Raw genomic sequence first — 72,089 nt, 5'->3', positions numbered from 1 at the left:
TTTTATCCAAGGGATAAATGAATGTGCAAGGGTTAAATGGTTACCTTAGTCAAAGAAATAAATGCTTTGAAGAGACCCATGAGTCAAAAGGATGGTTAAGTTAGAAGAAAGTCTCTAACCAAAGGTAAAAGGTGAGTTAACCATAAATGGTTATGTAAGAGCCTTTAATGGTTTGGAAGACTATAGAGGTTAACCATTTGAAGACATAAAGCCTTTAATGGTTATTGAAGACTTCAGAGGTTTTTGAGAAGTGACTTCCTTTTATTTAGGAATGTGACAATGATTAGGATAGAACTAGACTAATTAGAAGGAGTTAGAAGAATCTAGAAGGGATTTAGGCATGCAAGTGGATTTTGTAGGAGAATGCAAGTGGATTTTGTAGGAGAATGCAAGTGGGAGGAATTTTGAGATTTTCAATTGAAATAAAATCATTTATTTCAATTTAATGGTGTAATTTGCATTTGGATAGATATTTAAATAAATACTAATTTATTTAAATGTGAATGTGAATCTTGGATTTTATTTAAATAAATCTTAATTTATTTACATGAGAAAAAGGAAGATAAAGCATTAAATGCTTGAAGACTTTTAGGGAAACCATTAAAGGCTTGAGAAGACTCTAGAAAGAAGCCATTAAGTTTGAAGACTTTAAGGGAAACAATTAAAGGCTTAAGAAGACTCTAGAAGGAAGCCATTAAGTTTGGAGACTTTAAGGGAAACCATTAAAGGTTTCAAGTGGGTGAGGATAAATAGGATTTTAAATAAATAATTTATTTAAAATAGTTGTGCAACTTGCATCTGTAGGAAAATGCAAGTGGATGGAGGATAAAGGTGATTTAAATAAATGTTAATTTATTTAAATGTGAGAGATGGGATTTTGGGGGATTTAAGAAAATATTAATTTATTTAAATGTGAGAGAAGATTTAACTAAACAAATATGATTTATTTATTTAATTAATGGTCTGAATTTGGTTAAGTGAATTAAATCAGATAAACTGAATAATTTATTTAAGTAATAGGAGAAGAGGGTTAAGATGAATTAATTAAATATTAATTTAATTAATTATTGATTGATGGTTAAATAATCAAATAAACACTAAATATTCATTTAATTAAGTGGACAGATTTATGTGACTACATTTGCCCCTCTTTGAGATGGTGCGATTTTATCGCGTCGTTTCAAAGAAAGAAAAATAGGCGTGAAGAAATTTGCCCCATAAATGTTAATTTAGTGGATGGTATGCCCCCTCGAGAGATGGGCTGAATTTTTTTTGAAGAATCGAATGATCTCTCGAAAAAGAATGAGAAGTGGAGGGGAGGTAGAAGAAAAGAAATTAGCAATAGTTGTGAAAGAATGGAAGAAAAACAGAGTGAATATGAAGAAATGGCAAGCCAGTGAGTACCCGTAGGTTATGGAGGAGATACAATGCAAATGTGGTGTTGTGCTTTTGATTGATACTGTACAATTGATCAAAATTGGCTGGACAATCTAGTGCAATCAGTTTAATTGCCCCGGTCGAGTCAAAGCATGACAGTTGATGTCAGTTGTTCACTTGGATAGGATAAAGTCTGAGTAAGTGAATCAAAGTGACCTGATGGTGACTTAGACAATTGATGTAATTGCCCGATGAAGTCAAATCATTTGAAGAAAAATACTTGTTGAGACTTAGACAATTGATGTAATTGTCCATTATGATTGTGTTTGATTGGTTGATCAATTGATAGTGTGGGTGTGTGATGGATGGTTGTGGTGAATCATAGCAGCCCCGTTGAGACTAGGTCATTATGATAAATGCCTTTTGTAGTCTAGGTTTTCCATAATTGATTACCTGTTGAGACCCGAAGATACTTGATCAGAGTATCTATTGATAGTCTAGGTGTGTGTGAGTCGATGTGCCTATGTAGACATAGTAATTGGCTTGATTGGGTTGATGGGAGACGATGTAGGGTATGTGATGTTGATTAATAAGATGGGGAGGGTGAGGGTGGGGTTTGATGTTAGATAGAGGAAATGGAGGACCTATGACGCATTCCTATGGAAGAAGAGGAAAATAGAGTATCCATTGTCATTACTATGTATGCATGATATGCATCTATTATGAATGTATGGATGGATGGAATGCAACATAATGCAATATATACAGATGAGATGGAATGACGATCCATAGTGCTTTATTTTTCATCATTGAGCTTTAAAATGTTGTAAGAAAATACAAGCAACTTGACATAATGATTCAAGATGACCTGAGTATTCCTTACATGGATTTTGATATAGCAAGTTAATACAAGCAACTTGATATAATGGATCAAGTTGACTTGAGTATTGCTTGCAGAACAGACAAGGATTATCTCCTTTCATGCATGACTTGGAACGTCCTCTTTGATCTTTTGCCGATCATATCCGAAGACAAGTTCATATCGTAGTAAGAGATAAATCATTATCGAGCATGGATGAGGTAGTAGGAACCAAAGATGGAGCATTGTACCTGTAAGAAAACATCATATAAAGAATAAAGAATATGGACCCTCGATAATGGTTCATGCTCATTTGGTTGAGGTATACGTTGTAGTCAGCAAGCCATAGTGATCCATGACTGTATTTTTCATAAGATCACGTAGCTTAGTGAACTTCCCACGTAGACACCATTAGTACATGCCCCAGAACGTCATCAGAATAATTCGCCGAAGACTTACAAACAATGCTTAGGAACCATCCCAGCCACTCTAATCACTTGTGGATATCCCAAATTAGCGTAGGAACCTGATATATATAAATGAATGAATAACCTATAAATCAACCAAGTATTTGATAGCTTAAATAGAATTTTCTTGTCAAAGAAAATGTCATCTTGTCTTTGTTTTGGTAAGGAATGATGCATCCTTGTTAAGACAGTTTGTGGGTCGATGGTTAATTTGTTGATTTTGATGTGATAAGAGGTCATCGTGTGAGTATTTCACAATGTTTGCCTGGTTATCTACTTGGATGCGTATGTACAATGTGTTGCTATGTTTTTGATTGATTTTGATGTTTTATGGTTTTTTTTGGATTTTGTGATTGTTTGAATGTTTTTAGTATTATGTGATTGTTTTGAATGTTTTTGTTATTTTGTGAGATAGTTTTCCAATGTTTTTGGATTTTGTAAGATAGTTTTGAATGAAGAACTCAATGAATCATAAAAATAATGTATAATCCACTTCCATCAAATAGATTAAGGGCGTTGCCCCCAGTTTAGACGTGACTCTGAAAAACCAGGATGCAAGACGCGTGAAGTACTATCCTTGATTGCAGATCAATAACAAGCCATGGTTTTGGACTGATGGATGAGTGAATGTAGTGAATATGATCGCAACAAGTTTGAAAGACAATGGAGCCATAGCCTCTACGAGTGGCGCCTGTTTGCCAGGTTTTCACCATCGCACTTACCCAAGGTGCCACTGGAGTGGTTGTTCACCAATTGGATGCATGATTTTTCTTTACTATTTTGATGTTTTTGTATTTTCTTCAGGACATTTATCTGAATGTTTTTGGTGTTTTTCTATACATCTTTTAGGTATAAAACCATTTGAGGTGCATACTGTTGATTGGATCTGCTAGTGGTTCTCCTTCTGAAGTAGCCAATCGATATGCCCCAAACCCAAATACAACAATAATAACATATGGACCCAACCAAATTGATTCAAACTTTCCCTGATGTTCTCAGTTGGGTTGGTTATGAGGATTTTATCGAAGAACAAGATCACCTACCTCGAATGTATGAGGTCTAACCCGATGATTATAGCTTTTGCTCATATGCTACTGATAGGCCTTGAGGTGATTGTATGCAGCTTGTCGTTTCTCATCAAGTAGCTCTAAGTCCTGAAGATGTGAGACCCTATAGGCCTCATCATCTATAAGATTATGCAAGGAAACCCATAGTGATGGTATCTTAACCTCAATAGGTAAAATAGCTTCTGCACCATAGACCAATGAGTAGGGAGTTGTGCCTGTAGGGGTTCAAATGCTAGTTCGATACGCCCATAGTACTAGATTCAATTGAACATGCCAATCATGGCCGGCATCATTTATTGTCTTCTTTAGGATTCTCAATATGTTCTTGTTTGATACTTTAGCCTGACCATTGCCTTGTGAGTACTAGGGAGTGGAAAAGCGGTGTTGGATGTGAAATTTCTCATAGACTTCACGGACATCCTGATTTTTGAAAGGAAGCCCATTATATTGTGATAATAGACATGGGTACACCATATTGGCAGATGATGTAATTAAGGATGAATGAGGTGATCTGCTTTTCGGTAACTTGAAGTAAGTGGAACAGCTTCGATCCACTTTGTGAAGTATTCGGTAGCGGTAATGATGAACTTATGGCCATTGGATGAAGATGGATAGATTTTACCTACAAGGTCAAGTCCCTATTGACAAAAAGGCCATGGTGTTGTGATTGGTTGCAATTCCTATGCCAGTGCATGTATCAGATCTCCATGAACTTGGCATTTTTTACATTTTCTGACAAAGTAATAGGAGTCTTTTTCCATAGACGACCAATAGTATCCAGCACGTATGATCTTCTTGGCTAGTGATGGGCCACTTGAGTGAGTCCCAAAAATTCCTTCATGTACCTCTTCCAAGGCCTTTGTAATCTCATCTTGTTCTAGACATCGAAGGAGAGTACCATCAAGACTGTGTCAGTATAGGGTTTCAACAATGATGGTATATCGAGCAGTTTGGTGAATGAAGGTTTTACGTTGGTTATTCGATTGGTTAGGAGGAAGGGTGTGATCATGGAGGTAGGTGTAAAACTCACCGTACCATGGGGATTCAGAACCAACAAGGTGACATATCATCTCGGATTTAGGGATATCATAAGCGGGAATCCAAAGTTGTTCTACCAAGAACTCGTAGTGTGTTGAATTCTGTGGAAGATCTAGGAGAGATGTGATGGTAGCCATAGTGTCAGTAGCTCAATTATGATCTCTGGGTATCTGCTCAAAGGTGATACTAGTGAATGATGTTTTTCTTTTGTCCACCATTTGTTTGTACGACATGAGTTTGTCATCCTTGGTCCGATATTCATCTATTGCTTATCAAATGATCAGTTGGGAGTCGCCATATACTTGTAGTTCTTGTAACTTCCATTGTATGGCTAGCCTGAGTCCTGTGATCAAGGCCTCATATTCTGCTATGTTGTTTGTACATGGAAATGTGAGCCTGTAAGACTTAGGGATGCTGTCACCCTGAGGTGTGATAAACAGAATGCTTGCCCCCGAGCCATGCCTAGTGTATGAACCATCAAAGTAGAGTTTCCATGGTTGTGTTGTTGTGACCATGAATATCTCTTCATCTAGAAAATTACAAATGAGAGGATGATCACCTATGAGTGGTGCATCGGCCAACTAATTTGCAATAACTTGTCCTTTGATATCTTTACGGTCCACATACTCGATGTCAAATTCACTTAGAATCATCACCCATTTGGCCAAGTGGCCTGTCAATGCTGCTTTACTGAGTAAGTACTTGAGTGGATCAATCTTTGCAATGAGCAGTACTTTATGTGTTAACATATAGTGCCTCAGTTTAGTGGTTGCCAAGATTACTACTAGGTAAGCTCACTCAATAGGTGTGTAATTGAGTTCATAGCCAACCAGTGTGCGAGAGATGTAGTAAACAACACACTCTTTCCCTTCTGCATTGTGTTGTGCCAATAGTACACCCAATGCTGTATTTGTTTCTGATATATAGAGTAGTAAAGGCCTACTTGGATCTAGTGGGACCAACAATGGTGTATTCATGAGATAGTCTTTAAGCATCTGGAATGCTTGTTGGCATCTAGTATCCCATTGAAAGTGGATGTTCTTGTGTAACAGGTGTGTAAATGGGTGACACTTATCTGCCAATTGTGCAATGAATCTTCAAATGGATTGTAGTCGCCCTTGTAATGTCCTTTGCTGACTGATGTTCGTTGGAGGTGGCATGTCCATGATTGCTTTGACTTTGGCAGGATCGACCTCAATGCCTTTTCTTGAGACAATGTATCCTAGAAGATTCCTTGAGGTTACTCCAAAGACACATTTCTTCGGGTTGAGTCGCACATGATATTGTTCCAGTCTATCAAAGATTTTCTTTAATATGTCTAGATGACTTTCTTTTGTGAGTGATTTTGCCAGTAAGTCATCAACATAATCTTCCATTATAGTATGCATCATATCATGGAAGATAGTGGTCATTGCTCGTTGATAGGTCGCTCCTGTATTCTTTAGACCGAAAGGCATTATATTCCAATAGTATGTGCCCCATGGACATGTGAAGGTTGTCTTATGTTGATCCTCTGGTGTGATCTTTATCTAATTATATCCTAAAAAACCATCCATGAGTGAAAGCATGGCATGTCCTGCTGTTAGGTCCACTATTATGTCAATGTTTGGTAGGGGGAAGTCATCTTTAGGACATGCTTTGTTTAGATCTCTGAAGTCAGTACAGATACGGATGCCCCCATTTGGTTTGCCGACAAGCACAATATTGGATATCAAATCTGCATAATCAATTGGTCTAATAAAACCAACATCTAGGAGTTTCTTAAGTTCTGCTTTGACTAGTACTGCAATCTGAGGATGCATATTGTGAAGCTTCTACTTGACAGGTTTGGCTCCTTCTGCAACGGTGAGGTGATGCATGACTAAATCCGGATCAAGACCAGGCATGTCTGCATATGACCCTGCAAAGTTGATCTGACGCTTATGGCAGAATTTGACAAACTTAGGTTGTTCCTCTGGAGTTAAAAGAGATGCCAGATGTATTTGGTGAGGTGTTTCAGGAGTCCCCACATTGTATTCTTTTGTCTCTTCAATGAGAATTGTTGATCATTCTTGTTGTGTACTAGAGGGGAGAATGTCAAATCTTTCATCCTCGGGCGCCTTAGAGAGGTTTTCATCATTGGATACGCTCTTTCTTTTTACTTTTGTGGGATCAAATAGTGCCACAGTGTGGTTTTCACTGGATGATCCATGTTTTATTGTTATATTTTTGCAGCTGAAAGGTTTGGCATCTGCCCCAAAGTATGTTGCTCTGTTAAGTTCTATGGCGAATCTAGCTTTGTGATCCCCGCTTGGTATGTTATCCCATAGTTCCAAAAAGTCAATGATTGCCTCATCATTTTGGAAATGGTCAAGACATGGGGGATTAGGTTGGTTCCATTCGATGAGTTCAGGATGGATAATGGGCATTACTTCATCGATTAGGTTAAGTTCGTTAGATGTGTCAGTGAGGGTTAAGACATTTTGGTGAAGGTCGTTGATGGTACTCTCCCTATCAGAATCAGGTGTAGGATGTGACGTAGGGTTTGTGGAAGATGTTTCTAGCTCAAGAACCCAAGAGGTCTTTATCTGTGCTTCTCCATAAACAGGGATGTCTTTGGGGGGTGGAGGTAGTGACGTGTCTTCCTCATCTGAAGTATTAAGTTGGATGGAATCAAATTCCCATTCATGTGAGTCAGTCTCTGAGTCACTTTCCAGTATCTGATTAATATACCATACTGGGATGTCCTTTGAGTTAAACACTGTAGGTGTGATCGGTTTTGTAGATGAAAAGATTGGTTCTGCAAGAAGGATTATGGGGATCAATGAATTCGACATGGGGAGTATTGGTAGTGTTGACTATGCTGCTTCTACTGGAACTGCTAGTGTCATAGATACTGTCGTGGGTTTTGATACAGTTGCTACTGCTAATGGTGCTATTGATGTTATTGCTGCTGCTAATGGGATCGGTGGTTTGATTGGTGGGATGAAGGGTGTTGTAGATGGTTTTGCTGGGATTTTTAGCCTTAATGGAGCAGTTGGTGTGGTGCATGGTGCTGCTGATATAACCAAAGGTGACCTCTTTGTAATAGGCTGATATAGTGGTTTGTTGGGTTTCCCTTTGAATCTGAGTTTAGGAAAGATCTCCTTTTGAAATCCTAGTCCTGTGTTATGTTTGGGCTTTAATCTTGGCTGCAGTAGTTCATGTTGTCCTTGCTTGCAAGGTCCCAAAGCATTCTGACCATCATAACCCATTCTTTACATAATGAGAAGGCCTTTGCCATACTGATCTATGGGAAGCTTAGCTTGCAGAATATCGGTGGTGATGGGATCTTTATAGATCTATCTTGCTAAGTCCTCATCTTTGGTCACTTCTTCTTGACTCTTTCCAAGGATGAATGGTGTCAAAGTACATGCTAGCTTGTCTAGTGGTGTTTGAAGTAACCATTGAGGTTTTCCACATGTTCTAGGAGAAGTGGGCATTTTTCCAACACAAAAGAGTTGGCTGAGATTGTATTCCCCAGAACCTTCCTCTTCTATTTTCATCTTGAGCTTCTCATGCTTGGGTATAGTAGTGTTTGAACTGGAAAGAGAGGTTGGACTTACGTATGATGTGGATGAGATGGCTTCTCTATTTTTGGGAATGGTAATCTGGTTGATGACTTATATTATGACAATATGCAAAGGGGTTTGCATCGCCCAGGATTGTAATTTCTACACCATTATACGAGAACTTGATACACTGATGGTAGGTGGATGGAACGTCTTACATGGAGTGTATCTAAGGTCTTCCTAATAATAAATTGTATGGCAAAGGAAGGTCCAAAACTTGACAGATGATGTGTTTCACCATAGGGCCCACTTGGATTGGTAGCACCACATCTCCTTTGGATGAACGCTCTGCATCATCATAGGCTTTGATTGTTATCTTCTTGTGGGGATCCACTGATTCAATTGCATATCCCAAAGCTATGACTAATTGCAGCGTACAGATATTCAGGCCTGCTCCATTATCGATCAAGACTCGCTTGATCCTATGTTGGTTGATAAACCCTTCAATGTGGAGTGAGGTGTTGTGAGGTTGCTGGAAGGATGAGTTGTCACTTTCAGAGAAAGTAAGACAAGGTGATGATCTTAGGTTTCCAACCATAGCTTGGAACTGATCTGTATTTAGGTTTGTAGGGACTGACGCCTCTTGGAGAGCTTGATCCAAGATTGTTTTATGGGATGGAGATAGGCACAATAGCTCTAAGATAGATATCACTGCGGGCATTTTGTCTAACTGTTCCACAAGGTTATACTTCTTTGGGATAGATGGGGTGCCTTATGGAGTTGCTTTTATGGTAATCTTGCCGTGACATGTAACAACATTGCAAGTGGAGCTGGGATTTTTTATGGTAATAGTTGCAATTTGTTCACTGGCATCATATAGATGATTCACAGTATAATTATATGCGGCTTGCGTATAATTGGTGGTATTTGTGTTTCTCCCTGAAGTGGAAGGACCCCTTTGATCTTCTGATGGAAGTGGATTTTTAAACATGAGATGATCATTGTTTGTTGTCTTTGGGTCATGTCCTTCGATTTTGATTTCACCTCAGTCAATAAGATCTTCCAATATGTGACAATTGCTTGTCTTATGTCCTTTCCCTTGATGGAAGTCGCAATTCTCAGTGTCCCTCCACCATGAAGGTTTGACTTGAGGTTCATAATTTGATGTTTTGGGTAAGGTCACCAGATTTTGAGAAACCAACTGACATAACATCGTTTCAATAGGTTCCCCTAAGGGAGTGTATGTTCATTTTGGTTTAAAATTTTGCTGACATTGTCTGGGTTCCTCTTGAGGTACATTATGTCCTTGATTTGAGGGAGCAACTGTGTTATTCTTGGGTGGGGGATTCTATCTTGCAAATTGAACCACAGGTTGTGCACTTTTCATAGTTCTTGCATCCACAAACCCGCCGTTGACGATGTTTTTGTTTTTGTTCCAGAAGTTAGGCTTTTCACTATTGAAGTGTGGGCGAGGGCCATCCTTTGGCTCATTATATATCTTGATAATCCCTTTTTTGATGAGATCCCACTCACATTTTAAGCCTTTGGTGATCATGTCATTGAAAGAGTTTGTGTCTTTTACATCTAGGTGAAATTCCATTTCGTCATTTAGGTTGGAAATAAATATTTCCACTAGTTCTTGTTCAGGTAACTGAAGAGAACATCTGCTAGACATTTGATGCCATCATTGCAGAAAGACTGAAAATATCTCACCCGGTTTTTGTTTAGTGTTACATAGATCAGCCATGGTGATATCACGTTCAATGTTGTGTGAGTAATGTTCCAAGAACTTCTGGACTAGCTCTTTGAAGGTCCTAATGCCACCTGATAATCGGGAAAACCATAATGTGGTTGTTCCTCCCAAGCTTTGGGGAAAAAGTCGCATTAGGTATGTATCCTCGTATGCCACTTCGAGGAAAGCTGAATGGAATTCTCTAACATGATCATGAGGATCTCCTTTTCCTCAGTACTTTTCAAACTTAGGTGTTTCAAACCCTCGTGGAAAAGGTGGCATATGAAGATTCCTATCAAAGGGATAGGGACAAATGTCATTGAGTGAAAATTGATTAGTTTTTACACCACTATGAAGTTGTTGGGCAAGATTTTTGACTTGTTGCCGCAACATGTCTATTTCATTTGGAGGAGGTGGTGGGGGATTACCTTGAGGAAGGTTATATCTGATGTGATCTCGGCCTCTTTCATCCTCATTACGACTTTGGCATTCTGATGCTTGTCTTAGTTGTGCAATATCAAAGTCAGAGGGTAGTTTAGCCCCCTCTTGAGCAAGTCTTAAAAAGTGAGCATCAACATTGCTCCTGAGTATTTCATCAAAAATTCTATTAAAGAGAGGGTTGTGTTGTTCCCTTTCTATTGCTGCAGGAGTAGGAGTACTTGGATTTTCATCATTCATGTTTCCTCCAAGGGCTTCTTGGAATTCATTGATATTTTCCTCCTCTTCCTCTTCAATTTCTTGTTGTCTAGACCTTGATCTGGTATGAGCCATTTTGTTTACAAGTTTTTGTTGAAGCTTGATGAAAATGATGACAAGTTGGTGATGAAATGAAAGATTGATGTTTGGTGAAGCATTTTGCATATGAATCTGTAGCACTGAAGGTATATGGTACCAAAGTTCCTTCTTGAATTGCTTGTTGTGTTTGATTGACAAAGTTTGATGTGATAAGGTTTAGAGAGATCTGAGATGTGTTACGGACTCAACTACCTAGTAATGAGAGGATTCACTCACATACTAGTTTTAACCTACGTAGAAATGCCTCTTAGGATGAGTTTATCCTAGATGTATAGACACTCTAAAAAGTGATGTGTTTGTGTTTGATTCAAGCAATATCGAAATAGAACTTAGGACAAAATCCTTTTGATGTTTTGAGAGTTGGAATGAATTTGATGAGATATGAATATGATAATGGATGAGATGTTCAACTTCAATAGAAACTTTGTGTTACAAAAGGAACAAATTCTTCCTCTTCTTGTTCAGGGGTTGGTGGTTCTACCCTAGCTGAGTTATATGTGATACAAATGTCTAGAAAGAAGGAAGGATTGGTCTCGCCTCCCTTGTTTTTGTGATAACTCAAAGCTCGATATTGAGTAAAAGCTCTATGATTTAATGACTCTTGATCAAACTCGTTTGATTTTCCTTGAAGATATAGACGCATGTGACGTAAGAAGGTTCTATGAGACAAATATTTGTCTATTAAGATAGAAGAATTTCCTCCTTTTGATAAGAGACTTTGAGCTCAATGGTCTTCTCTTCAAGTTGACATGTTGATGATGATTCTTCTTTCTTAAGATGTGAAGAATGGTCATATAGTTTGATACTTTTCGTTGTTTGTTTTTTGTTTTTGATCTTTTGTGTTTTTGAAAAAGTTGGTGTTGGATGAATACTTGGTCTGATTTGGATTTATGATGTTTCTTTGACAAGAAAACAAAGAAAGCACACAAACACAAGAATGTTGCCTAAAAAGGCACAAGTATGGGTCTAGATCAACCCAATCTTTTGAACTTTTTATGACCCTTTCCTTCAAATGTATTTTAGGTGTTTTTCCAAAGCCTGAAGTCAGCTCAATTCGCACTGGTCTTGACTCAAAAATGAAAACACTTCAAACACTTTTTATCCCTAAGGTCAAATGGCCAGTTGTGATAATTTCAGCCCACATCTTGATATTTCTTCGACTTTGGTACTACATACCTTATGAATCCTTCTGTGGCAGGTAAGGACGTGATATAGTAAGTCTTTCACGAGCATAACAAATAGATGATCCCTATGATGGGGGAGTCACCACTTTTATCAGGCTACAAGTAACCTTTCAAAAAGCTATGTTTCTACTCAAGGAAATATGTATGGTGAGTATCTTGGAAGCAAAACCATCTAGGCTCTCGCACTGAACTTCTCACAAATATCCTCAATCAATAGAACAAGTGGGCTACTATTTAAAGGTGTTTAGTAATTTTTGATGTTTTCGGACATAAGTTCATTCTGCAGTGACTCACTTAAGAGCCTTGTAACTTGTGGTGGGGCCCATTTGTCCTTTCGGCAAGTTACACTTTAGGAATAGCTATACCCAAGGCTACATCTTTCACTCACACCTGATTTCTATAGTGGCTTGAAGGATTTACTGTGCGAGGTCGTTCCCAAGAGTGATGTGTCTCTTGGCAGGCCTCTCTAAAAAATATAAAATTTGAGTGTTACTAACACTTTTCTCTTGCACCTAGGACCACGAAAGCCAAGGGAGAGGATAGTGTGTGTCAGAAGTAGGACCACTCTATAGATTTTGCACAAGCGTACCAAACACAAAAGACACTTGTTATTTTTAATTGATTTTCATTAAAATGTGATCTAACTATTTGGAGATGTTGCTCCAACAATCATGGTGTTCTTTTTAACTTTCAAAGGCAAAATGTGTTGTAAACTAGGAACTTGAAATCTTGGTCAACTGAATTGAAAAACATGTTTTTGCTTGAAGTAAAATTGCTTTTGAACTTTGAAGAAAAAAAATGGCTTGTTCTTTTTAGTTGGCCCCAAAATGAAATGTTGATTGTGAATTTCCTTAAGTTGATGCAAGAAATGAAAGTTTTGTTGTTGGTTTTAAGCACCAAAATAAAGACTATTCCTAACTTGCAAATAAACTTTGAAGTTTGTGGTTCTTTTTAATTTGTAAGTGGGATTGTTTTTACAAACCAAAACTAAAGATGTGATTCTTTTAATGATCCAAAATGAAAATGTGAGGTTCAATTTTTAAGCCAAAAGAGACAATGAATTTGTTTTAATCCAACTTTGAAAACAAAGTGAAAGAAAGAATTCAATGCTTTCTAATCTAACTCCTCCAATCCTGCATAAATAAACAAATAGTTAGTCCAAAAAATAAAATAAAATAAAATGAGGTATTGGTGGGCTTCTACAAGCCTAGGTTTTGATCTTCGGTTACAATAAAAAAAAATTACAACTCTCTGTTACAATAGCGCCACTCTGTGTAAATAAAGAAGCGCTATTTAACATGAAAGCGCTAAAGTGCAACCTATGTGGCAATTTAAACAAAAAAAAGTTAGTAGTTTTGTAGAGAAATATTGTGGTGGATTCATGTCAGGTTCACCAAATGATGCTCTGCAAAAAGGATTAGAAAATTTGTTCGATGACAACACACACAAGAGCACAAGAAACAAATGTTAGTGTTAGCAACAAAAGATTATCCTAAACAAGTATATCAAGAGAGATATTAAGCATGAAATAGAAAGCATACAAACATAGAATAGATAAACTATACTCCTCAAAATGCTAATCAAGATGCTCATAGATTCTCCTCCCTTGTTCCTCTCCTCTTCAAGTTCCACATGAGTGTGTCTCTAAGCTTTTAGCACTAGCCATGGATGCCATATGGAGATTCAAGATGGTTGAATATGATAAGAAAATGCTATGCAAGTGTAGATAGTGATGCTATGAAAAATCTCTATGCTAATACCAGTATAACAACAATACTTTAATGCTTCCTCCTTTGTTTGAGGAGAAGGGTTCTATTTATAGAAGAAATAGGGAAATGAAGGGTTAAGATTGAGCAATCTTAATAAGGGTTAGGATTGAAAGATATTCAATCCATGTGATACTTTCAACCCAATCCCATGTTGACAAGTGTCACCATGAGGAGGCTTGAGAGGAGAGATAAGGAGCATTAAATGCTTGAGGGGACATGATGGTTACCTTGGGGGGTTGGGTTAGGGTTAGGTTAATGGATATTCCTTTTATCCAAGGGATAAATGAATGTGCAAGGGTTAAATGGTTACCTTAGTCAAAGAAATAAATGCTTTGAAGAGACCCATGAGTCAAAAAGATGGTTAAGTTAGAGGAAAGTCTCTAACCAAAGGTAAAAGGCGAGTTAACCATAAATGGTTATGTAAGAGCCTTTAATGGTTTGGAAGGCATTAGAGGTTAACCATTTGAAGACATAAAGCCTTTAATGGTTATTGAAGACTTTGGACGTTTTTGAGAAGTGACTTCCTTTTATTTAGGAATGTGACAATGATTAGGATAGGATTAGACTAATTAGAAGGAGTTAGAAGAATCTAGAAGGGATTTAGGCATGCAAGTGGATTTTGTAGGAGAATGCAAGTGGGAGGAATTTTGGGATTTTCAACTGAAATAAAATCATTTATTTCAATTAAATGGTGTAATTTGCATTTGGATAGATATTTAAAAAAATATTAATTTATTTAAATGTGAATGTAAATTTTGGATTTTATTTAAATAAATCTTAATTTATTTACATGAGAAAAAGGAAGATAAAGCATTAAATGCTTGAAGACTTTTAGGGAAACCATTAAAGGCTTGAGAAGACTCTAGAAAGAAGCCATTAAGTTTGAAGACTTTAAGGGAAACCATTAAAGGCTTAAGAAGACTCTAGAAGGAAGCCATTAAGTTTGGAGACTTTAAGGGAAACCATTAAAGGTTTCAAGTGGGTGAGGATAAATAGGATTTTAAATAAATAATTTATTTAAAATAGTTGTGCAACTTGCATTTGTAGGAAAATGCAAGTGGGTGGAGGATAAAGGTGATTTAAATAAATGTTAATTAATTTAAATGGAGAGATGGGATTTTGGGGGATTTAAATAAATATTAGTGAGAGAAGATTTAATTAAACAAATATGATTTATTTATTTAATTAATGGTTTGAATTTGGTTAAGTGAATAAAATAAAATAAATTGAATAATTTATTTAATTAATAGGAGAAGAGGGTTAAGATGAATTAATTAAATATTAATTTAATTAATTATTGATTGATGGTTAAATAATCAAATAAATACTAAATATTCATTTAATTAAGTGGACAGATTTATGTGACTACAAATATCATTATTGTGCACGACGGGTCTCACAACTACTCGAACTAAATGCTCATTTTCTAGTAATTGGGTTGCTGGATCAAAATGGGATCCTATGACTGCCATACGATCAACCACTTTGTTTTCTTTGCGGGTAATTTTCTGAATATTGAAAGCTTCGAAGCTCTCAATCAGGTCCCAGACCATGTGACAGTACGACCACATGCAGACATGTTTAGTAGCTGAAATTCCTCTGACTTGATGGACTACCAATTCTGAATACCCCAACACTAATAGCTGCTTGACTCTGAGGCGATTTGCAAGGCTTAAAAATGGACCAAGCCTTCATACTCTGCCTCGTTGTTAGAACAAGCAAACTAGAGGTGGAAAGACCTCAAGGTTTGTTCGTCGAAAGGTGAAGTAAGGGAAATACCTACTCTGGATCCCACTTTGCATCGAGCTCTGTCAAAATGGAGGGTCCATAGTTTAAAGACTTGGTCTTCTTTTTCTCGTTTTATATCCTACAGGTTCTTCGACACCCTAGGAATCTGTTGGTCTTCATAAAAAATTACGTAGGTCCCAAGTCTGGTAGCATGATAATTACCATAAAGGTACTCATCTATAAATTCATTTAGAAAGACTTCCTGATTCGCAGATGGGTCTCCGGTTACTTCGTCATCTTCTAGTAGCTCCATGCACTTCATTTCTTGTCTTGAGATGGACATGTGGGTGGCTTCAAAGTTTATCATAGCTTCATCAATGATATGTTCTAAATGGAGGGGCTCTAACAATATTTTTAATGTGGCTCCATGCCTGGTTCTGATTTTAAGGTGAGACCAGTCTAGGGATAGATACCCGCCGACCTTGGTAGTGAAATCACGAGACAAGAAGAGACCAAAATCAGGGGGAATATCGATGACTTCTACCTCTTGAGTCATTGTAATTCTAGGGAATATCGATGACTTCTACCTCTGTTTACAGGTTCATTATTTTAAATTTAAAACTTTTGCTATCTTTTTAGGCATTACAGTGGTGCTAGCACCAAAATCTATCATAGAATTATGGAGCAACTTATTCCCAACAATGAGAGTCTGAAAGAAAGGGTTGGGTTTCAGGTTACCTTCTCTCGTGCCAACACTTCTGAGCCCTTCATTGGTAAGCACAGTAGAGAATCACGGTTGCCCTCCTAAAACAGGATCACTGCTCTTCACAGGTGCTCTGACTGTCACTTGCTCTGCGGGTATCCTTTTATCTCCATCAAGCGCCTCTCGTAGATGATCTTTCCATTCGGGGATCATGAGGATGTCCCAAATAGATACATTCTAGAAGCTCTCTTCAACTGCTCCACTATATCAAGAACTGTAGGAATGGAAGCCTTTGGATCTTTAGCCTTGTAAGGTATGAAATCTTTCATGTTTTGAGAGCTAGTGACCATGATAGGTTGTTCTGTCAACCTCTCTGCATTTGATTTTGTCTTTTGGACCATGGGTTCCCTTGTAAATCGACGCTTGGCATGAAGGTTGTAATCGGATTGTACTTGTGACATCTGGGTAAATGATGTGGAAGCATTGTTTGTGAGAACTACATCTTCATCCTCCATCCATGAAAATAGGGCATGGTCTGGGACAATCTTGACTTCTTGTTCTACTGACATACCTTGTATTTGAGCAGTCAGTGAGGCGCTATCCATTCCTAGAGAGGCATAGACTCCAGCATTGGGATTCATTCCCTGGCTTCTTTTCTCTATGACCTTTTGTTGTAAATTTCCTCTTGGGCAATTTTGTGGTATGTGGGCGTCATTGCAAGGAAAGCACCAGGAGTTTGTATCATCCACTAGATTATTTTGGCCAGCAATCAACTCTCTATTTTGATTAGGGGGAATGGCTTGCAAAGGGGTCAACACGGGGATGAGTTGGTTATTAGGTTCACCTTGGTTAGCCCTTGTACCACCCTAATACTGATTTGGCTAGTAAGGAGGTCTCCCCACTTGGTAATTTTGGAAAGGGGGTCTAGCAAGAGCCTGTTGCCTCTTGAGGTTGATGATCTTGTTGGAGAAGGTCCTGAGAAATTTTTTCATATCATTGACCTCCTCAGCTAGAGCAAAGGTAGCCAAAGTACTCACCTGCTAAGCATTAGGGTAAATATACATGGATTAAGGGGTGGGGGTACTTGGGGATGTCAGCTCGGATGGTTGGCTTGTCAACTCTAGGAAAAATAGCACAGGTGGTCTCAAAGGAAGATTCCCCGCATCGATCAAGTTGTTTTTCGCCCGGACTGCCAGCTCGTAGGCATCAGGAAGAGTATCACCTCCTAAAGATTGAATCATCACATATGTATCTAAATTGAAGGCTTTTAAGTAGAAGACAAAAGCCATGTCTGTAAGAGGTCGAGCAGCCAAGGGAATCCTCTACCACGTCTTCTAGAATCTAGTGCTAAAGTCGGTAATAGCCTCTTATTGAGCTCTCCTTATCATTATCAACTGCTGCATCAAGGAGGACCGATATCCCTTCTCGATGAACCACTCAAAGAAATGGTCTCCCAGCTGATCCCAGGTTCCTATTGATTTTGGCGTGAGGGGTCTATACCAGTCTTGTGCTTTTCCCTTGAAACAAGCTGTGAGAAATCATAGGGCTATATTTTGTTCCATGACATTGTGTACAGTACATACGTCGGCCATATCTTGCAAATGCTCCTCAGGGGGCTTGGAATCATCCCCTTTTGATTTTTGGCAATTCTTTTAAGGCACAAGTGGGGATAACACCCCATTGAGCAGGAGGAGTTGGAACAATAAGAGGACTTACACTATCCCAAGTGACAAAGTTTCTTGGAGGTTGGATTTCCATTGGCACGTGAGTTGCCTGAAGAGGGATATGCGCTCTAACACCTGATACTGCTTGGACTGCAAGTAGGGGTGGTAATATAAAGCTCGGGTTGGCTGCAGATTGACTCCTAGTGGATGACCTATGGCTCATGCAACCTTTAGAATTAAGACAAAAGGGTCCCACCAAGCATGCTAGAGAAAGGAACTATTGATTGATAAAATTGCTTTTAATTAAACAACCTTATGGGAAGCTCATTGATGGGGGATCTGTGTGTATTCACTAAGTGACCTCCGGGATTTTAGAAGTTGACTCTTCATATGTGGGGAAAATAAATAAAAGAAAAACTACACTATAGCGATGCGCTGAGATAATTTTAGAACTAAGGCACAAAGATAACTTCATAAACATGCAGCTCTAAGGCCCATTCAACAATCTACATGCCCAATTTTTAAAAAATGAAACATAGACAATAACTCATTTGACATAAAGAAATACATAACATTCATCCACTAGATAACAAGTTCATAAAACATAGTTCAATCTGCGGAGTCTTATGGCATGTATTTCTAAAGTCATACAAAGTTACAAAACTGCACAGAAACAGGTCTTTGTACAAAAGGACAATTATCATAAAAGGCCAAAGACACAATTTGATTAGAGTCTCTGATGCACAACTACAAAATAAAGGCATAATTCTATGAGTCAATTGTCTATCTTCTTCCTTCTAATTTTTTGAACCCCTACAAAAGAAAAAAGCATTTTCCTAAATAAGCTTGAGCTAACCCCTTGGCAGAGAAAACAGAGAGAGCACTTATAACCGCAAGCATTGCTGGCAATGCTATTAGCAACTATGAAATGGCCTCCCACAAGCTAAAATAGAAAAGATTATGTCTATCGTGCAATCACTATCAGATCTTCTAACGATAGATCAAAATAAAATAATCCGCAACCACCATCGAAACAACAAGCTACTGGCAACCAAAACCATCTCCTCTAGGCAGTAAACAATAATGCTTGGCAGTTGCATCAATTTCAATGTGGTAGTAGGAGGGAACATCCTTAGGACACAACAAAAAATTATAGAGTACCTCGCAGGGAACTACCACGTGGTACGGGTGAAAACTTGTGAACACACGGGCTCAATGAAGTGGGCCAACCAAGATAGTGAAGAAGCAAACTCACCACATGTCAACATCGCTCGACTTCTTGGCAAAGGGAAAATATGAGCTTGAATACTACGAGTCGTGCTGCCACATGGATGCGGGGAGGCAAAAACTCTTTGGGCAAAAAAGGACTAAGGCCTAGGAAAAACAAAAGAAGCTAACTCCTCGAAAGGGTAGGGGATACTTAAAGTCTACAACCATACATACACTATTACAAAGAGAATGAAAGAAATGAAATAGAAAAATAAAATCCACGTGAAAGCATTGCCAAATTGCGATGCATTGCTTTCTAGCCTCACAAAGCCACCATCCAAAATTAGTTATTTTGGAGTTTCCTCAATAGGATTATCATCAATTGGATTTTACCATCTCCAATAATGGACTTTGTGATGACAATAAAGATTTTACAAATTTAAGAATCGAGAAAAAAAAACTTGTAAATTTATTCACTCTTAATAAATTTAGAATCAATTAAATTGTGTTAAATATCATCCATCCAAGAACATATGCAGACCAACAACATTTTCCTATTCTATTGTCCAAACAGAACCAACTAATCATCTTTATCTTAAATGAAAAGAGACCCAATTTAATTTGAAAATCTATTCTATGCTAGGCATCTGTGTGTAATTGTATGTTTGAAGAATCCTCTCAGTTGTTGAATGGGAGACAAACTCCAGAAAGCCATAGCCTTGAGGATAAATAGTAAACTTGTTTCAAATAACCTTTATAGACACAACCTTCAATGACTAAAGACCCACATCAATATAACATTTTTACATAACCAATACACTATCACAAAAGCACCAACGCAAGCCAAGAAGTAGTTTTGAAAATAAAATAATTGAAAAATCTTAACTATCTTCGAAAGAAAGTTTTAGTTTGAAAATAAAGAAACTCCATGAATATTTTATAGATATAAATATATTTAAAAATTCGCATCAAATACATACAACTTGATGTATACTAAAAAATTTAAATGTAATTTTACAATTGCTTGAACTAGGAAGTTTTGTCATCTGTCTTCTGGAAATTCTTATAAAAAGCATTATGGATTGATTTGATATTTTTAAATCCACAAGTTTTTAAAAACCATCTGCTTTAAGATGTAGATAACTGATTTTTAAATCTTCTCAAATCTTAAATGTTGGAGATATTCTTACTTCCATGGTTGTTGGGTTTTTTTATAGCACGCAAAACTTATTGAATCTTCCTTTTCTTCTAGAATCCTACATGCAATAAATATTCTTACTTCCATGACTATTAGAATTTCTTTATATCAAGAAAAACTGATTCAATCTCTATCTAGATGATGGTAAATTGAATCACCTACTCAATGTCTCAACAGTGGGCCTTCTTGGAGACTCATACTCTTCCAAATGTAGGATTAAAAATGAACTTCTAATTGTGTGTGTAAAGCATTCAAAAACCAAAGCTCCCAACTCAAAATGAAAATATTGCATTAACTAACATGTTGGGCCTATACATGTAACACAAATATGTTATCATATTCTAGCTTCTCTTTTGAGGTCTTAACATGCATATATAAGAGAGCCATGTCACTTATTGAGACTGTAAGCATGCCAAATTGGTTTTGTAAGATGGTGTGGCTTCATTAGAACACTTAGCAATGTAGAGTGCTTCACTTCTAAAATTGGAAAGATAACATTGGCAGATCTTAAATTTATTGTGATAGTTTCTTTGCAAAAGGCCAATGTCTTGTGATTCACTTGTAAAAACATATACAAATGACAACTATATTTTATAATATTATTTCCTCTTTTCTCTTAAAACAGATCATATATGAGCTTCTTTTACTTCAATTTCTACTAGATAAACCATGTCAACATTACCCTCATTTTACCAAGTATTTTTAAATATATGAACTTCTATTTTTGGAATAATCTTTTGAACTCTTTCAATTTTTACCAAATATATCAATATCAACACTACCCTCATTTATCAAGTAAGGATTATCATCAAAACATTTTAGACCTCTAAAACAATATATAAACTACTATTAGATGATAGATCAGACATCGATCTCTTAAAATTTCTAATTATTTGTCTATACATTGGATAAAAACCAAGCATTCAAAGAATTGCACTTCTAACTATTTTTTGCTCTTTTTTGAAAAAAAAATTAAACTGTGCTATTGTCTCATTGTTTAAAATTCATATTTGCAATATCATGCAATGTTATCTTTATCTGGATGACAATAAGACCAGCAAAGACATATCAACCTCCAAAAATAAATGTATTTAATATACTCAACTTGAAAAACACAATAATTCACATCTTATATTGTACAAATATGATATTATATTTAAAACTGCAAAACTTTCAACATATATTACTATTGACGATAGTATTGCAAACATCCATTTGATGCGACCTCCAGTAGATATAAATAACTAGGATCCATGCCACGCACCTCATAGTGAATTCGATGTTTGATTATAAAGGGAGGTATATTCGCAAGTGCTTATTATTAAGGTTAAAATAACGGCATAATTATGCGACATTATTCACGATAGTTATGCACCATTCTCGGGAGCGATTCCAAGTCTAGACCCTGGGATGTCGTGCACCATTCGAAAATTCTAATGTTGATAGTTCCCAAATATGGAAAATACAGCATCTGCCCCGCCCGGAGGAAGAGCGAAAGCAAGGCATAACACAGTGCCCTCCTCATTCTCAGGGATTAAAGTGTTTTCCACAGGCAGAGTCAAGTCCAGACCATCGTCGAAATGCAACGTGATGATTGGAAACTTCACCTCGCCGGTCGGTTTGTTGTAGCACGTATCAAAAAGATTTGTGGGACTAGCCAAAGTCAGATCAGAGAGATGACGGCGGAAAGAATCTCGCTGGACATTATAAGCGGGCTCCACCAGCCGAGTGATAACTGTTCCCGACTCTATGATACTCCCTCTTCTCGTTGACTGATCCAAGGTGAAGGTTCCTTCTGGGATGAAAACAAGCTCCTCTCCCACAGAGATTCCGTTTAACCCCACATAATAGTACTGAGGCTTCATTCGATTGGAGTAGAGAGGCGTGAACTGCAACCCTGGCGCACAAAGAGCCTCTTTCCCCAGGAGGAGAGACCCCATGAAAGCAGAGGAGCTCCAGGAGGGAAGGCAATAAGAGAACGTACTGTCATATAACGTGGTCATCTGAGAAACAAATGATAGATTGTGACGCCCGGTGGATCCTCTGCATCCTTCCATTTGAATGATGCAATAGAAAAGACGCCAGGACTGAACACAGAAGCTTTGTCATTGTCGTCTTTGAGAAGCAGAGGCACTAATTTGGAAACATTGACAAGACGGCCATATTTATAAATGTGTATGCCACAAACTATTACTTGAATTGTTCTCTAATTGATTTCGTCTTCCCTTCTACTTGGAGTCCACACCATTTTATCAGCACGTAAGCTATTACTTGAATTGTTCTCTAATGGATTTCGTCTTCCCTTCTACTTGAGTCGTCATCATTTTATTTGCACGCAATTTATTTGGTTCATTTATTTCACTTCTTATGCCCACCTTTGGGCAGTCAATTTTTTTCTTTCGTCCTCGCCTACACATTCCTCTCACGTTTTTTATGCGATATTTTCTCATCGTTGGCTAATTTTTCACTCTCTTCTTAAGTAAGATAAACCTTATCTTGTTTGATTTGATTAGAGACAATTAATCAATTCATTCATTCACAATCATTCATTATCAAAAACAGTTTTTAAGCTTATGTCCGAAAATTTTCCTTAATGGTTACTATTATATTATATTTTTTTTTGAAAATTGTTATATATAAATAAATTAGATTATCTAAATAGATGTAAAGAATTAAGCATAAAATAATTTAGATTAAATTAATTGAATTGAGTAAATGTATAAAATGTATTTAAAAATTAAATATGGAAATTAGATGCATTTGGCTTTTAAAATAATAATAAAGAAATACCAATGATGTAATATTAGAATCATTTCTCATAATTTGTATAGAGATTTGTATGCATTTGCCTCTCTTATGTCTAAATTGGTCATAGTGGTGTTTACAAACACCTATGAGAAAATTGCAAGATTTAGAGGTTCATATTCACATAAGTCAACCCATTGGGTGAACTAGGATTGTTTGTCTCTCTTAGTGAATATCTAATGTTGAAATGCACAAATATGCAAGTGGTTTATATAAAATGATGTAGCTTATGATTCTTTATCCCTTAGAAAATGAAATGTCCTTTTGTGATTATTCCTTATTCAATCATGTATTCTACCTATTTTTTCTATGTCAATTGATGACACATTAAGTGCCATTAAATAACAAAAATAGCAATGATTCACAAAATAACGTGTACCAATGTCTTTGATAAACATAAGCACTAAAATGTAAAAATTCACAAGATGGCTATATTTATAAAAGTAGATGTCACAAACTATTACATGAATTGTTGTCTCTAAGTGGATTTCATATCATGTCACACTACTACATAAAAGAGGTATTAAAGACAGTAATTTAAGACAAAATAATACTCTTGTCTTAAATATACTTTTTTTGTTTAACTTTTTTTTAAGTTATTTAATTGTCTAAAATTAAGACAATAAGGAAAACGCTTTTCTAAAACTCTTTTTTCCCTCTCTTTTATTTTCTTCTATCTTCACTAAGCTCAATATGTCTCTGCTCCCCCGATGGCAGCGGCTTCATGCGAGGTGTTCACGACGTTCATTATCAATGGCGGGATTGCGGGAAGGAATGGAGGGGTTTTATTTAACCTGCAAAATCCGCCCATATTTTCCCATCCAGCTAGCAGAGGCAGGAGCTACGGGGAAGTGCGAGCACCGGAGTAGAGGCAGGGAAGGCAATAGAGCAAGCGTGGTTCAGGTGTGTTGCTTATGATTCCACATTTGCATGTGCGTCTGCCATAGCATTTCCAACTTTAATATGTACCAAAAACCCATTTTCTGCAACCCTTGCTCTCATCGTATTCCATGAGACTGTATCTCTATGAGGCTTTTTTATCAAACAATTTAAGTGCATTGTCTGTGATGGTGTCTTTGTGCTGCTATTATTGTTCTACTATGCCTGTCTTTAAACCTTTGTCATAGCTGCATTAGTATGGTCATGAACCAGATCTTAATGGGAGAATTATTTTTCATCTTTTCCTAGCCATATAGATTATTGCTGGAGATTCAAGAATCTCAAGCCGTTCTTTATTTCTCCCTTTACTTCTGAAGGGTTGTTTTATTTTGAACAATTCGCATGCGGTTGGTTCCTGGTGTTGCTGCCTTGTTTGAAGGTTGGGTGGGACCGTGGAGAAAGAATGGCTGGTGGTGGGACAGGGAGAAGGTGTCGGGTTTGAGGGTAAAGGGGTTAAGGGTGGAGGCTTTAGAGTGAGGTTTCTTGTGGGCTGGAGCCCTACCCATCCCGATTCTCTCGGGGCATAGTTCGGTGATTCAATTCAATAGTCAGATTTACCGGTGATTCAATAGGGTTATCGGTGATTCAATAGGGCCGGTAGAGCATCTGGCAATCTTCGATCCGTTCCCCACTTGCTACAGACTACTAATCTAGTAGAATAAAATAGAAACTAGGTACTCAACTGTTCCTACCTATCTATAAGGAGGACGAGGGGGAGCCCTGAACTATTACTATTATCTGGGGTGGGGGTGGCCAGGCATACAGTTGACACTCAAGCGTGGCATTGATCATCCTTCTCTAAAGTAGCCGTTGGCATAAACCATTCCTTATTGATTTGTTGGTCCTGATGTGATCGATTACCGGGACACTTTAAAACAACAAGTAATATGGAGGGAGATCTCATAACACAAGCATGATGATCCCGTTGCATAGGCAGAAGAATCAGAGCACTCTGAACAGAGCTCTGAACGAAACCTATTTCCTTGATGTGCTCCAAAAGATTACCCCAGGAAAACTGGTAGTTGCCCTCTTCATATCTTCCCCCCACCTCAATCAACATCTAGTTGGGAAAGAGGAGAGGGTCGGCCCATTGCTAGCGAGTCTCATCTGGCTTAACTAGCGGGCCCATTTTGTTTTCTCCAAAACCCAGTAAGTAATTGCTCTAGAGGTGGAGATACAGGTGGAAGTTCAGGCATCGTTAGTTGTTTTGGGATCTTCAAAGTAAAATTCTAAAAAGTAGCTAAGAGGAATGATTTCAAGTGCATATTCTAATAATAACAAGGTTGTTGAATATGAGGTGATATCTGTTTATAGTTCAGTACTCTCTTTTTTAAAAATATTTTGGAGTCCAATTTTGAATTTAATGCCTTTATATGTTGTTCTTCGAATCCATATCTATCAGTAGATTGCAGTCCTCTTTGAAAATTAAGCAAAAATGAATATTAGTTATTAAATATATATGATTCTTAGTTCGTCTTCCCTTTTAGTGACGGATATTGTTCATTACTGCTTCTTTTTTCTTGGCTCTGGGATTACTGATAATGTAAATATTTTTACAGAGGAAGTTCAATTATGTTATACTATATTTAATAAAATAATAAGCATTCTAAAACTAAAACTCTGTTTTGCATGCCTCATTTATGTCTAGCAAAGGTCTTAAAATTGATTTTGAAGTGGTGAAGCTCTGGGCTCAAATGTGTGTGCTTCTTTCTCAAATACTCGTCTGGGTTACTACCTTAATCTCTAAGTGAGCTTTTTTGGCTATCAAACTGAGCATAGCTAAAGGCATTCATTTGAGTTTTTAGGATATAGGATGTTGGTAATAACACAACCAACTGATGTCAGTATACTACAGTAAATGAGGTCATAGTTGTTGTGGTTAGGACTTTAGCAATTTGATTGGAAATTATTAACATACGTGTGGGAATTGATTTACATGAATGTGGAATATGAATTTGAACTTTCTTGGTTTTATACTCTATGTTATGTTGTTGATACAGTTGCAGGTTTTAGAAATAGGTGTTTTTTCTCACAACTTCAAGGTATACTCCATAATTGCACATAATTTAAAATCAGTCGTTTGGCACATGCATGCTTTTTACTTCCCTTCATTTATCTTCTGGCATTACCTCCATTTCAAAGTCGGTGTTAAGGTGTTAGCATGATAAATGAGATGATTTTTTGGGAGATGCATAATGTAAAAATCTCCTTTCCATCGAAACATAAACCTCCCTTAGACAACTATTTCTAATTAATTATGCTATCACATATTAATTTTACCCCTAGTGCATGCAGCATCAGGCATGTTGGATTGCATAATTTTACCCAGGGGTTTGAATTTGGGTCTATACTTTTAAACCCATATGTTTCACCACATGAGCTCATTCCATTTGATGGGAACTACTTACCCACTATAGTCGGACTTCTAGATTCTTGTCTAAATTATAGTTGCAAAGTGGGATGTTTGAGTTTATCTCTGGGGATACTCCTTCTTGAAGACTTGTAACTCTTTGCCAAGGTTTTCCACATATGCAGGGGTCATTCTTGAGTACTATATATATGCGTACGAGTAAATGAATGATGTAATTCAGTTGAGCATATCAGCTTTTCAGTTTGTCAAATATCACTACTTTCTTTAGCTGACTGCTTAATCGTGACAAACTAAAATTCTTTTAGCATGGAAACTAATATTGAAAACTTCATCAAAATTTGTTGCCAGTTGTTACTGTTATAGCACAATTTCCTACTATTATAGAATAATTTTGTGACCAAAAAACAAAAAATAATGCCTCTTTATCTGAATTGATGTTCTTGGTGAGTCGCTACACTTCAGTTCTTTCACAACATGAAGAAATGTTTGGAGCCTTTGTCACCATAAAGTTACAGGCGTTCAGACAGAGATTTTGGTAGTCTGGCCTAGTCCTTGGCAAGTCCCAACACTTTAGTTCTTTCTATATATTGTTCTCAGAATATGAAGAAATGTTTGGAGCCTTTGTAACCATAAAGTTCCAGGTGTACCTCATACAAAGATTTTGTTAGTCTAGCTAAGTCCTTGGGAAGTCCCAACACTTTACTTCTTTCTATATATTGTTTTCAAAATATGAAGAAAATGTTTGGAGCCTTTATCACCATAAGGTTCCAGTTTTCGTAGCTTGAACACTCTAGTCATGAGTACTGTAAAGTTTTTATCTTTTTATGCCAGTCTTTAATAAATTGAAAACTTAGATAAATTAAAGTCAAACATTACATTTTTTTGTTTGAAGTTTAATTTTATTATACTGAAGAAACAGTACTAAGTTCTTTCTTTCCTTTTTCTTTATTCTTATTTTGTTCCAAACTCTACAAAAACTGTAAACAACAATTTAGTTTTGGACAAGACTGCAATTCCTTCCTTTTAGTTTTTACTTGGATTCTAGGAAATGTGAAGCAGTCACCAAAATGAGAAATTGTGGAACTGTATCCAGTGGGAGTTCCATAATCACCTCAAATCTCAATTGGGAGTGACCTAAATCCTTGTTTTATGTGATATTCTCAATAATCAATTACTGTCTTTTCTAGATTTTTGTTTTCTACTTTGTTTATGATCAAATGAATAACTGAAACAAACTGAAATAATATATATTTGTTGTTATGACTTGTCTATTCATTATGGAAACTGAGTTGACTGAAACAATACATAACTACCATCTTGGAACTGTTGGTGAAGAAGACTAAAAAATAAATGTTTTACAATGTATCCAATATAATCTCATACCTGACAAGTTCAATACGTTGTTCAATACATCCTGATACCTTTTTCAGACAATATTAGTTATAGCCTATTGTGCCAATGGCACCATCTTCTAATAGTAGATATTGATTGACTAAAATATCGTTTGCACTTGGCACATATTTGATGCATGATTAAGCACCCTTCTTGACTGCCTAGAATACTTGTCACTTGCATACAGTCACTTAGTCCCTCCTTTGTCACCCAACAAGGGTATGATTATTGTGGCTAAGCGTTGACAAATCTGAAGTGTTATCAGGTGGATGTAGAGCGGCTTAACTGTAGATCTCTCTCCTAGCTGGTGGCACAATGTAATTAGTTTTGCACAGATGCCAAATTTGCCCTCTAGTGGTGTCACCTTCCTATGGTGCACAATTCTTCTATATTCCTATGACCTGTAGTGATGGTTTATCTCCAATAATTCCTTATATGACTTGGAAATAACTTGCTGATCCTGCTCACAAATTTGAGTCCTTCAACCTGAAATATTTTTAAATAAACTCTTGCATTGTGCTGCAAATACCTGAGTGGAAATTGTGAAGAAGAGGGTAGGGTTTCTTCCTTAACCTCTAAAAATGCCATCAAGGGGCTTCGTTGTTGTAGGTGTGAGAGCTAGAATCTCAAACAATAAATAAGAATATGGAAAATCAGATGATCCAACTGAGCAAATGAAACTTGTAAAAATACGTACATGAAACTTGCAAAAATACGTACATGAAACTTGCAAATGATAACAAAGAATATACATACCCTTCAAATCCACCTTCCATATTGGTTTGTTGGATATACATACCCTGTTTCAAAGCTCCCATTTAATCAATAGTAGGGAGAACGCTGGTAAAGGTTGTGGAATCTGGTTTTACACCTGCTAATTGCATTTGCTTGGAAGTCTCTTAAACTTTTTCAACAAGTCCATTTTGTGCATATCTTACAATCATTTCAGTCCTTGAGACCACATTTCTTTCAGGGATACCGTTGTGCCTTGTCTTCTTCCACATTTTGCAAGCATGCCTATAAGAACAGTTGCAACTGCAACATATGAAAAAAATCTTCTATCCTTTATGCTTTGATGGATGTTCATACCTTGTTTCAGAGTTCCCATTTTGGCATGAATAGGGATGATGCTAGCAAAGGTTGTGAAATTTGGCTTTACACCTACCAAGTGCACTTTCTTCAAAGTTTCTAAAGCCTTTTCAACAAATCATAAGCTTCTAAAATCTTCCTCAAAATAACGAAAGTCTGATACTGCTTTAGGACAATTATCCATCTGCACGATGTCTTTACTTTTATCTCAGGGTCTTCATGAAACTCTGCATACCTCTGTCATTAGCTAGGATGCAATTATTTTATGGTCTTCACTATATTGTTAATGATGAAAATGACAATAAAGTTGCTATTATCCTTCCTTAAGATGGCTTTAGTGTAACAAGTTAAAGCCACCACAAAGTGGGATAGGTTGTAACCACCACTAATTGAAGAGCAGAGCTCCATGCCAAATTATAGCCCAGATGATCATCTTAGTTGTGGTTGAATTATGGTCATCTTAGCTATTAGTGGATGATACCACCTTTTTAGTAGGGTGAGATCAGCCACGGCTGATTTTTCTTGATTACTTGCACTTGGGCCCAATAGAGTTATTGTAGCCATTTTAGTCTACGTATGTGAGTCTAAATTATAGTCTGAAAGTTGAGACCGATATGTTGATTTTCAAAGAAGGGAAACATTGCTAAGTGTCAAATTTTTCTAGAAGTGGATGATACAGAATTATCAGAAATGGGTAGAAACTTGCTAGTTCAATCTACTTGGGTAATATTAATAGTAGTCATGTGCCTCACAAATACCCTTAGTTTCTAGTTGTGAAATTTTAGTAGTAGTCACGGGCTTCACCAATACCCCCTATGAAATTAGACACTCATTTTTGGGGTAGTGAAGTGGAACAATAAACCAGATTCTTTGGTTTGGCCTTCAAGCAAGTTATACGAGATATTTTTGATGATATTTAAACCTATCTATTATGAATTAAAAGTAGTTCTGGTTGTGGTAATGTTGATTGAATGGTATGCTAAATTTGTGTTTATGTTTGTCAATATGTGTGACTGCTTGAATGAACTTTAAATTCTCTATTTTTCCTAAAATGACCATAGATAAAAGGGATGAAATTGCATAGAATCCTTTGGCTTCATCATGATTGTAATCCATTCATGCCAAAGTAATTTATTCAAGGTATTTATGACTTCAACCTTAGAAAGTAAATTAACAAATATTTCTGTCAGTAGGAATTTAGAAACTAAATTAACAAATAATTTTGTCTATCATCATAAGAAATATTTTAACAGAGTTCTATTTTTTCCTTGATCGAATCATCACAAGAAATTGGACAAGTGCGAGCGTGAGTCTAAAGAAACTATCCTTTGCCACCATCTACGATTTTCAATTCGGGTATGTATTTTTACCAATGCTGACTACTAGTATAAAGTAGTACATTCAAAAAATCATATATATGTAATCTTTTGTGGCAACGTTATTTCTCCTGAATCTAATATAGTCTTGTTATCATCTTGATATGCAAATTTAAGAGTTGTTAATAGAATGTAGACTCAACCTTGACGTAATTAAATTATTAATCTCAAAGGATACAAATCTGTGCAGGCCTTTGACTATTCAAACTAAAATTTTATTGTTGTTTTGGATATCTTCCAATGTGAAGGCCCTTGATTTGTTTTCTTGTGGTTCCATATGAGTTTTTGACTTCTTTTGTCTTCATACCAACTCCATTATGGAATGGATCATGTGATTGTTCAAGGGTCTTAACTTGCTTTTACAATTTGGGTGTAGCTGAGCTTTTGATAATGGTATGTTTGATGTGAAGACTCTTTACCCTCTGATTGTGACTCTGACAATTCAAAGCCTTTGACTGCCAGGATCATAGGGATATCATATATCTCTTGCACAAGTATATGAATATCTTTCCATATAGCTATATGTATCATCATTGGACTGCATTTTCTTCTTTTGTGACTCATTTGGCACCATGAATCTTATGAATCCTTTTCTGTGGATGCATCTTTTCTAGACTATATCTTGAGTATATTGAGTATCTTTTTTATGTGGTTTACTTCTACTTCATTCTTCCTCTTTGTCCTGCATATTCAAGGAGTTCATTGTCCCTTTTTTTCTTTTTTGTCTTTTCCCATTAATTTTAAAAAGTTTTAGTATCTAACGAAGCTAATACCTGGAGGTAAGTGAGGAGTAGATAAATATTATTTCAATATATAAAGAGCCATTGCAAATTTTCAGTGACGATTGAGGTTGCAAATATGTACTTTGTAGCTGAATGAGATAACATCCTGCAGGTATGATTATAATTAATTATATGTCTATGACTGTAATTGTTTACTGGAAGTAGATTGAATCAGGATCACTCTGCTGTTTGTTGGGGTATGCTTGAATCCATTTCCTGTACTCCTCATTCACTTTCAATCTATCTTCTGTAGTTAAATGTTGAGATCACTCTGGTTGGAAGTCTGGAATCGTGGTAAAATAGGACGCATACTGTTGCATCTTCTTTGTGTGTGGAATCCTCATCTCCTTGAACCTGGGAAGATATATGTAAGTTCAACCATTATGAAGCTTATAAACATTTTTTTAATTCATACATAACTAAAACCCGATAAAATTTGTCTGGTTCACATTTTACTAAACTTTTCAACAATTAGAGGATTTTCCCTATTTGAATTTTGTTTTTGCTGCAATATGTGGCGATTGACAATATTTTAGGTAGTGATTTTGAAACTGCAATAAATTTAATAAATCAATGGGTTTGTTTGCTTTTCCTTGTGCTTTGAAGTGGAGGTTATATTCTAGTATTGGAGGGAAAATCTGAAATCTTTTATAGTGACCACTGTAGCCAAGTATGCGGAAGCTTTTATTTCCAAACTCCTAAAAAAATTATCCTATTTGAGTAGTAAAGTCATTGCAAAAAAATTTAGTTTGAAGATTTCAATGCAGATGTTAGATTTGGGTAATATTAATGACCTTTTTACAGCCTCTTGAATGCTTCCCTCTGAAAATGATGACTCACTTGCCACTTCAAGGAGAGAAAGTTGATGTACATTTCAAATGCAGACATTGCTCCTTGCCCAGGCCCAATATATTGTGCGTGTGCAGCTACATTCATGGACTAATAATGACCAGTCCCTTGTATCTTATACATAGTCATAAACATACAGCCTATACATAATTGAGTACACCAAGATATGAAAAAAGAAAGAATTTTACTTAGCATTCCACAAAAATCCCAGAATTCTAAGGAAATGGATATACCATCAGCAATCAATAGGACATGTCCATCCGCATAAAAGAATTTTACTTAGCATTCCACAAAAATCCCAGAATTCTAAGGAAATGGATATACCATCAGCAATCAATAGGACATGTCCATCCGCATCACTCCATTTATTGAGGGGCAATCTATCCATTGACTTCCTTTCTATTATGATCTCTTCGCTAATTGACTCAATAACATTTCTTAGATCATCCCATAACTCAATCCCATCCAGTTGCTGTAAAGCACGGTGTTTACAGCTAGGGCTTCCACGAGTGGTTCGTTCTGCTAAGACCGACTTTGCCATATCCTCTGATTGGTCCATCTTCCGGATTGACCAGAGGGTATAGTCTCCTGCATAATATAAATAATCCAGTAAGCTTCCTGTTGCATTTACTTGAAGTTAACACCCATTTTATATTAGAGATAGCCCCAACTAGCCTGGGGGTCCACACAGTTGACACTATAATAGCTATGAAACAACATATGTAGAACACATGAAAATTGATTCTGTATTCCCAATTTCGGTTTCCCATGAGCGACTTTCCTTATTTCCGAAATAAATTTTGTTTATTTGTAATGTTAGGGTTTTAAAACAATATTGTTTAGAGACAGACACCTTTGTTACTATTGTAGTATAGCACGAGAGAAAATACTGTAACATCTTAAGCAGACACGAGATTTCATTCAAATGAAAACTTGTGGACTGTTCATTCCTTGGTTATTAATTTTGTTATATATTTGCAAATTCAATAACTGAAATCCCATTTCTCAAAAAATGATCACGTGGAATGGAAAAATGCCAGCAATATGTCTTATGGTATCCATCACTTACAGAGTTAGAGTTAGCATATCTAGAAAGAAGTCTCAGAAACACCATATAATTGTCATCAGTGCCATCAGGGACTACATGGTTAGCCTTTCTTTACACCAAAGCAATCTAATGTTTTCATGGATTAGCAATTTAGTAGGGCACCCACATGTACCTGCACTAGATATGACCATGGCAGTATTGGTCCTTTTTTCTCTATGTACAATGAAATCTCCTTTTTTGAGCGCATCAAATAGTTTACACAGTAGAGATCACATCATAATAAGCCAAAATATCTTCAGAACCATATCAAAAGCTGATTATATGGAAGCATTATTTTCACTGACTTGAGATGTGGATCATGGACTAATGCACCCCATGTTCACATTTTCAGGTATCTGGGAGCATCCACAACCATCTGTTTGCGAACAGCAGACCATATCCCATCTGCCCCAATCAAAAGTTTGCAGGGAACCACCTTGATTCTATGATCTTCTGTACCCTCTTTGGGGCACTTAACAGAGTTCTATTTTTTCCTTGATCGAATCATCACAAGAAATTGGACAAGTGCAAGCGTGAGTCTAAAGAAACTATCCTTTGCCACCATCTACAATTTTCAATTCGGGTATGTATTTTTACCAATGCTGACTACTAGTATAAAGTAGTACATTCAAAAAATCATATATATATAATCTTTTGTGGCAACGTTATTTCTCTTGAATCTAATATAGTGTTGTTATCATCTTGATATGCAAATTTAAGAGTTGGTAATAGAATGTAGACTCAACCTGACGTAATTAATCTCAAAGGATACAAATCTGTACAGGCCTTTGACTGTTCAAACTAAAATTTTATTGTTGTTTTGGATATCTTTCAATGTGAAGGCCCTTGATTTTTTTTCTTGTGGTTCCATTTGAATTTTTGAATAAGCATATTCAGCTGGAGATGGTAACTGCTAATTTTAATTTTATTTTGAGTAAAATATTAGTTAGCAGTATGTTGAAATTATTTACGAGGAGTCAGAGTTAAAGGTGGTTGTATTTACAGGGAGATGAAGGTAACAGAGAAGCTATAGCACAAATATTGCAAAGTGTGGAGAAGGCACGCCGGATGGTTGGAGGATTAGCTCTTGTAGCCTTCTTGCTAGACCAGATTGAAGAGATCTCTGAAAACCGGAGTGAATACATTGAACTCTTAAGACAAATGTTTAAGCTTGCTGGGTATATCAGAAGGATGATGTATGCTATGCCACAAGAAGAAAATATATTGAATGAAGCAATTATATTGATTGTTGAAGGATCCATGATATGCGCTTTGCAAATAAAGTCTAGAACACTTTTCTGTTAAAATGTCTACAATGATTAAATATCTGAATTTAGTATGAATTTTATTAGTTTTATCATCATTTATGTTATTGTAACTGAAATGATCCGTATTGCAGGTTTTTGAAGGGTTTTGTGAACCACGAAGGCTTGGGCACTGTAAAATTGAAAATAAAGCAGCTTCATCAGGATCTTACATTGTGAGCGCTAATAGAAATACAACAGATCAACAGCCTGTTGCTTTCTCTCCATGGAAGCCTACTTATACAGATCATGCAGGTAAATATATACAAACCTTGTTTTTTTCAAATTTTTCAACTATATTTACATGTGTTGTTATTAGCTTAATATTCTCTTGTGGGCTCATCAGCAGTTGGCATCCAAAAGTAGAAGAAACAATTAATGAATTTGCTAGACATGGAAACAACAAACAAGTCTCCATTGGCTGTAGTTATTTATGGATTTGGCAGCATAGGAAAGACCACCCTCGCCACTGCTGTTATTGCTGACTTGGATCTCACAAATTATAACTCTTCAGGAGTTCAAATGCAAGACCAGCCCATTTAAACTGACATCCATTTCGCTCTGGCCAATGTTAACAATTCTCTTAAGGACTCATCAAAGTCGTGAAGTTCATAAACATGTAGTGTAAGAGTTATCAAGAGTCTTCAGCATGATGACCATCAATTGTCAAGGAATAAAGGTTTATCATAGGGTAATTATGTGGTGTGTCAGCAGCAAGGACATACAAATTTAGTGACCGTACAGCCCCCACCCATAACTAGAATACTGTACATAGTGGACATGGGGAAGGACCAGCTATGAGATGGACTTGGCATGGGGAAGGAAGATCAACAACTATCTTCGCTATGGAAAACAGTACTGCCAATTCAACAGGATTTTTTTTGAAGTTATGGACATCTTTTCAGCTATTTTTCCTTTGTTAAGTGGGTTGTAATAATGTTTCCCATGTTAAGTGGATTGTGTTAATTTCTCATGGATTCTATTACTTTTAGCATCTTGGTTTAATATTGGGTTCAATATTTTAATTTGGCTTCTTTGTTCTGCTTCCACCCTTTGAAGGCATACATGTCCCATTCTTGTGCTCGTGATCTGAATTGGGAATATTATTAAATTATTCTTTTATAAATAATAAAAATCATCTTTACTTTTATGGTTTATCAATGAAAAATGATGTATGTAATGTCTTTTCCCAGCCTTGACATAATAGGAATATAATGGTCATGATTTGGTGTTATTGTGGTTTAGGTAATCATAGTCTCAAGGTAACCATCTTGTTCTAAATAATTTGTTTTTTCTTAGTAGAGTGTTGGGTTGTTTTTTGTCAGGTACGACAACAATTCAGAGAAATCTTTCTAGAAATGGGGTAAGCATTTATTTTGTTACAAACTCAATTTATTCGTTTGTTCCTTAATTAGTTCTTTCATATCTGATATCATGATGTTAGCCTGCACTTTTGTGCTCGTGGCTTTGGAATATTTTTCTTGTCTATGTATTGAAATTTGTTTTACTTTGTATGCAGATTTGAAGAGATGCCGACAAATAACTTTGTTGAGAGTAGGTAAGAAAGTTGGAAATATCTAATTATTTTCTCTAATGCCTATTGCTTTTGATATTAATTTTTGCCAGGGGAATAATGTGTAAAAAATATGCCTTTATAATGCTAAATCATTTTTTTTAAGAAAGCACATTATATATCATTGACTGGTATTTAACGTTGTCAAGAAGTAAATTATAAGGTAAGGCTTAATTTGTGGGATATTCTCACCTGACTTGTAATTTGGATGTAAAATTGACTGCCCTAGATTTTCTTAGGTTATTGCATCAGGAAATAAGCAGCTTACTTGCAAACAATAAATTAGCTTAATATTTTCAACTATATTTACATGTGTTGTTATTAGCTTAATATTCTCTTGTGGGCTCATCAGCAGTTGGCATCCAAAAGTAGAAGAAACAATTAATGAATTTGCTAGACATGGAAACAAAGAACAAGTCTCCATTGGCTGTAGTTATTTATGGATTTGGCGGCATAGGAAAGACCACCCTCGCCACCGCTGTTATTGCTGACTTAGATCTCACAATTACAACTATTCAGGAGTTCAAATGCAAGAAGACAGCTCCAGGAACGTCATAAAATGCATGCAGCAGCAAATATTGAAAGATGCCTTCCCAGCATATAATGACAGAAATTTAACATTGAGAAATAGTGCTCACAAAATGCATGCAGCAGCAAATATTGTTGGAGCTGAGGAGGTCACACATCTGGAAGAAGCGGCTTTGTTCAAGACATTCGACAAAGGCAACGTTATTGTTCTTGATACCTTCCAAGCAAAAGGGTTGAGTATGTCTGAATCGAATAGAATAACTAATATGCAATCCTGGCTTGATGTTTTATGCGACAATAAGGTATGCCTTTCCATTTGTATATACCAGTACATGGTAGAAATGCAAAGTGTAGTACTAATATTAATGAAACATGTGATGTTTTAGCAGAGGCTCGATCAAATTTAAAGGAAACTGGCTTACCAAGGAGGAGACTGAACCTGTGTACGAACTTGATGAGAAGCCTGGCCTTGGGGAACAAGATAAATGTATCAGGGTCAAGCCAAAAGACACCCAAATTTAAAGAACTGAAATTTCTCAAACTAGGTGGCGACATGTCTGGTTTATGGCCAGTAAATTTGGAGTGCCTTGAGCGGTTGGCTGTGTACTATGGCCCTGTCTTTAAGGATGTTCATGTCTTATTGATCTATTAAAAAAATTCATTGCCTTGCCCAAGTGAAATGGGGCCATGTAAGGTGTATGTACTATATACTGAGCCAAAGCCTCCTCCAAGATTGTAAGCTGCTAAAAATGGCTCTATCTAGTCATGTGAAGTTCGATTCTATTGTGCTCATCTATACTTGTCAAAAATGTGGATGCCCGTGTCCATTGTTCATGGAGTTAGTAGTATTGAAGGATTTGGCTTGTGGCCATAAGGAAACTATGTGTTTCCGTGAAGACACCGCTACCTTCTCTTGTAAAGATTAACCTTGTGGTAACCTTTCATTGTGAAAGCTGCCATTTCCTATTTACTGTATTCAATATTCTCTGGAGAAACACCACATCATTATGTAATATACAAAACATTGAAAATTAATATAATTACTACTGTTTATTGTTAATAATTTTGTCATGGTATTTTGTTCAATGTTTTGTAAGAAATTAAATATTGAAAATAATTACATTGAATCTTCTCTTACTATTTGGAAACATTGAAGGTTGAAACCTACACAAAAAAATATTTAAGAGAAATTGTTTATTTTTTTAATACATTTTGATTGAAAATTACACAATTTATTTTAAAAATAAATTGTTTATTTTTTTAATACATTTTTTTATAGTCTTTCGAGAGACAATAGTTGAGGTCTAAAGACATATTGTCTCTTGAGAGACAATATGATTTTAATCCCAACTATTGTCTGTAGAGAGACAATATGTCTTTAAATCCCAACTTTTGTCTCTAAAGAGACAAAAGTGAAATTGTCTCTACAAAGACAAAAAAAACTTTTGTTTTAAATTGTCTTTATAGAGACAATTTTAAAGACGATAATTTAAGACACTCGGTTAAAGACATTTTTTAAGACAATACTAAACTTTTGTTTTGTCTCAAGTTGAGACAATTTGCTCAAAAAATGTCTTAAATATTGTCTTAAAACACCCCTCTATGTAGTAGTGTCATTAACACAAAATTTATCTGGTTCACTTTTTTCAAAGGTTATGCTCACCTTTGAGCAGTCATGATTTTTTTTCTTTCCTCCTAGCCAACTACATCCCTTTCACAAGATGGCCATATTTATAGAAGTGGATGCCACAAATTATTACTTGAATTGTTGTCCCTAAGTGGATTCTGTGTCATTTTATTAACATGAAATTTATATGGTTCACTTTTTTCAATGGTTATGTCAACCTTTGGGCAGTCAGAAACTTCTATCCTAGCCAACCACATTCCTTTCACATTTTCTATTCAAGATGTTTTTCTTCCTTGGATAACTTTCCACACTCTTTTTAAATGAGATAAATATTATCCTTTTTTATTTTATTGCAACCAATCAATTCATTCATTCACAACTATTCATTATCAAAAATAGGTTTTAATTTTCTACTAGAAATTTTTCCTTATTTTTATTTATTATAAAATTATTTTATATAAATAAATTAGATTATTAAATACATGTAAATAATTATGTATAAACTAATTTAGATTAAATTAGTTGGATTGAATAAATATAGAAGATATGTGTGTTTGGCCTTGAAAATATTAATAAAGAAATACTAATGATGTCATCTTAGAATCATTTTTCATAAATATAAAATAATTATGCTTTCAGTTTTAAAGATGTTTAAATATCACTCCCTTGATTTGAAACTATCTCAAAATAGTTACCTTTTGTACAATCTAAAATTTCTCTTTCATTTTGACCAACCACATTCCTTTCATATTGTTTATGCAAGATACTTTCCCTCCTTGACTATTTTTACACTCTCTACTTAAGCTCTATCTTGTTTAGTTACAACTAATCACATCATTAACTATCATCTATTGTTTAGATTATGGGTGAATTATATATATAAATATATTAGGCTACTTAAAAGTAAATATATATAATTAAGTACAAATTAGTATATATTAAATTCATTAGGTTGAGTAGACAGTGTAACTAGTTTTTAAAAATAATGAAAAAATATTTATGATATCATTTTAGAACCATTTGTCATAATAGTTGAACTAGATCGTGGTGGTTTTGATGTGGAAGAAGATGATATCGAAGTAGCCAACTAAATATGATTCTTTTGTAGAAGGTGTTGTAGCTCATCAATATGCTTTGAATAATATTAATTCTCATCATGTCCTATCATTTAGTAATATGCACACATCAATTGATCACTATTAGATAAGTCCCCTTTAGAAGAGGAAGAAGAGTCTGAGGTATACTATGAATGTGATTCCTTCTCTTTCTCATGTTTCTTGAAGTCCTTGTGCTTCTTGTTAAGCACACATATGCTCTAAGAGGGGGAGGGCAGTGGATGTGGAGGGGTGGGGGTGAATTAGCATATGCTAGTTTCAAATTGATTGAACATTAATTATCATAAAAAACTTCACCAAACATCACAACTTTCCTTAAACTCATATTATCATTAATAGAGTTTACTAACACTTCATTATTTATTAATCAACTTTTCAAATAATGAAAATAAACTTACAAATGAACACTAGATTTATGTGGAAGCCCAAAACGGAAAAACTAGCATATATATATTAAATTTAATCTATATAAAGTACACCAAGATATATCAAGACGTTTAATTTTTTCACCATTCAAATTTAATCTATAAATTATAAAATTAAAAAATTCAATGCCTCGATATCTCTACTTACTTTATATAGATTAAGTTTATGATATATATGATATTTATTCTCAACTATTATAAAGTTTTTACATCACATTTCATATTATATTAATCTTTTGTACCTGTTTCATTACATTCAAGAAATGTCATTTAATTTCATCATCATATAATTGGTGTTTTAGTTTTCCACATAACTATTGAAACAAAATAATATAATCCTTGATTGGATCATTTTTTCATTGGCCAAGGGTATTTAAGTCATTGATGGTTACTTTCGATCGCATGATGTGGAAATGCTTTCTAGGAAAAGTAGCGGCCAACTTATAAAAAGAATGTATAGAAATCAAATGAAATAATAAACATTGAATAGCATATAGCTTTAAGATTGGTAAAATGAATTAAACCAAGACCATATTCTCATAAGAGAAATCTAAATATTTCATAATAAAATCATGTTTTGATTAATTAAAGTGGGATAGACCTAAACCCCAAATATATCACTTAGATTTATTTTTATTTTTTTAAAAGAATGGGCACATTTATCCACAGAATCAAAAATTTTGACCTTTGAAAGATTTTATAGGAAATTAAAAAAATTGTTGGATGCATAAAAGAGTTGTAAAGTGGGTATATACTTTTTGACTAACTAAGGATGTGTCATAAGCCATCATTGACTTAGGATAATTTTAAGTTCCATTTTTTTGGTGATTTTATGTCATTATTTTCTAATTACCATTTGAAGGTTTCATGAATTGTATCTCCTATATATTATACTCTTGGAAGCGAGTTTGTGTGTGAGTTTCATATATTGCTAAGTTCTCAAAATTCATTCAAATCTCTAGTTGGTGAAGCTCTTCTAAAGGCTTTCTCTACAAGTGTATTATAACTAAGTTTATTGAATGATACGTCCAACTACTTTCAAGTGTGGTATTTATTTGGAAAATGTTTCTCCTTATTTACACCTATATTATACTATATTTCTTATTTTATATTTAAATGTGTTTCTACTTTCTATAATTGTTCAAATATTAAAATTTTAATAAATCATTAGAATATAGTGTAGATAGAATTTCTATGCACCTTGATTCCTATCAATGGTGTGATATGAACCATGATGGCGAGGTGATATTCACTATGCTAGTTATATTATTTCCTTTTTCATCGATTGTGTGGGTTTCTCATTCTACATAAATTGAGACTTAGATTCTTGATAAAGTTCAACCCACATTATGTTTTTAATTAAAGTGAAGAGGGAAGGGCCCCAACTTGTTACAAATAAAACAAGGAACATCAGAACAAAGGAAGAACAAAACCCTAGTAACTTGACAACAACACCAAAATGCTCAATTAGAACAACACATACCCATTATTGGAAAAAAAAGAATTGGGATGGAGAAATGGGCCTAGAGGAAAAAACTAAGAATACTAGGTTGGAAGAGAATGGACCTTTTTATTTCAATGTAAAATAGTCCAAGAGGAGAAATGTTGCTAAAACTCTCAAAAGTAGCAACAAAGTTTGAAAGTTGAGTCATTGAACCCAAAAGGGGAACCTAGGAGTTTGGAGAAATGTAATCTAAGAACAAAGAAGGAATGAGCCCTGCACTCAAATGAACCCCTAAAGGAGAAAAAGGAGTGTCATCTATATGCAAGGAGGGACTAGCAAGAGTTGAAGCAACCCAAACATGAGAAAAACCAACCGTAGAGATAAGGGACACCTAAGCAAGGGTCACAAGGGTTGAGAAACCATGAATCAAAAAATATGGGATAGTTGGCGGGGAGCGGGGATCCAAAGCCAAAGGAGAGTCTAATTCTGATATTATATATGATGGAACCTTTCAATATATTTCCACTAGGTAGGAGAGGAGTAGAGCTAAGACCACAAGATAAGAAGAGTTTGAGTGCCCATTTGCAAAGAAAGGTCTACATCTTAACAAAATCCATTCATATTCCAAGATCTATCTCCACAAAATCTAAATGAACTTAAGAGATATATCAGTACAGAGTGGTTTGGAGAGGTCCAAATCCACCAATATTTTAACAAAGGATGTATGGGAAAAGAGCTTGGTATTAGGTTTTACATTAATAAAGTGAATTAGTTTGTTTTCAATGGATTCATAGGTAGCATTGCACCAATAATGAAGAGAGATGTGGGGGAGTATAACCTAGGCAAGGGATACCTTAATAAGATCCACAAGGAGATTGTAGGAGGGGAAAACCTACATCATGTTATTTAGTACTTTACTATACATTTATATCTCTTTTTGTTTAAGATAATATTATCCACACACTCTTGAATCCCTATGTTTTTGATAAGGTAAAATAGGTTTTGAAGGGGCTTCAACACCCTTGATAATGACTAATAACTACTAATTAAAGATATCCAAACAAGAATAAAAAATAAATAAAAAAAGAAAAAAGGAAAATAGGGCACAAGCTTGAATCGACCTACTAAAGATCTCTCAAAATATTGGTAGCCTCCATATCCTTTCGTATTATCTAGTCATGCATGTCCATGACCTCTTTAATCATTTAGGCTAAACCAACAATAGCCTTAGACCAGCTAAGGTCCTAGAGGAGGGCCCCTACGCCTTGGACAAAACCTAGTTCTCAAAACCACCAACAAGACCTATATCCTCCACCTCTACACCATCAACATCAAATTTTTTTTCTTTTTTTCTTTTTCTTTCCCATCCCTAGGGTTTGGGCAATTCCATTTAGGACGCTGAGACCACTAGCATTTGTTTGATATTACTGATCATTACTTCTGCTAGAATATTTTATTGTCATTGATGTCAACATATTTCTACGATTTACTCCAGTGATTGCAAATTGGGAAGATTTTTTTATCCTGTTTGTAGTGTTGGTTTGTTGATCACTATTTTACAGTTTGGTATATCCTCTGGTATATTCCAGTGTGATCAGATCTAGTACTGAGCTCTTGGGATATTGCTTGGGATGGGCTTGTGTATCTTCTTTTCATTTGGATCCTGATTTGGTGCTTGACAAGTTATCTTTCTTCATGACAGTTGTTGATTGGTTGTGTTCTTGAGCTTTCAAACATTGACTGATGAAGATTTGAAAAGTGGTGTTGGTGCAATTGTCTCAGATGATTCTAACATGCTTGTTGGTGTTTCTTAGTCATGTCCTATTTTCTTTGCTGATCTATATTGATCGTTGTGTATTTTTTGGTTGTTTCAATCAATCGGTGATGATTTGCATGTTATGCGGTATTTCTAGTGGTCAGTGTGTTGTAATTGATCTTGGCATGATTTATGGTGGATTCATGCATTTGGGAATTTGATTTAGGACCATGTTATGGTATTAAACCATTATATTATTCTGGTGGTCGATCTTTGTATTGTGTGATGTAATTTTGTAATTGAGGGTTGAGGGTTTAGCCAACCTTGTTATCAAGGTTGATGAATTGTATATATAGGTGATATAGTCTTGTAGTTTGGTTGTCGATGTTGTGTCTACAATATCAGAGAGAGTTCTGTGTGTGAACAAGTGATTTATCCTTCGGTGTTGAGTTTGTGGTGAGATTGGTGTTTCAAGATAGACATCTATGCTTAATCGGAAGTGTAATCAGGCATTTGGAAATGCTATTCTTTTAGTTCATTTCTTCCAGATTATAGTTAAAATCTTATTTAAGTGAGACTTCCCTAAGGGTTGTAGCCTTCTGGGCCATTATATTTGAGCAGTGAGCTCTAGGAAGTGTGCCTGAATGCATGTGCATTCCCCATTGTAACATTTTCACATACTACTGTAGAGTATCACCTTACTGTGGGTAGGTTCCCACCATGGTTTTTCCCTTAACTGGGTTTTCCACATCAAAAATTTGGTGTTGTGTGTTGTGTTGTTAATTTTCTTATCTGTCTTATTGTTGTAGTTTATCATATTTGTGTTTTGTGTTTAATTTTGTTATTCTGGTGAAGATTGATTCACCCCCCCCTCCCCCACTCTTAGTCTTCCCTCTTGCCTATTGCTAACAATTGGTATCGAAGCTAGATCCTCTGATAGAAGCTTAACCACTTGAGGAGATCTGGGGTGGCACCTCAAGGTGTAATCTTTAAGAAGGACAATCAGAGATTCAATGGAAGTAACTATGCCATAAGGAAGGACCGGATGGAAGTGCACTTGAAATATCTTGGTGAAGGTTATTGGAACATTACAAAGAATGTCTATGTTGTTCCTCAGAATGGACCATCTACTCTTGATGAGGTTAAGGAAGTAGATAATAATATTAGAGAGAAGGAAGTATTGTTTAGTACATTGACTAATTCTAAGATGACAAATGTAATGAGACTTCAGACTGCACATGAGATTTGGGTGAATCTTTAGGTGTTGTATGAAGGTCATAAACAAGTGAAGGTTGCTAAATTTTAGAGTTTAAAAGGGAAGTATGAGACATTGAAGATGGGAGATGATGAGAACATACACTCTTTTATGGCTAAGGTGAATGACCTTGTCCCAAGTATCAGTTGTGTCGGTGTAACCATTGAGGAAGATGAAATTATTGCTAAGGTGTTGAGATCTTTGCTACTGCCTATAAACATAAGGTTGTTGCTATTGATGAGATCCGGAGTGTGACTAGTATGAAAAGAGATATATTGATTGGAAATCTTGTTGCATTTGAGCTGAGTGAATTTGGAGAATCACATGGAAAGTCTGAGACAACATTTAGAGCATCTACATCTATATCTAGTAAGAAGAAATACGATCCTAATGAGTGCAGAATATCTAGCTATGAAAGAGAGAGAAGAGAGATAGAAGAGCAAGAGAGGGAGCTGGATGAACTTGAAGCATTGATTGCCCATAGATTGCATAAAGGTGTTGGTATGTATGATGAAAAGTTGTCTTTTAAATATTTCACTTGTAACAAGATAGGACTTTTTGCTTCTAGATGCCCAGAGATAATTGCTAAGTATGGCATATATAAGCATGATAGGAATGATAGATATGACAAGCATGAGAAGTATGACAAGACTTACAAGCCTAACTCGAAGTATAGGAATTAGAAGAACTATTATTCTGTTGTTGATGAAGTTATTATAGATGAATAATCTGAAGGAGATGAAGTTGTATTCCTTTACATTAAGGAAGATGGACTTGTACCTGTTGATGAACCACTAGCTATACTATTGAGGAGAAATATTTAGCTTCTAAAGTTGAAGAGAAAGATGAATGGGTGATTGGCAGTGGTTGTTCACATCATATGGCCAGTGATCAAATAAAATTTGTAAGCATGGAAAGATATGATGGTGGAATAGTCATATTTGGAGATGACAAAGCCTGTGTAATCCGTAGGAGAGGTTCTATCTCTTTTAATGGTAAGCATAATGTTGATGATGTCTTGTATGCTGAAGGTTTGAAGCATAATATTTTGAGTGTTGGAGAGATGGTTGAAAAGGGTTATGATCTACAATTCAAGGATGGTAAATGCAAGATATTAAATGCCTCTGGTATAGAGATTGCATATGGAACCAAGACCGAAGGTAACATTTTTCATTTGAATGCTGGTGAGAAAATTTGTTTGATTGCTCAAATTTATGAGAGTTGGTTATGGCATAGGAGAATGTGTCATGTAAATTTTGATTCAATGATTAAGATCTGTTCTACACATTTTGTTAGAGATCTGCCTAAGATTGTTAAGCCTACTAATTCGATATATAAGGAATTTCAGTTGGGTAAGAAAATAAAAATTTATTTCAAAATCAAACAATATACATATGATGGATTGCTAGATCTTGTGCATACTAACCTATGTGGACCTACAAATTTTAGAAGTGTGAAGGGTGATAGATATTTTATGGTGCTAATTGATGATTATTCTAAGATGATGTGGTTTGTCTTTTTGAAGGAGAAATCAACAGCATTTGATAAATTCAAAATATCCAAAGCTAAGGTTGAGACCGAGTCTGGATTGAAGGTGAAGTGTCTGATATTTTATAGAGGTGGATAATTTTATACCAGTAAGTTCAATTCTTTCTATGAGAATCATGGGATTAGAAGACAATTATCTACTCCTAGAACCCCTCAACAGAATGGAGTCGTTGAGAGAAAGAACAAAACTTTTTTGTATGTTGCAAGCACTATGCTGATTGAAAGGAATATTCTGAATATTTATTGGAGAGAAGTTGTTAGTATTGTTGTTTACACATTCAACAAAGTTCATATTAAAGGAGATACCGATAAGACCCCTTATGAGCTTTGGTTTGGTCATATTGCTACTGTGAGATATTTTAGAGTATTTGGTAGAAAATGTTATATCAAAAGAAATGAGGATATAGGAAAGTTTGATGCTAGAAGTGATGAAGGTATTTTATTGGGATATTCAATAAAGAGGAAGGCCTACTGATGCTACAATAAGAGATTGAGAAAGATAGTAGAAAGTGCAAATGTGAAGGTGGATGAGAACCTTGGGAAAGAGATCAGAGCATGTGATTATGATGATGGTCAACATATTGTTTTAGCCCCTATTTAGCCTGAAGAGCCTAAGAAGAATGATCCGATAGAGATTGTGAATCAAGATGTTGCTGGTGAAGGAGTGCAAGAACCTAAAAATGAGAACAATCAGAAAACTCTGAGGTATGTAAGATTGAATCACTTTGAAAATCAGATTATTGGTGATAAGAATAAAGGTGTGATGACTAGAAGAAGGTTAGTTGTTGAAGAAGTATGTTTGTTTTCCAAAGTTGAATCTAAAGATGTTGTTGAACCATGTCAAGATGAAAGTTAGATGAGAGCTATTGAAGAAGAACTAGATCGGATTGAAAAAAATAACACTTGGGAACTTGTCCCAAACCTAAGGATAAGAATATTATTGGTACGAAATGGGTATTCAGAAATAAAGCTAGACTGGTTTGCAAAGGGTATTCACAGCAAGAAGGGATTGATTATGAGGAGACTTTTTCTCCAATTTCCAAACTTGAAGCTATTAGGTTGTTGCTTGCTTATGCTGCTTATAAAGATTTCAAGGTATATCAAATGGATGTCAAATCTGCCTTTCAAGGTGTATCAAATGAATGGTGATCTTGATGAAGAAGTTTACATTAAACAACCTGATGGATTTTCACTGTTAGATGATGGAGACATGAAGTTGAAGAAATCTCTTTATGGACTAAAACAAGCTCCTAGAGCTTGGTATGCTAGACTAGATAAATACTTGTTTAAATTGGGATTTAGTAAAGGTGTTGTTGATAGCAGTCTGTACTTTAAGATAGAAAATAGTAACATCTTGATTGTTGAAGTCTTTGTTGATTATATAATATTTGGTGGTGATGATAACTTAAGCATGAAGTTTTCCGGTGAAATGCAGAAGGAATTTGAGGTGTATATGATTCGTGAAATGAAATTTTTCTTAGGTTTGTAGATTGCACAAACTAGAAAAGGTATATTCATATCCTAAACTAAGTATGTGAAGGAATTGTTGAAGAAGTTTGAATTAGATGACTCCAAATTGGTTGGAACTCCTATGGTGACTATTTGCAAATTGTCTAAGAATGATGAATATCCTAAAGCTAATCAGAGTTTGTGCATATCTAAGGTTTGTGGACTATTGCATCTTACTCAGACTAGGCCAGACATTATCCATGTTGTGTGCATGGCTACTAGATATCAAGTTGATCCAAAAGAGAGTCATGTCACTACTGTGAAGAGGATATTCAGATACCTGAAGGGAACTATAGACAATGGAGTATGGTATCCTAGGAACAATGATTTCATGTTGTGTGCCTACATTGATGCTCATTGGGTTGGTGATGTAGATGACTAGAAGAGCACTACCAGTGGAGCATTCTTTTTGGGTAATAAGTTGGTTTTGTAGGCTAGAAAGAAACAAGATTTACAGTCCTTAAATCTATTGCAAAAGATGAGTACATTTTTTATGCTAGTAATTGCACTTAGATAGTTTGGATGAAGCAAATGTTGAAGGATATCAAAATTATTTATGATGAGCCTATTGTTATATACTATGATAATTCCAATTCTATCAACATGTCAAAGAATGTGGTGCAACATTCAAATACTAAACATGTGTCAATCAAATATCAATACTTGAGAGAGAAAGTAAGTGAAGAGAAGGTGAAGCTGGAGTATGTATCTATAAAGGAACAAATAGCTGATATTTTCACTAAACCTTTGCCTACATATACATTTGTCTACTTGAGAGACAATTTAGGGGTATCCACCCCTCTTGATGAGAACTAGATGCATTAGTTGCATCAATATGGTGGATTTCAAAGCCTTATCTTCCTACCCGATTGGTAAGTTGGTTTTGCTCCTTTTTTGGAGTAGTTTGTTGATCTAGTTATATAGTTCAGAGAGAGAGAGTTTGTGATGTAGAGAGTCTTGGAGCTAATTCTATTCACCTGCTTGTCCTTCTTGTCTCACTCAACCCTCTAACTCCTCAAGCCCATCCAATGGTACTTGGTAGGGGTTTTTCTATCTAGACCTCCAAGGTCTATTCCACTTTGGCTTTCCTCTAAGGTATAGCCACTATTCTCACACTATCAACTCTTCCTATTGAGGATGTCACCTCAATCTCTACACACTCCCAAGGCTCCAACACCCTCTGCAAAGGATCTTACTTCTCCAACGTGTTCTTTGTGAGTAGAATGAACTTAGGTAGTGTATTTTATATCTGTTAGGGATTTAGGTACCTTAAATCCCATTGCCAAACAGTCTCAACCTTACTTGGTCTCTACTGGCTCCAATTAGGCCTAGTACAATTAGCCCTCCTATGGCGATTTTCAAGACTTAGTTTGAAATTTTCCTACACAAGGCCACAAATAAATTGCATATTTGAGTACCCTTTTCAGAGCTACAAACAATATTGAAGAATTTCATCTGGGTTCTCTGTACACATATGGGAACCAAAACTGTCCTATTTTCAAGGGTTTAGACCTACTAGGGTGACTCACAAATTTGGTCTTAAAACCATTCACCAGTCAAATCATCTACACAAATAAATTAGGGATTATTAAATCAAATTTATATTTCTTTCCAACCATGCCTCATTTTTGTCTCCACCAATCCATAAGTGCTCTTAAAATGCACATCTCTTGTTGTCCTAGACTCACCAACTCCTAGTTGTGAGCCTAGGGTTTCAATGTAGCTCCTCCAGAAAGGCCTACAAAACCAAAAAACCTACTCTAAAATTATGTGCAGACCCTAACCTAACATTCCACATGATTACAACTGGTGTCATCAATGGATGCTCAAGTTAGAGCCATTTTCCCTTAAACCCTTGCAAGGGTTTTACACCTAGTCACAAAGAATGAACTAGATCTATGCAACTAATCACAATAAAACTTGTTAAGATACCTTACTAGAAAGTATATTCAAAAAACTCTCATGCCCTATGATGAGATTCTCTTGACAAGTCCGTACTGGACTGTACAATGCAACCAAAATAAAGAAAACTGTAAAATGGTGTCTAAAACAAGATTTTCTTACAACTCCAAAAATGGTTTTTGCATTCCAGATATTCTCTAACCCATAAAATGAATTTTTGTTTTGGCTTATATTCTCATGAATCAGTTGATTGAACCAACTTTTCAATGCCAACATCCAAAAATGCAACTTTTGCAAAATGTTACAAAATGTTGCTCAACAACTTTTACATATTTTCATCCCGAGAATGCAACTTTGCATTTCAGTGTCCTACAAGTCTCCAAAGGACCTCTAAGAACTATAGGATACCTAAAACAATACATGACACCCTACTACATGGTGACACTTTTCTAAAGTAGTGCATCTATGAATAACAACAACATTCCAACAGTCTAGGATATCAACATCCTGAACACAAATGACACAACAAAAAGCTTGGACAACTCAACCATGGCTCTACTGAGTCCCAAATGGTTGGTCCATAATTATAAACATGAAAGATAACACCAAAACTTAGAAGAAGAAAAAAAATTGCATGGAGTGAGTGATAGGTGCCCTGGACCATATTCCCCTAGGACAAAGAACTCAAGTCCCTTGAGTTAAGAGGTCTGCAATTTACACACCATGATGAAGTATATCTGCTTCTAACATCCACATAGCATCTGATTCAGGTAACCCTACCCACTTTACAAGATAATGCTTGTAAACTCCTTTCCTTGTTTTCTTTATCACCTTGGTGTCCAAGATACTCTCCAACTTGACTGGTTGTCTTGGTGGCAAATCTCTCACCCAATATTCAATACTCTATGATGAGATGTCCAACTGACATGTTTGTGATTATCCCTTGTATGGATAAAGATCACATACATTAAAGATAGGATAAATACCTAAGGTGGGAGGTAGTTCAACTTCATATGCATTATGTCCATATTTGTGCACTACCTTGAGAGGTCCAATATTCTTCATCAATAGCTTGGTAGGTTGCCCTTTTGGAAGTATCTCCTTCATTAGATATGTTAGGACTAAGTCTCCAACCTTAAATTGTACATTCCTTCTTGTTTTATCAGCATTCACCTTATACTGCTTGAACTTTTGTTGTAAGGTCTGCCTTATGGTATCATCCACTTCTTTGATATCTTCTACAAAATTCTCACCTTATGCACTCTTAGGTGCCATATAATTGAGATCTCTGAGCTCTAGTATGCCCCTAGGATGAAATCCATACACTATCTCAAAGGGAATTTTACCTGTACTTCGGTTAACTGAGTCATTGTATGCATATTCTGCCTCGCTGAGTACCAAGTCCCAAGTCTGTCCATATTGTTTGGTAAGGCGCCTTAGTAGATTACCCAAATATCTATTGACTACCTCAGTTTGACCATCTGATTGAGGATGATAGGAAGATGAGAAAGATAATTTGGTGCCTAACTTCCTCCACAGTGTCCTCCAAAAGTGACTTAGGAACTTCACATCTCTATCACTAACTATTTTGATTGGAAGTCCATGAATTCTAACTATCTCCTTCAAGAAGAGTCCTACAATATAGGTGGCATCATTGGTGCTCTTGCAAGGTATAAAATGTGCAATTTTACTAAACCTATCAACCACTACATACACACTGTCAAATCCCCTTGGAGTTCTTAGTAAGCCTAACACAAAATCCATGCTCAAACATTCCCAAGGTCTCTAAGGTATGACCAAGGGTTGGTATAGACCTGCATTACTTGATGGTCCTTTTTCTTTTTGGTAGATTGCACATTGCTCTACAAACTTTCTCACATCTGATTGCAACTTGGGGCAATAATAAAACCTACTAACCTGCTCCAAAGACTTATCTATGCCAAAATGACCTCCTAAACCTCCTTGATGCTTCTCTTGTATAATGTTTTGTCTCATAGAACATTGGGGAATGCAAGAAGGTTTCCTTTGAACAACAAACCCTCTTGTATCATATATTCTGAATAAGAGACATGTGAGGTGTTAGAAAAATTAGTACAAACAACATGTATCTCTGCAAAATCTTTATCATCCTTGTAGAGGTCTTTCAACTAAGTCAATCCCACACTTTGTAATTGTATCTCCTACATAGTCATGACTCTCCTACTTAGTGCATCAACTACCTTGTTTGTAGTGCCCTTTTTGTGCTTGATAGTGAAGGTGTAGGATTGTAGGTATTCAACCCACTTTAGGTATCTCTGGTTCAACTTCTCTTGCCCATTAAGGAAACTAAGGGCATGATTGTCAGTGAAAACTACAAACTCTTTGGGAAACAAGTAATGACACCATTTCTTCAATGCTTGCACCATGGCATACAACTCCAAGTCATATGTGGAGTATCTTTTCTTAGCTTCATTCAATTTCTTTGAGAAGAATGCTATAGGGTGACCTTCTTGGCTTAAAACTGCCCCTATTACCCTTTGGCTGGCATCACATTCTACTGTAAACAATTGACTGGAATCAAGCAATCTAAGGGTTGGCAACTCTTCTATCTTAGCTTTCAACAATTCAAACCCCTTATTGGCTACCTCTGTCCACTTAAAGTGGCATTTAATCCCTCCTTTAATGGTGTAGAGGATAGGATCACAAACATGGCTAAGGTTTCTCATAAACTTTCTATAAAAAGATGTCATTCCATGGAAACTCCTAACATCAATTAGACCCCTAGGTGTAGGCCAATTAAGTATTTCTTCTACTTTACTTGGATCCATCTTTAAACAACCTTGTGAAATAACAAAACCAAGGTAAACTAGCTCTGTTTTCAAAAACTCACATTTTTCAAGGTTGATTTTGAGTTGAGCCTCCTTCAAATTTTTCAAGACCATCTTCATATGCTTCAGATGTTCCTCCTTAGACCTGATGAAGACCAAAATGTCATCAAGTTACAAAACAAAAAATTTACCAATAAACTCAACTAAGACTTCATTCATGAGCCTTTGAAAGGTACTAGGTGCATTGGTGAGACCAAAAGGCATCACCAACCACTTATATAGGCCTGCATTAGTTCTAAAGGTTGTCTTACATTCATCACGAGATCTGATTATGATCTGATGATAACTAGATTTCAAGTCCACCTTTGTGAAGTAGCTTGCACCTCCTAGATTGTCCAATAGGTCCTCAATCCTTTGCATGGGAAACCAGTATCTTATAGTGATCTTATTGATTTCTCTTGATTCAATGCACATCCTCCATGTTCCTCCTTTTTTAGGCACTAGCACAATAGGAACAACACATGGACTCAAATTTTTTTTAATAAACCCTTTGTCTAAGAGTTCTTGCACTTGTTTGGCGATCTCTTCATTTTGGCTAGGTGTCATTTTATAAGCAGCTTTGTTAGGCAGATTTGCCCCTGGTATCAGGTCTATTTGATGATTTACATCTCTCATTGGAGGAAAAGAATTAGGCATATCATCTCCTATAAATTTTGCATATTGTTTTAGTAGCCCTTGCACTTCTTGAGGCACTTCACTCATTGGATCTGCCTTAGCTTCATCTTTAGGCTTCGACACTATAGCATGTACCTGATGACCTTCTTGCTTTAACACCTTAAGGAACTCTTTACCTCTCATTAGCATCACACTTGATCCTACTTTCTTTTACTCCTTTGGATCAGGTAATGGATTCATTTGATACTTATTCCCATTCTTGGTGATGAGGTAACTATTCCTTTCTCCATCATGACAGGCTTTCACATTGTGTTGCCATGGACGACCCAAAAGCAAATGACAGGAATCCATAGGCAATATGTCACATAGAATTTTATCCTTGTATTCACCAATTTCAAAGTCCACCCATGCTTGTTCATCAACTAAGACATGTTGACCCCGGGTGAGCCATGACACCTTATAGGGAGTGAGATGTGGTAATCTTTTTAGTTTGAGCTTATCCATCATTTCAACTGAGACAATGTTCTTTGTGGAACCTAAATCCACAATCACCTTACAAATTTTGCCATGTGACCTACAAGTGGTCCTAAATAAACTTTTGCTCTGTGGTGGCTCTTGAGCTTGGGGTATCTTAAGCATTGTTCTTCTCATCATCATATTTTCTCCATCTGTCACTGGCCCTGCCTTACTGATTGGAGAAGTCACACTCTAGGTATCCTGCTCTTGCATTAACTGAGTCCTTCTTTCACCCATGTATGAGCTTGAGGCTTTTCCTGGGCACCTGCTCATGGTATGACCAACTTGGTTGCAGTGGTAACACCTACCAGTGAAGACTATGTTTCCTCTCCCCGAGTTTCCAAACCTACCCCTAAAATTGCTTCTTCCTCTAAGGGATCCTCTGAAAGTTCCTCTTTGTGAGTCCCCACTTCCTTCTTGGTTCTGTTGTTCTTCATTTCTTGAAGCATTCTGCCCTTTGCCAAAGGTTCCTCTACCTCTGAAATTCTTACCACCTCTATGTTTCTGATTTTGCTCACTTCTCCTCTTGATCTTTTCCTCTGCCCTTAATGCCAACCGAAAACACTTATGGACAGTGTCTAGTGTGAGGATTCTTATTTCATCTTGTATGTTTTGCCTCAGTCCATTCATGTATCTTGCCAATTTCTCCACTTAATTCTCATGCTTCCTAGCCCTCAAACTAATTTTGTGGAATTCCTCAGTGTATGCATTGACATCTAGTTCCCTCTATTTTAAATTTTGCAGTCTCTTGTGGATTTGGACTTTATAATCCCCTGGTAGGAATTGAGCCTTAAGTCTTATCTTCATACGCTCCCATGAAGTTATTTTTTTCTTGCCAATTTGTTCCCTTTCTTCTTGCATCATGTTCCACCAAACTAGGGTTGATCCCCTCAATCTTGACTTGGCCACATTTAATCTTTTCTCCTCTGCTACCTCCTTATAATAAAAATGATTATTTAATGCCTCTATCCAATCTAACAACTCCTCTCCATTGAGATTTCCTCCATAGGTGGGTAATCCATCCAAATTATCCTTGGAGATGGATTTGTCTACATCCAAAAATAGATTTTGGTCTTGAGACATTGCTACTGCTGCTTGTTCCTCCCCATCTTCCACTTCTTCATCTGTCTCATCTCCCCATTTTGTCTTAACCTTCCCCTTCTCCTTCTTAACATCTAGGTTCCCTTTATTTTCTTCTTGAGCCTTTAATCCTTCTAGCATCTCTGCCACCATCTATGAGATAGCTTCTGGAGTCATTATGTTTGGAGGCATTGCACTTTCTTATGATTCCTCACAATTTGACATATACCGAATCTCTCGAAGGGTGGCTCTGATACCACTCTGATGCAGAGAGTCTTGGAGCTAATACTATTCACCTTCTTGTCCTTCTTGTCTCACTCAACCCTCTAACTCCTCAAGCCCATCCAATGGTACTTGGTAGGGATTTTTCTATCTAGATATCCAAGGTCTATTCCACTTTGGCTTTCCTCCAAGGTATAGCCACTATTCTCACACTATCAACTCTTCCTATTGAGGATGTCACCTCAATCTCTACACGCTCCCAAGGCTCCAACACCCTCTGCAAAGGATCTTACTTCTCCAACCTGTTCTATGTGAGTAGCATGAACTTAGATAGTGTCTTTGATATCTTTTAGGTGTCCAGGTACCTTCAATCCCATCACCAAGTAGTCTCAACCTTACTTGTTCTCTACCAGCTCCAATTATGCATAGTACAATTAACCCTCCTATGGCGGTTTTCAAGACTTAGTTTGACATTTTCCCACACAAGGCCACAAATAAATTACATATTTGAGTACCCTTTTTAGAGTTACAAACAATATTGAAGAATTGCATCTAGGTTCTCTATACACATAGGGGAACCAAAACTGTCCTATTTTCAAGGGTTTAGGCCTACCCGAGTGACTCACAAATTTGGTCTTAAAACCCTTCACCAATCAAATAATCTTCACAAATAAATTAGGGATTCTTAAAGGAAATTCAAAGGGCTTTCCAAACATGTCTCATTTTTGGCTCCACCAATCGATAAGTTCTCTTAAAACGCACATCTCTTGTTCTCCTGGACTCACCAACTCTTAGCTGTGAGCCTAGGGTTTCATTGTAGCTCCTCCACAAAGGCCGGAAACACCAAAACACCTACTATAAACTTATGTAAGAACCCTAACCTATAATTTCACATGATTACAATTGGTTCCATCAATGGATGCTCAGGTTAGAGCCATTTTCCCTTAAACCCTACTTTGTAAGGGTTTTACACCTAGTCACAGAGAATGGACTAGATCTCTGCAACTAATCACAATCAGACCTGTTAAGCTACCTTGATGGAAAGTATATTCAACAAAATCTCATTCCCTACGATGATATTCTCTTGACAAGTCCGTACGAGACTGTACAATGCAACCAAAATAAAGAAAACTATCAAACGGTGTCTAAAAGAAGATTTCCTTACAACTCCAAAAATGGTTTTTGCATTCCAGATCTTCGCTAACCCATACAATGAAGTTTTTTTTGGATTATATGCTCATGAATCAGTTGGTTTAACCAAATTTTCAATGCCAACATCCAAAAATGCAACTTTTGGAAAATGTTGCTTAGCAACTTTTACATCTTTTCATCTCGAGAATGCAAATTTGTATTTCAGTGTCCTAAAAGTCTCCAAAGGCCCTCTAAGAACTCTATGAGACATAAAACAATACATGACACCCTAATACATGGTGACACTGTTCTAAAGTAGCGCATCTAGGAATAACAACAACATTCCAACTGTCTAGGATATCAACATCCTGAACACAAATGAAACAACCAAAAGATTGGACAACTCAACCATGGCTCTACTGAGTCCCAAATGGTTGGTCCATTATTACAAACTTGAAAGATAACACCAAAACTTAGAAGAAAACAAAAATAGCATGGAGTGAGTGATAGGTTCCCTGCACCAATTTGGTTTTCCTATTTTGTGAGCTTTGGCATTGTTGTCAAAGGGGGAGAGACATAATGTGAAAAACTTCTTTCTAAGTCTTAATCTTAGGGGGAGTTTGTTGGAGATATCTTCTTTTCTTTGCACTGATTGTTTTTCACATTCATATGTTGCCATCAGTGCCAAAGGGGGAAACTGTTGGATATTTTTGGTCATTGTTTATGCTATAATATGTTGTTGTCATTGATGTCAATATATTCATGTGATTTTCTCTAGTGATTGTAGATTGGGAATATTTTATGATCTAGTTTGTAGTGTTGGTTTGTTGATCACTGTTTTGCAAAGTTTGGTATATCCTCTGATATATTTCAATGTGATCAGATCTGGTGTTGATCTCTTGGGATATTTCTTGGGATGGTCTTGTGTATCTTTATTTCAGTTCGATCATGATTTGGTGCTCTACAAGTTATCTTTCTTCGTGATAGTTGTCGATTGGTTGTGTTCTTGAGCCTTCAGACATTGACCGATGAAGATTTGAAAAAGGTGTTGGTGCAAATTTTTTAGATGATTCCAGCATGCTTGTTGGTGTTTCTTAGTCATGTCCTATTTTTTTGGTGATTCGCATTGATTGTTGTGCGATTTTTTGGTTGTTTCTATCAACCGATGATGATTTGCATGTCATGCAGTATTTCTAGTGGTGTAGCCTATTGTGGTTGATCTTGGCATGATTTCTGGTGGAGTTATGCATTTGGGAATTTAATTTAGGACCATGTTATTCTATGTAAACCAATTATATTAGTCTGGTGGTCAATCTTTGTATCGTGTGATGTAATTTTATAGTTTATGGTTGAGGGTCTAGCCGACCTTGTTATCAAGGTTGGTGAATTATATATATAGGTGATATAGTCATGTAGTTTGGGTGTCAATGTTGTGTCTTCATTATTAGAGAGGTTTGTGTGTGAACAAGTGATTTATACTCTGGTGTTGAGTTTTTTGTGAGATTGGAGTTGCAAGGCAGACACCTGTGCTTCACTAGAACTGTAATCAGGCATTTGGAGATGTTATTCTTTTAGTTCATTTCTTTCGTATTTTAGTCTCAATCTTATTGTAAGTCAATGAGACTTCCTGGAGGGTTGTAGCCTTTCACACCATTATATTTGAGCAGTGAGCTCTAGGCATAAATGTCCCTGGATGCACATGCATTCCCCATTGTAATATTTTTACATACTACTGTAGAGTATCATCTATCTGTGGGTAGGTTCCCACCATGGTTTTTTCCTTAACAGGTTTTCCATGTCAAAATCTTGGTGTTGTGTGTTGTACTATTAGTTTTCTTATCTGTCTTATTGTTGCAGTTTATCAAATCTGTGTTTTGTGGTTAAGTTTTTTATTCCGATGAAGACTAATTCACCCCCCTCTCAATCTTCCCTCTTGGCTACTGCTAACAACATTCTTGTAAATAACCTCCTTGCTAACATTAACCACAATATTAAGCGCAATATTAAGCGTGCTATTTACCTTGGCAACTAAACCTTCTAGAGTGTTGGTTATTTTATCTTGATTGAACTTCATGTGCTTCACATCATTGGCAACTATTTCAATTTTAATAGACTCCTAAATTTCTATACTCTTGTTCCACATTGAAAAAATATTCTCCACCTTGTCAGAGAGGGAGCAAAGGTTATATCCAATATCTATAATTTGAGAAACAACCAAACTATCGAGGTTGGTCTTCCCATCAACAAAACTTGAAAGCAACGTTTCCACATCCTCAAAGGTATTTAGGTTGTTCTCCCTAGGGATCTCCTCTTCAACACCATCATAGGGATCAACACTAGTTTGCAAGCCATCCTTTTGAGGATCCACATATCTATCCACCATCATCCCTTCTCAAAAATATTATCAATTAGGGGAGTCTCATCATCCAAGTCTGCACTTCCACCCACTTCAACAATCGCACTGTTGGGTTTGTCAGCATAAGAACTGAGCTTGTTACCCTTTTAGGGGTTTGAGGGTTCCCCAATATCAACAATGAGGCCCAACCCAAACCTTTTCTCCTTTTGAGAAGTCTTTAGAAATTATTCAGATGGGATAGGCCTAATGAGAGACATATGCTCAACCTAATCCTCCTCAATGACAAAACCATTAGACCAGGAAAAAGAGGGATCTTTCTTGGATTTCTTCTTGGATGAGGGATACCTTTTATTACCAATGTGATATCAAGCCTCTTAATCTAAGACCTCATCTTCAGAGTTAGTGGACATATCTGAGTAATGCACAATGATATTTTTGGCATACCAAAATTTATGCTTCCCCATGGGAGACTTAAGAGGAATGGACATAGACTTTTCATATTTCATGATGAGGAAGATAAGGACTTCATAGAGGACTAGGGAAGATTAATTCTTTCTATTCTCATTAATGCTAGTAAGAGGAAATGAGGTAGAATAGAAATGAAGCATGACACCCGTGGTGAATGTAATTTAGTAGAATAAAATGATGCCCAAATAAACTAAGGAAATGTCCATCTAGGTTAAATGTTCTACGATTGTAGCACCCAAACTTGGTCCTTTCCAATTTTTTAAACTTTTCCTTATTGAACAAAAAAGTAATGGCTTCTTTGGATTCCTTCCTATCTTTAAAAATCTTCTTACCCCCATAGAAAAGGCTATTAACTTCTACAATTAAGTCTTGAAAGACCACGGGGATGACCTCACAACACAACAAAAGTTGGAAGCCCTTTTATGTGGGTATGCTTGAGTTCAAAACCCAACATGTTGATAAGACTAGAGAATGAAAATTGGTGATAGTCCCAAGGAGAACGTAGTTAATGATGGAAAATGGTCTGACATGTGCACAACAACATATCATGCAACAGGTAGAGGTATGCTCATAGGCCTCGGTGTGTGCAGAGGAGGTTGACGGGCTCAACACATCAAAGGGATAAGGCATGTCATGGAGGAACAAGGAGAAAGATGGAGTGATAAGGTGGAGTTGATGAAGATATAAGAGGACATGGGTGGAGAGATAAGGAGATTAGAGAAAAAAGGGGGCATAGTTGGAAATATAGTTAGAGCTATAAGAATAAAGGAAATGAGTGATATGGGATGGAGAGATAAACGAGTATCGTTGGAGTGGAGGGATAAAGAGATATAGAGAGATAAGGGTTGCACGTACAAGGAAAATAGGTAGAATGAAGTGATATGGTGAATAAAGTGATAAGGAAAGGAGTAAAAATGAGAATGGAGAAAAAAGAACAAAAAACTACAAAAATATGCAAGAGATAAATCAGGGAGGTGTTAATGCCTCATCAAGTCAAAAAATCATCATGGGGATGGGGTTCCCCGAATATGACCCCACTAGATCATAGCTCTAATCAAAAGTGATTGTTGATCCAAAAAAGGAAAAATTCTTCAGAGACCATTAGCTCCATCTTATAAGCCAAGAGGGACCCAATTTTCAATCCACTAAGAAAGGCCTTAGTTTCTAGAGGATCATGGTCGTGGAACCATTCTAGGAATGGGGTGACCCCATCTACCTTCAATTTACTCCAAATTGAGGTATTCTTCCAAATATCATAGGAATCAGTCTCGGTCTGAAATTTATCCCCTCCCATAGAGAAAGTGGGGCCATTACAACAAAAATAGGATAAGAATGGCAAGGGAAAGCAACAAAATTACTCAAGATTTAGTGACACTAGGACCAAATAAGGCTAGGGTAAAATAACAACACCCACAATTTAACTGGGTTCTAGAGAGAGAAGACAAGGAATAGTAATTAGTTGTAAAGGTAGAGTAAACCATCAAAGCTCATCATAAATTTAATAAGAATCAAGAAAGATCCTAAACCTCCAATTCTCAAGAAGAAAAAAATAAGGGGATGATAAAAATACCAAAATGCCAAAAGGTCACTATATTAACAATCATGGGAATCAACAAAATAATCTCAAGGGGAAGAGGTTCGTTCATCCCCCATGAATGCCTAGAATCACCAACAACGCAAAAGTTAGCAAAGTGGTCCAGAACATTATTTCCTTCCCTATAAATATGAGAAATGAGGCAATCATCCATGGTGTTAATTGTCTCCAAACAATCCACAATAAATGCTTGGATGGTTTTTGGATGCCCTTCAGATCGTTAATGATGTTCAAAGAGTCACCTTCATTCCAAACTTTATTGTAACTCTCAGTAATAGCCAAATTGATCCTAAAGTACGCAACATAAGATTAAGAAAAGTGGTTTGTTTCAATGCCCAAGGGGATGACCATGAATCCCTATGTTACTTCAATAAATTTATTTATATGTACTTTAATTTATTTGTCATTTTTTTTCATTAAAAATTTGAGTAGAAGATAAATATATATTATTATATTTGCATTTCTAGTTTAATTTTAGTGAACTAATAAGATTATATCTCACTCTAATTACATGAAAAAATGAAAACAAAAATATAATCTCTATGAAAATTAAATTATGTGGGGAGATTAATATATTTTAATTGTAATGAAACCTACGCTAAGAACCTAAGCTTGTAAAGTGGATTTTTCTTATACCCTATATACTCTTATTCCATCCAACTCTAACTACACCTTGTGGAGTTGTACATGTATACATACACATACATACAAACATACATGTATGTATGTATGTGTATGTATACATGTACAACTTCACAAGGTGTATGGATGTATATATGTATGTATGTATGTATGATGTATGTATGTATGTATGTATGTATGTATGTACATGTATATACATATATATACACATACACATGCACATGCACATACACATACATACATACGTACATACATACATCAATATATATATATTATGTATGTATATATGTATGTATGTCTCTCACACACACACATCTTAGATCAAGATTGAATAAATAGAGCAAGCATGGAGACTCTCAATTTTCAAAACCTAGTCCAAAGGTTTTAGATATACAAAGCAAAGGTCTAAATCAAATTACCAAACCAATAGAAAGAATTTATTGCCTATGGTAAATTTTGCATAGTCATGTTTATCCAGGGTATGATGTCTCCTATTATCTTATATAAGTTCAAATCCCTACTAAATCTCCTTGATTTTGTGAAATTTTAATATACTAGAAGAGATTTATAGTCAAGTTAATGTTATTGGAAGCTATATTTGAAAAATAAAAAAATTATGAGAGGTATGAAAGTATTAAGAAAGAAGAGTAATGAATATTATTTTAAAAATTGAGTGTTTGAAGGCATAATGGATATTTTTATTTGCTATGATAAGAGTGAGAACGGAGTTGGTAGAAAGATTGGGATCCTACTAGGAGAAAATCCATTAGTAATTGAACTTATAGAAAATATTAACTACATAACATTTAGTTTAAATTTTCCATAATAGTCCTTTGAGAAGAATACTAAAAAAAGTAAATCTGTAATAGTTTTAATAATATTTTAATATATGAAAAATACTCATCAAAGAAATTATAGAATAAGAAGAATAGAAACAACCACAAGAAAAAAAGAGACACAAAAAATGTGATATGAAAATAATTTTGAGAAAATATTAGCCTCTAATACACTACACAACTCAAGATCTATTTCCAAATAAATCATGGTTACAATATTTTTCAAAAAGATTCTCTATCAGATACTTAAATGAGTAAAATATACACTCTTTTCATAAATAAAATCAAACCCATAACCCTATATATATTCCCTTATATATTACATCCCATGCCTCTATTAGACAATTCAAATAACCAGAAGACAACGGAGAGGGTGGGTGAATCAGTTGTCACCAGATTACCAAAACCTTAAGCAATTAAAACTTTAATACCGAAACACATAAGATCAATACCAGAATGCATAAACCAATTACCGAAATAGAAGATATACCAATTAAGAACAAGCAACAATTAGAGAATAAATACCATCCACATGACACAAAGATTTGTACGTGAAAAACACAGTAAAGGGAAAAACCATGGTGTGAATCCTACCCACAGTCAGATAATACTTTTGTACTAAATATGTGATTACAATTTGAGGGGCCTGCACTTGCAGGAAGGCCAACAGCCTAGAGCACACTTCTCATTACAAAAGGAGTCTCACTGACTACATAAAAATCTAGACTACAATCCGGAAGAAGGAATGAACTGGAATGATAGCATCTCCTATGCCTGAGTACAGTTCCAGTTAAGCTCAATACCGAAGGACTAAATCCTCTTACATAAACCCAACTCGATCACCAATGGTCGACCAAATCCTCTGTATGAATGATTATTACATTATTCGCTCCTATACCATCCTATCATCCTTACATGATCTACAATGAGATCTTACATCGTATATATACAAACCCTCAACCATAAATAATCAAGTCGGCCACTAGATAATAAACTAATTACATAATTATAAAAAATGTTGGCCTGAGACCAAACAAATATTATCCAACCCATAAGACATATTGGAAACGCATCAAGAAGACCAAACAACACATTACATTAAGTCGGTCGATAACCTAGATATTACAGAATTGGTCTGGTGCTAAATGCAACACCACCGATCAACTGGCAGATGAACATGATAACCATCAACATCCTGAAACCATACTAGAAGCTGCACCAACACTACTTATTCATAATATCAAAAGATCTTCAATAAAGCTTTGTCGGTGAAACCCTCACTGGCTCAACAAACCAAGCTTACCAGCATATAAGATAGCATCTGATCACCAAATGAAAACCAAGTGACTGAACATGAATCTGAGTAGCATGAATAGTAGATCTAATCCAATTCCATAAGCCAGAGCATACCGAATCATCATGATCTAATCCAACCAGAAACCAAACAACCTACAGGGACCAAAAGGATATTAGTAAAGCAGCCAAAACAGCTAGTGTTGACATCAATGACAAAATATGAATGCAACACATAATCAATTCCTCCAAATGGCCAACAAGCTCTAGTATATAGACTTTAGGAGGCCCAGAAATATACCTAATAAAATACCATGGTCCCAAACAAGGTATGAGTTGTCTTGAGTCTCAAATATATTGTATTATATTAGAATAGAAAATAACTCTTACATAAGAGTAATTTACTTCTGCCACTCAATTCAACATATATATCTCTTAAGAACTTTCCCATGAAGTACTAACTAAATGTCACACACGTTAATAATAGTGTAACAAAGTAGGGTAAACAAACCAAGGAAGAACATGAGAAACAAGAGGGTAGTTATAGGGAAAAGTTCTCTGCTTGCCTCCTTGCAAAGGATAAAAAGGGGAAATTTGAAGTGAAAGAGTCTTCCCTTGAGTTGGAGGATGATGATTTTCAGGAGGCAAAAGAGGAACAAGAGGGTGATAGTGACGATAATTGAAAGGGCATAAATGAGACAAAGGATTCAAAAAAGATAACTCTGATCAAGAGCCCTTTTCTTTGGATGTTTTTCAAGACGAGGAGATGGTGCCATGTTCCCAAAAGTACCTAATTGATGTGGAAGAGACTAGTGTTAATTGGTTGAAAAATCAGATTATTGACCTCCAAGTTAAGGTCATGAATCTTGAGGTGAAGGTGGAAGAGCATAGACAGAGATATAGGGGGGTGCCATGAAGTTTGTCTGTGTTATCATTGATGGGGTTATGTGTAAAGTGACCATGGGAATTTTTTTGAGCCAAAGTAAAATGAAGAAGAAAGCCAAGAAATTGGAAGGCAAGGATAATGTGCAGGAGGGAGACCAAAAGGAGGATGTGTCTAACCAAGAGAGATAGCAGATGCATATGAAAAGACTAGTAAGAAATTGGAATCTCATCAACAACAATTATGTTGTTGTCTGGGTGGTGCAACCATGGTGTGATTTTTTGATATGAATATATTTTTAGATAGGTCTAGTTGTTTTAGCTTATAGTTTATGATGTTTTTTTTTAATTCTCTAGACTTATAGTTTATTTGGCTTGTGAGCCACCTAATACTATTACTATTAACTTTGAATATGAAACTGTCATTAATATTTATTTTTCTCAGTCTGATGCTAGTATAGATAGGTTTGGGTGGAGACAGTATGGTAGGTTGACTATGGAATGCTACTTTTTTTTGTATGTTTTTTATTACTTTTGAGGGCTAGCTTCTTTCTTATGTGTTGGGTGCCTGACTGTGTGATGCCCAAGGTTGTTTTGTTGCTCTCTATTGTTGTTGTTTTTGGGCCCTTTCCCTACTAAAGTAATAAAAAATAAACCATATGTGGACCTTTTGTTATCAATATATTTAGCCTAATCCATAATCACAAGTCCATGTGTATCAAATCTTACACAAATATTGTATACATTAATAATAAGAACAAAGAAATGGAAAACTTGAACCATGATAATATAGACCAATAATACATATGCCTACCTAAAAGACACATCATGTCCATAAGTCTAAGCCTAAAATTGACCAGAAAATTTGAAATTCCACAAGGAACAATCACATTAATGGCATGGCTAAATCCTTTGTTACATAGTGATAAATAATACACATCAATCTTTAAATTATTAAACTAAACCGAGCTATAAAAATCTCTCCCTTGATCACCCCAAGTCTCCTATGTTCTTCAAATATCATATAAAAAATATATTAGAGATCATCAACCAACCATATTGAACTGCTAAACAATAATGAAGTACAATAATAAAAAATGATCAACTTTACACAAATCCAAACTCCAACATGAAATATATTATGACTCAAAGATACACAATATATCATAGGGAGAAAAGATACGAATTGGTTCAAGATCCTCCTACCAAAGTAACATGTTCTATAATTTTGAGAAGTATGATCTCTAAAAAAACTCCAAACTAAACAATATATGAATATATAACCATTCAGTGTAAATGTTAAATATAGCAATAGTGGATATAACATTCTTTAACTAAAGGAAAATCAAATGGATAACCATTTTGTAAATAAAGGCATATGCCCAAATCCATCAAGTGCTCATGCAATCCTCAATATAATCTTGAGAACTAATTGCATGAGTCAAGACCTACATAGAAAAGATAATTCCCATGTATTCACTCCTTAAAAAAGCCTTCAAAATTAACATCCATGCATGTCAATACTCATGCAAATGAGAAGACAAAACTAAAGAAAAAAAATTGTGCCTAAACGAAATAGGTGTGAAATACCTTCCAAATCATTCATTGATAAGTGGAGTAGGAGTGGGCTATGAGATTGTCCTAGTAATGAAGCACAATATCCTCAATAGGTCCATGTTTAAATTATGTAAATTAAAGTTTATACGATATATAGCTTTTTTTTTCTTTTATTCTCTTCCATGGTTACAAATTATATCCAATAAATTATGGTTGACATGTGTCTATGTGTTGCAACTTTAATGTAAAAATAAAACAATTAATGCTATCTTCTTTGTTTGTGTTTTGTGTGGAATGTAATAATTCGCATTTTGATAATTTTACATTACAAGGCAACACAAATTCTAGAGAAGTTATATAATTTTAAATTAGTAAATATTCTTATACCATGAATATGTTTATAATTGATGAATATTAAAAGTAAAAATGACAAAATTAAAGATATAAAAAACATAATTAAAACAAAATGATTCTATAAATAAAAAATTAAATTACTAGTAACTAAAAATTAAAATCTATGTTTTTTATTAAAGTAAGTGGGGAATGTCCCCAACCCATTACTAATAAGGAAAAATATAATTGACAAAAAGAAGACAACAAGGTAACCTTTACAATAGAACAACAAAGAAAACAAACATCAAAGACCTAAAAATGACTTAGGGTCGAGTAAAGGGCCCGAAGGAACAATTTGAGACCATAACAAAGAGTCAAAACTTCTTTTATTTCTATGAACCATAGTCTATGAGGAATCCTTGCCAGGATAAACAAAAGGCTAAGAGTTTTCTAAACCAAACAAGCTCGCCATAGAGTCACAAAGAGGGCCAATAGAGCCTGGGAGAGGAACCTAGCAATCAGGGGAGAGAGAGTTTGAGACCGGAGAAGGGATGAGTCTAATGCTAGAGAGATCCTTTGGAGGTAACCACATGAAATCAATAACACATGCATGCACAACATCAAGGGGAATCACGGTAGGAGTTGAAGGGATTGGTGAGTGAACCAAGAAAACAAGTGCAGATGGTGAAGACTATTTCGTATAAGAAGAAATTGAGTCCGAAAGTGCTAGGAAAATAGTGAGATGGCACCTAATTGTATCTTTCCACCAAGTGGGAGATGACCAAAGATAGGACCCACAAGGGTAGGAAGAGGCAAGATGCCCCATAGCAAAGTAGTGTCGGCACAAAAAAGAATTCCTTCATAGTCCAAGCATTGCCTCCACCTGAGATCGGCAACCCTAAGAGAGAGATATGCATGAAAGAGTATAGAAAGATCCAAATCAACCAAGATTTGACCAAAGGAAGTGTGAGAAAAAAGAATGGCACTAGGGTCCACCTTAATTAAGTGTCCCAAGATATTACTTATAGACTCATAAGCGGCAAGGCACCAAAAGTGCAATAGGAGGTAGGGGAGCCGAACCCAAATAGGGGAAACCTCTTTAGCATCCGCTAGGGGAATAAAAGAAGGGGATCGAGGGCATAGTGAGAGTGCATCGAAATTGTATTTCCACGGGCCCAAAGAAAGGACTACATCCCTATCATGCGTGTGATCAAAGAAAACAACAAAAAACCCATGAGCACATGCTTATATTTCAAGCTTATAAAAAATTAAGGGAATCCATTGATCTAAAACCAAAATGTAGTGATGGGAGCGATAACCATATCCTATTGAATTTACTTCTCAAAGCGTATTTTTCATAGTAGGGAATGTAGTCAAGCATCTTCTTGCCTAAAGACACTTCTACAATTGAGGAAGTGCAAAGAAGGCATTTAGTTGGAGCGGCAAATGGACCAAATGATGGTTTGCGGAGAAGATCAGCAAATGAATACTTGGGAGGAGAATTCACCGAAGCACAAGCTTCAAGAGGAGTTGATCGAGAGAGTGGCCGAGGGGATGAGTACAAAAATCAATAATAATGTTGCAAACAAGAGATTCCTTGTTAGCAAAGGAACCAGAGCGAGTAGGGAGACTTTAGTAGGTATTCATGGGCAAGAGTAGAGGAGTTGAAAATTGAATAGGAAAGGCCATGGGCAAGAGCCATTGATGAAAGATCCTTTTGATATTAAAATATATGTTTATACATCAATAAATTATATAACTTTTAAATAAATTAAATAATTTTAAAATTAAAAATAAAACAATTGTAATATTTCTTTTCATAATAAAATTATAATAATAAATGAAGGTTCTTCTCATAGTATCTTAATTAAATAGTGGTGTTGTTGTTATGGTCACCAAGATTGAAACTCCTATTTGATTGTAGGCGTGTACCTTTGTTAATCCATGGTAATCGTGAGCTTATATACGATCCATGGAATGAATCGCGTTGATCTTTACTTATAAAGGGAAATATATGCGCTCGTGCTTCTTATTTAGATTAAAATAACACCGTAATTGTATTACAGTTTTACAGTTTTACAGGACTATGGTGAAGCAGAGTGGACATTAGAAGCAATAATGTTATAGGCGATAATGCGGTGAATAAACTATCACTGAGCATGCATGCTACTTACCATCGCAATTCTCGCGAGCGATTCCAAGTCTAGACCCTGGAACATTGTACACAATTCGAAAATTCTGCTGCTGATAGTTCCCAATTGTGGACCATTCCAACCTACTAGTAGTGAAAGTCAAGCATATCACGGAGCTTTCCAGGTATAAAGTGTTCTCCATTGGCAGAGTCCAGTCCAGACCATCGTCAAAATGCAACGTGATGAGGGGAAAATCCGCCTCGCCGTCCGAAATATTGTAGCACGTATCAAACAAGGTCGATATGGGATTGCTAGGCAGAGTCGGAATGGAGACCTGACGGCGGAAAGAATCTCGAGTGGCATTGTAAGCGGACTCCACCAGCCAAGTGGTAGCCGATCCAGAGTCTATCACAGTCCCTCTTCCCGTCGAGTTGTTCAAGGTGAAGGTCCCCTCTGGAGTGCAAATAAGCTCTTCTCCCACAGAGATTCCATTCAGCCCCACATAATAGTAGGAAGGGTTGAACGCGTTGGAGTAGAGAGGCGTGAACTGCATGCCCGCGGGCACAGAAAGAGCCTTATTTCCCAGCATGAGTGACCCCGTGTAATCAGGGGACAACACGGAGGGAAGACAATAAGAGAACGTTCTGTTGTATAACGTGGCCGTCTGAGAAAGAAACGAGAGAGGGTGCCGCCCAAAGCCAACCAAACCTGGCGCCGAATAGTTCTGGATGACTCCGCTCACCGCACATCCGAAGACAAAATCCTCCACCGGCTGAGAGCCCACAGAGAGCGTCTCTGACGACAAGAGAACGTGCACCTCTGGTGCCCCGCTGTAGAACAGATCAAAGGTACAGTTGTCCACACAAGTGGACAGATTCCGAAGCTGACATTGCTGAGAAGCACAGGTCAAGTAGTTATACGTAGACGACTCGGATGGCTCGAACAATTGGCTAGTTAAGCAACGGGAGCAAGGGCTGCAGGGGATCCAGGCGATGTCGCTGCCGGTATCCAGGAGAGTGTAGAAGCTCTGCGCAGGCGTGCCCAAACCCAGCTTGATAAAGTAGCTTCGACTTTGGAAAAGTGTATTTCCATAGATCAACGGAAGGTCTGCGTCCTCTTTCATCATTGCTCTATGGCGCTGGGTGTCGCCTTTGAATGACTCTGATATTGCCTTCCACCATGTTATGTTGGGGAGGCGGAAAGGAGAACACTTGCTCTGAATGTGCATCACCGTTAAACTTGATATTTCCGATTCAAGCGCAGTGCAGTTCTTGTTATCCTCTTCTTCCTTCCTTTTGAATGATCTAAGGTTTACTCTCCCAAGCTTACTGTTTTCTGCCCACACACAAACAAGCAGTAGAAGGGACAATACGACTGAGTACAGACGCTTTCCCATTGTCGTCTCAGGGCCTCAGGCACAGATATGGAAACATTCACAAGGCGGCCATATTTATAAATGTGTATGCCACAAACTATTACTTCAATTGTTCTCTAATGAATTTCATCTTCCCTTATACTTGAGTCCACGCCATTTTATTAGCACGCAAACTATTACTTGAATTGTTCTCTAATGGATTACGTCTTCCCTTCTACTTGAATCCACATCATTTTAGTAGCAAGCAATTTATTTGGTTCACGTTTTTCAGTGGTTATCGCAATCAGAAATTATTATTTTTTACTCCTCGTCAACCACATTCCTTTCACGTTTTTCATGCAAGATGTTGCTCTTCCTTGACAAATTTTTCACTCTTCTCAAACATTATATTGTTTAATTGCCACCAATCATTTCATGATAAAGCATGTAAAGTAGTTTCGGTTTTGGAAAAGGGTATTTCCATAGATCAACGGAAGGTCCGCGTCCTCTTTCATCATTGCTCTATGGTGCTGGGTGTCGGCTTTGAATGACTCCGATATCGCCTTCCACCATGTTAAATTGGGGAGGCGGAAAGGAGAACAGTTGCTCTGAATGTACATCACAGTTAAACTTGATGTTGCCGATTCAAGCGTGCGCGCGCAGTGCAGTTCTTGTTATCCTCTTCATCCTTCCATTCGAATGATGCAAGATTTACTCTCGCAACCTTACTGTTGTCTGCCCACACACAAACAAGCAATAGAAAAGACCCCAGGACTGAGCATAGACGCTTTGCCATTGTCAACTTTGAGGACAGGGACAGATATGGAAACATTCACAAGGTGGCCATACTTATAGATGTGTATGCCACTAACTAGTGCTTGAATTCTTGCCTCCAATGGATTTCGTCTTCCCTTCTGGTTGAGTCCACGTCAATTTTTTAGCACGCGGTTTATTGCTTTATTGCTTCACTTTATTGAGTGGTTGTCGCAATCAGAAATTATTATTTCCTCGCCAACCACATTCCTTTCATGTTTTTCATGCAAGATGTTTCTCTTGGCTAATTTTTCACACCCTTCCTCAACCTTATCTTGTTTAATTGCCACTAATCAATTCATGACAAACCATGTATAAAATAATGCTTATCCTCGTGTGATAAGAAAAAAATACAATTCAAACAGTGGTTAGGTAAGCACAAGCATGTAATCACATAGAATGGCAATGGTTATCAGGGAAAAAAAAGAAATTTAAGAATAAGATAGTTTTGTAAGCACATAAATTATGTAAGCATGTAATTTCATAGAATCACAGTGATTATCAAGGAAAGGTTTATATCAGAAAAATATTAAGTAGAAGATGTTCTTAAAGATAATTGTATCAAATATAAAATCAAAATTAGGATGTAGACATGAAAGCACATATAATCACAAGTGTGTAGCTTTAGAAACATATATCATGAAATTCTATGTACCAAAGAAACAAGAGGAGACCCAACGTGGGAAAGATAAAATCTAAGTGTAAGAAAAGTCAAAAACAATGTGTAGATGCTAATAAACTAGAATATGAGAGTAAATCTAGAACCCATAAAGAAGGCATAGGTTTGAGGGATAAGAACTTTTTGGCTGAATTTTAGAGGGAACAATCTATGTAAAGGATCCTGATCTAGAATTTTAAGTTTTAGCTGATAGAAACACCTCCAATTCTAGGGCACCTAGCACACTTGACTACCACTTTCAACTCTAGCTTTCAATGATAGGTTCCTTTATGTATCTTATTTGCAAATTTTTCTTTCTATGCTATTTTTCTTATCTATTTCTCTCTATTATGTTGAGTCTCATCAATTTTGCATCATTTAACCTAGTCATTACACATTCACATCAAATAAAAATCAAACACAAAAAGAGGAAATAATCATGCACAACATATGGGTCTCCTTTGGAACTAAAGTTGGATCTTATTGGCTATTTCCTCCAATGAAATATATTGAGATTTGTGATCTTAGTTTATGTCTTTGACATAGGGTCTCGTTTCTCATTATTTCAATAAGACATTATGAATTGCATGGAAATGTTGAAACTTTGTTATTACCATCTATGGAATCACTGAATAGGAAGATATCGCCTAATTAATTATATTAGACAGGTAATAAATAGATAATTAATCAATGGAGAAACACTCTTAAATCTCCTTATACCAATAGAGTTTCTAGTTTTACCATTTGTACCACTATAAATCATGGATTGTTAAAACTTCCTATAAAGAATATGTAGGCTTTGAGTGCTCAATCCTTAGCTATACTATAAGAATACATAAACCATATTTAATGTATTCCTATTGATGAAGTGAGTATTATAGTCACCAAATAATGTCTTAACATGAGAAAATGCTTCAAGTAAAACAAGATACATGGAATAATATATTTTAGTGTATGGTTGATAATCCTTATAGTAGATCTTGTGAAATTACCTCATGTGTAGGATGAAGTTATGAACCACTATGTGAATCTATCCCTTATTTTACTATTATTATTAGTACTAATTTTCAATGTAAATGTATGACATCAAATAGAATATTATGTAAGCATTTAATGTTTTTATATGTAATATTTTTTGTGAATATGTTTTTGAAAAAAGAACACGATCTAATGCATTGTGGACATATAAAATAGTTTCAAACCTAAAGATAGGTTTCCATTAATAGGGACATGATCTTGAACAACTTTGACTCACAAAAATGTTAAGAAACATCAAGAATACATCTTACAATATATAATTGCTATAAAAGTAAGTAATGAGTTGAAGAAAATCTCAATGAGTGATGTGAATTATAAAATATTTGATGCATTCATGTATTTATATACAAAAAAGATATGGTCGTAGTTCACAATATGATAATGTTTACATAGAATGTCCCTACATATATAGGGAATACAAAATCATATAATGTTAGCGATGACCATTTGGACATATCATTCTAGATTTTGTCATCTAGCATATCATATTAGTGTGAAATTTATAGGTAGATAATGGTTTGGTTAATGGGGCACTTAATAATATAAATAATATGGTTTATCGTGGAGGTACTAGACCACCTAAATTGACATTAATTGTGATTAGGAATTACATAATTATGTTAGTATATTGTGGGGCATTAATAACCCAAAGTTTCTCCATTTTAATTATACACAAATCACTATTGATATGCCATGAGCTTTAACA

At 36.0% G+C, this 72,089-nt stretch overlaps 3 protein-coding genes and 1 pseudogene across 18 annotated transcripts; 1 reads left to right on the top strand and 3 right to left on the bottom strand.

Annotated features, from left to right (window-relative positions):
- Nucleotides 1-21,584: 21,584 nt before the first annotated feature.
- On the bottom strand, nucleotides 21,585-22,447 carry LOC131048264 (aspartyl protease 25). The gene has a single exon (XM_057982159.2). The coding sequence runs from the start codon at nucleotides 22,375-22,377 to the stop codon at nucleotides 21,754-21,756; it is 624 nt and encodes a 207-aa protein (XP_057838142.2). The 5' UTR covers nucleotides 22,378-22,447; the 3' UTR covers nucleotides 21,585-21,753.
- A 1,345-nt stretch (nucleotides 22,448-23,792) lies between these two features.
- On the top strand, nucleotides 23,793-37,207 carry LOC131048262 (uncharacterized). 16 transcript variants are annotated; one of them, XR_009371954.1, is made up of 10 exons: nucleotides 23,798-24,028; nucleotides 30,204-30,272; nucleotides 31,328-31,442; nucleotides 33,363-33,593; nucleotides 34,016-34,206; nucleotides 34,410-34,569; nucleotides 35,640-35,677; nucleotides 35,834-35,872; nucleotides 36,240-36,717; nucleotides 36,805-37,207. XR_009371954.1 is itself a non-coding variant. In XM_057982156.2 (6 exons), exons 1-4 carry the CDS (start codon nucleotides 23,819-23,821, stop codon nucleotides 35,837-35,839), a joined length of 414 nt encoding a protein of 137 aa, XP_057838139.2. In that variant the 5' UTR covers nucleotides 23,793-23,818; the 3' UTR covers nucleotides 35,840-35,872; nucleotides 36,407-36,717; nucleotides 36,805-37,207. The 16 variants fall into 16 exon arrangements, 7 of the variants coding, with proteins under 7 accessions (XP_057838139.2, XP_057838138.2, XP_057838137.2 ...); XR_009106381.2 differs by lacking the exon at nucleotides 23,798-24,028 and adding an exon at nucleotides 24,036-25,213; XR_009106386.2 differs by lacking the exon at nucleotides 31,328-31,442 and having other exon boundaries at nucleotides 34,016-34,145.
- A 30,157-nt stretch (nucleotides 37,208-67,364) lies between these two features.
- Nucleotides 67,365-68,916, bottom strand: LOC131048266 (aspartyl protease 25). Its single transcript, XM_057982161.2, has one exon. It carries the CDS (start codon nucleotides 68,914-68,916, stop codon nucleotides 67,555-67,557), a length of 1,362 nt encoding a protein of 453 aa, XP_057838144.2. The 3' UTR covers nucleotides 67,365-67,554.
- Nucleotides 68,917-69,499: 583 nt separating this feature from the next.
- Nucleotides 69,500-72,089, bottom strand: part of LOC131048269 (aspartyl protease AED3-like) — a 5,324-nt pseudogene continuing 2,734 nt past the window's right edge.

This window comes from Cryptomeria japonica, chromosome 3 (genome assembly GCF_030272615.1).
Source record: "Cryptomeria japonica chromosome 3, Sugi_1.0, whole genome shotgun sequence".
Lineage (NCBI taxonomy): Eukaryota > Viridiplantae > Streptophyta > Pinopsida > Cupressales > Cupressaceae > Cryptomeria > Cryptomeria japonica.
Note: the sequence above shows the minus strand (reverse complement) of the source record. Positions and strands in the feature narration are given on the sequence as shown.

What these genes read in the sequence shown, in the direction of transcription:
- LOC131048264 (XM_057982159.2), bottom strand. Translation starts at nt 22,377, where the DNA reads ATGGAAGGATGCAGAGGATCCACCGGGCGTCACAATCTATCATTTGTT.
- LOC131048262 (XM_059218179.1), top strand. Translation starts at nt 23,819, where the DNA reads ATGTCTCTGCTCCCCCGATGGCAGCGGCTTCATGCGAGGTGTTCACGA. An exon ending in ATAGAGCAAGCGTGGTTCAG is followed by an intron (nt 24,029 to 30,203) that starts GTGTGTTGCTTA and finishes AATCATCACAAG; the next exon opens with AAATTGGACAAGTGCGAGCG. An exon ending in ATCTACGATTTTCAATTCGG is followed by an intron (nt 30,273 to 34,015) that starts GTATGTATTTTT and finishes TTGTATTTACAG; the next exon opens with GGAGATGAAGGTAACAGAGA.
- LOC131048266 (XM_057982161.2), bottom strand. Translation starts at nt 68,916, where the DNA reads ATGGGAAAGCGTCTGTACTCAGTCGTATTGTCCCTTCTACTGCTTGTT.